Source organism: Lissotriton helveticus, chromosome 1_1, assembly GCF_964261635.1.
Source record: "Lissotriton helveticus chromosome 1_1, aLisHel1.1, whole genome shotgun sequence".
In the NCBI taxonomy this organism is placed as follows: domain Eukaryota; kingdom Metazoa; phylum Chordata; class Amphibia; order Caudata; family Salamandridae; genus Lissotriton; species Lissotriton helveticus.
Window position 1 is genome coordinate 1,528,163,806 of NC_136057.1, and position 72,089 is coordinate 1,528,235,894.

Sequence of the window (72,089 nt, forward strand, 5' to 3'; positions counted from 1 at the left end):
TTTGAGGTTTCTTGCGAAGATGGGGAGCGATGTTGTCTGTCTGAGGTGGAGCGGAAGGGCGTTCCATGCTTTGGCCGCGAGGAAGGAGAAGGAGCGGCCTCCCGATCTGGTCTTTCTGGTGCGGGGGACCACAGCGTAGGAAAGCTGGGCTGATCGTAGGGTCCTTTGGGGTGCGTGGAATTTGAGTCGACTGTTCAGGTATGCTGGTCCGGTGCCGTGGAGGGCCTTGTGTGCGTGGGTGAGCATCTTAAAGGTGATTCTCGCCTCGACGGGGAGCCAGTGGAGTGTGCGCAGGTGCTGGGAGATGTGGCAGTGTTTTGGCAGGTTGAGGACCAGTCTTGCGTAGGCGTTCTGGATGTTCTGTAGCTTGCGGATGAGGTTTTTGTTTATTCCGGCGTAGAGTGCGTTGCCGTAGTCGAGTCTGCTGGTGACCAGGGCGTGAGTGACTGTCTTTCGGTGTTCGAGGGGGATCCATTTGAAGGTCTTACGAAGGAGGCGGAGGGTGTGGAAGCAGGAAGATGAGACAGAGTTGATCTGGCGGTCCATTTTGAGCTCGGAGTCCAGGATGATTCCCAGGTTGCGTGCGTGGTCTGTGGGGGTTGGCGGGTTTCCGAGGGCGGTGGGCCACCAGGTGTCACTCCAGGCGTCGGGGTTTGGGCCCATGATGAGTACTTCTGTTTTGTTGGTGTTTAGTTGTAGGCAGCTGTTTTTCATCCATTTGGCGACGGCTTCCATGCCTTCTCGAAAGTTGCGTCTGGCGGTGTTGGGCTCGTTGGATAGGGAGAGGATGAGCTGGGTGTCGTCTGCATATGACACGATGTTGAGTCCGTAGGTTCTGACGATGGGGGCAAGTGGAGCCATGTAGACGTTGAAGAGCGTCGGGCTGAGGGAGGAGCCCTGGGGGACTCCGCAGGTGATAGGTGTGGGGTCCGAGAGGAAAGGGGGAAGTCTGACCCGCTGCGTCCTGCTGGAGAGGAAGGAGCAGATCCAGTCGAGGGCCTTGTCCTGGATTCCTGCATCGTAGAGTCTGCGTATTAGGGTGCGGTGGGAGACTGTGTCGAACGCCGCTTGTTAGAACCGGGAGTCTCTGGTTGGCAAAGGTAAGTACCTTGGCCCAAGTAGGGACCCCTAGCTCCGGTCAGGGCGACGGAATAACCCTCTGAGATAACCCCTGCTCACCCTCTAGGTAGCATGGCGCGAGCAGTCTAGGCTAAACTCGGAGATAATGTGGATAACATTTGCACTTAACACAACAGCATTTCCCAATCCACCACAAACTGAGACCACACAGGTAAGTATATATAAAATATAACTTTATCTAGTTTCAGCATGTAAATGAAGCAGTTGCATGATAATCACTTCTTTAGAACACATAGCATTTCTAGCTTAAAGGTTGCACGTAATTCTCTAGGATGGTACTTGTAAATAGGCAGTTCTGGTCATTCAAAACAATAGTCTCAGGTTCCTAATCATAAAATAGTCTCTAGTCCCTTAAATCAGCACTTAAGAAAATACGGCCACTGATTTATATCTGCGAGGCTCTCAACATGAGCAAAGACAACAAGGCCCACGTGTACTTATAACGATGTGCTTCAAGCGCTGTTTCAACTCCCTCGCGAGGCCCAGGGACTCTTTTTCGTCCCCGGGGCAGCCTCGCGTCTTCCTGGGAATCAGGCGCACCACTGCGCACCAGCCGTGCAGTCTGCACGCGTCCCCGCCCCGGCCGGTCCCCTTTCCTCTCCCGCCCGCTCTCGACAATCCAACGAGCGGCGGGGGAGGTGGTGAAGCTCACCTGATGGAGGGACGGCTGGCCAGGGGTGCGGGACGCTTTCAAGTCCCTCGGCGGGGTCAGAGCTCTTCCCCGGTCCCGGCGGTGATTCTGGGCAATTCTTCGGCACCTCCCGCAGCTTCAGCGGAGGCAGCCAATCCGGTCGCGGCCCTCAGTCGAGCCCCTCTGAGCGCGAGCCGCCAACCAATGGCAGCGCGGCCTCGCCGATGACGCTCCGCAAGCTCGGCCAATCACGGCACAAGGGCGCTGATGATGCTACGCCGCACGGGCCAATCCCGTCCCGGCGTCGGTGAGGGGGCTCGGCTCCTTAGACCACTGGGAGCGCGGTGGCTTCGATCTTCGGCCCCGCAGCTCCTGGTCATGAACAGCAACTTCCAGGGGTGATCCTGGCCCCGGGCTGCGACGGTGATTTGGCGGCAAAGGGTTTTACAGGGCGCTGGTCAGAACTAGACCCCCCTCTCGACCTTGCCACCACCTGGGAGCAGATTTCACGAGGGGAGGCTCCACAAGCCTCCAACCCTCACGATTAATGTGCCGATGAGCACACCGATCTCCTCCTCACGCTCCCCAGTCCAGCACCATGCGTCTCGGGTCCCAACAGCACGATTTTGCCGCTGTTTCCTGGGATAGCTTTAGGAACCTTTAGTCCTGGGTTCCCAACAGGAGGCCAGCTCTTCTCAGGCCCTTGGAGATTCAATTGTAGACACAGCACACAGCAGAGTCTTGGCAGTTTCAAGTAGGCAGGGTCACAGCACACAGCAAAGCCCTTTTCTTCTCCTCAGCTTCCAGGTAGACAGTAGAACAGGTCAGCCCTTAGAGCACATAGCAAGGCAGTCTTCCTTTAGTTCCCTAGCTGTCCTCCTTCCAGCAGAGGTTCCTTCTTGGTTGCAGAATTTCAGAATCTCCCTCTCTGCAGACAGGGGTCCTTTCCTTATACCCCCCAATGTCTTTGAAGTTCTTTGTGCATGGAGGCCCTGGGTCCAGTCTAAACCAGTTCTGGGGGTTGCGGAGCACTGAGGTGTCTCTGGTTTTCTTCTTCCTGTCAGCTTCAGGGCCAGTGGGGTCAGTTGACCACCAGGAGAGAGCTAACGTGGGGGAGGTAGGCAGGCGCAGCCCAGCACTTATCAGGCATTCCTTCCTCCCTCCTCCCAGGCAGGCAGATGTGCCCTTTCATCCCCGGGATGGCTCCGACCCTCTCCTCTGGGGCTCTGCAGCCCCTCCCTGTCACATCCAGACCAGGCAGACATTCCACAAACCCAGGCACACAGAAAGGTTTAGACAAGAGAACAGCCACTTTCTAAAAGTGCTATTCTCCAACCCAGGATTTAAAAACACCCTTCACTAAAAGATGTGTCATTAAATTCTGAGTCCAGGGATATCTTTCACTTATGTCCCATCTTGTTCCTATGGGGAGATAGGCTGGTATCACATGGGCCCAGCCTCCTCCATGTTACTCTATGGAGCAAGATAGCCTTACAGCAGTGAGCACATAAATGGCTGTAGCCCACTACCAGAGCATAGTACCTGCACTAGCACATGCTCTACCTTATCCATACACTGCACCCTGCCCAGGGGGGTACCTTGAGCCTTCCATAGGGGTGACTGATGTGCAGAGACAGGAAAGGGTTAGGCCTAGCCAGTGGGGACACTGGCCAGGCTGACGGGGCAGTCACTGACTGCACACAGGCCCTGCGCTGGCAGGCCTGAGTCACCAATTTAAAGCTACTCATGTGGGTGGCGCAATCTGCGCTGCAGGCCCACTAGCAGCATTTGTCATCACCAGCCCTGGCACACACAGTGCCCTCTACTAGGGACTTCGTGGTGATACAAATATGCCAATTAGGTATACTCAATCAATATCACAATTTACAGAAGGAGCACTTACACTCTGACACTGATCAGCAGTGGCAGAGTGTCCAAAACATCTAAATCAGCAAAAACGAAATCCAGCACAGCATCAAAACACATGAGTCAGAGGCAAAAAGATGGGGGAAGAACCACGCCAAAAGGTGTCAGGTCTAACACGTGTCCCCTCCAGCTGAAAGTGGGGAGAACTACCCAACCTCTTGGGAGTCCTCATCACTAAGGCGGAAGAATCTGGACAGACCGTCAGCGTTGGCGTGTTCTGTACCAGGGCGGTGCTCCACCGTAAAGTCCATCCCCTGTAGGGAAATGGACCACCTCAACAATTTTGGATTCTCACCCCTCATCTGCATTAACCATCTGAGGGGCCTGTGGTCGGTCTGAACACGGAAGTGAGTCCCAAACAGGTAGGGCCTCAGCTTCTTCAGAGCCTTTCAATGGCACTCCATTTTTGTTCCCTGGGGATCAGCCTCCGGCTAATGAAAGCCACGGGTTGGTCTCCTCCCTCATCATTGATCTGTGAGAGCACTGCTCCCACGCCTTGCTCTGAAGCGTCAGTTTGCACAATGAACTCACTTGAAAAGTCAGGTGCCTTAAGCACCGGTGCTGTGCACATGGCAGTTTTGAGGGTGTCAAAAGCAGTTTGACAGGCCTCAGTCCAATTCACTTTTCTAGGCTGATTCCTAGATGTCAGCTCTGTCAAAGGGGCCACAATGGTGCCATAACCTTTGACAAACCGTCTGTAATACCCAGTGAGACCGAGAAAGGCTCTCACCTCAGTCTGGGTCTTGGGGGGTTCCCAAGCCAGAATGGTATCAATTTTTGCCTGTAGGGGCGCCACCTTGCCGCTCCCCACCTGGTGTCCCAAGTACACCACAGATCCCTGCCCTATCTGGCATTTACTGGCCTTGATAGTGAGGCCTGCCTTCTGCAGAGCCTTCAACACGTCAGTGAGGTGTTGCAGGTGTTCCTCCCAAGTGGAGCTGAACACCGCAATGTCATCCAGGTAGGCTGCACTGAATTGCTCCAGCCCTGCCAGTACCTGGTTGACCAATCTCTGAAATGTGGCGGGGGCATTTTTCAACCCAAAGGGCATGACACGAAACTGGAAGTGTCCTTCTGGCGTTGAAAATGCTGACCTCTCCTTTGCCCCGTCAGTTAAGGCAATCTGCTAGTACCCTGAAGTCAAATCAAAAGTACTCAGGTACTGGGCAGCTCCCAACCGATCCACCAGCTCATCAGCTCTGGGGATGGGGTGCGCGTCAGTCTTCGTGACCGCATTGAGCCCACGGTAGTCCACGCAGAACCGGAGTTCTGGGGTGCCACCGGGGGTAGCAGCTTTCTTAGGCACTAAGACCACTGGGCTAGCCCAGGGGCTGCTGGAGGGCTCAATAACCCCAAGCGCCAACATCTTGGAAACTTCTTCCTTGATGCTAGCTCTGACCTTGTCAGCCACCCTGTAAAACTTCTGTTTCACAGGCATGCTGTCTCCAGTGTCCACGTCGTGGACGCACCACTTGGTGACACCTGGGGTCAGGGAGAACAGTGGGGCGAACTGACCCAAGACTTGGCGACAGTCCTCCTGCTGCTCTGGAGTCAGGGTGGGGGAGAGGACCACACCATCCACTGACCCATCTTGCTCCTTGACTGCCAGGAGGTCAGGGAGAGGATCACTATCCTCCTCCCCTCCATCATCTGTAGCCATGAGCATAGTCACTTCCGTCCTCTCAAAGTGGGGTTTGAGGCGGTTCACATGCAGCACTCTCAGGGGCTGCCTGGGAGTCTTCAGGTTAACCAAATAGGTAACCTCGCTTTTGTGCTCCACCACCTCATATGGCCCAGACCACTTGTCACGGAGCACACACGGCTCCACTGGCGCCATCACCCACACCTTCTGACCAGGTTGGAACTCAACCAGAGAAGTGTTCTGGTCATACCACCTCTTCATTTCCTCCTGGCTAGCCTCCAGGTTCTCTTGAGCGAGCTTCCTGAAGCGCTTGGTCTGGTTGCGGATGGCCAGCACATAGCTGAACACATCCTGAGGGGTTTTCCCACGGGATTTCTCCCACCCCTCCTTCACCAGAGCCAGAGGCCCTCTGACAGGGTGGCCATACAGCAACTCAAAGGGACTGAACCCTAAGGATTTCTGAGGCACCTCCCTGTAGGCAAACAACAGGCATGGCAACAAGACATCCCATTTCCGCCTCATGGGCTCTTCCAGGCCCATAATCATGCCCTTCAATGTGCGGTTGAATCTCTCAACCAAACCATTTCCTTGAGGGTGGTAAGGAGTGGTGAATTTGTATGTCACCCCACACTCACACCACAGGGACTTCATATATTTAGAAATGAAGTTTGTCCCGCGGTCCGAAACGACCTCCTTCGGAAATCCCACCCGGGAAAAGATCCCCATCAGGGCACGGCCCACCACTGGGGCGGTGACTGTCCTGAGCGGAAGGGCCTCCGGGTACCGAGTGGCATGGTCCACCAAGACCAGGATAAACCTGTTGCCTAGGGCTGTCTTGGGATCCAGGGGCCCCACAATGTCAATGCCCACCCGCTCAAAAGGGGTGCTCACCACGGGAAAGGGTTGGAGGGGTGCCACGCGCTTCCCTCCACTCTTGCCACTGGCCTGACAAGTCTGACAAGACTTACAAAAGGCAGAGACGTGCGTCTTCATCTGGGGCCAGTAGAAATGGGTGACAAGCCTGTGATAGGTCTTGTCTTGCCCCAGATGTCCTGCGAGAGGCACGTCATGAGCCAGACCCAGTAGGAAGTTCCTGAAGCGCTCCGGTACCACCAGCACACGGGCTGCGCCGGGCTCAGCGAACTTAGGCTCACTATAAAGTAAGTCATCCTCCCAATAGATCAAATGCTCCTTGGACCCCAGGCCGGCGGCCTGGTCTGCAGCCTGCTGCCGCACACCAATGAGAGAAGGGCACTCATTCTGAGCCTGGCAGAATTCCTCCCTGGAGGGACCACCCTCTGGCTGCCACTGGGACAGCTCAGGCAATTCCCCTAGTTCGGCCACCTGCTCCCCTGTAGGTTCCAGGGCATCCCCTTCCGGGTCTGCCTCCTCCTGGACCGTGGGAACAGTGGGGGCCGGTCTCCCGCGCCCTCTACCCCTTCCTCTCTTGGCAGGTCCCTGGGCCATTGTTCCAGGCTCCAGCTCTGTTAGACCGCCCTCTCTTGCTGTCATTGCACGGGTGGACACACAGATCCACGCAGGCAAACCCAACATCTCCAAGTGAGTCCGGTGCTCCACCTCCTTCCATGGAGAGCTCTCCAGGTCATTACCTAATAGACAATCTACAGGCAAGGCATCACTTACAACAATCTCCAAAATACCGGAGACTCCTCCCCATTCAAATGGAACTTTCGCCAGCCTGCAGTAGCGCACTGAACTGTCAGCTGCCACCACCGGCCGGAGTACCTGGGGAACAATTTGCTCTTCAGACACCCACTGACACCTAACAGATGTCACGCTGGCCCCTGTGTCTCTCAGAGCCTCCACCACCTGTCCATTGATGGTCACCTTCTGCCCGTATTTCTTAGTGTTTTGGGGCAGCAAGGTTTCCTGGGCCATCTCTTTGTCTCCTAGAGAGACAAGGGTCATCAATGCTAACCCCTCCTCCCCACTAGAAATCAAATCCCCTCCCAAAGCTACACTGGCTATCGCCGGAGCTGGAGCTGGAGCACCAGTGGGTGCAGATTTCTTCTTTGGACAGTTTGGAGCAATGTGCCCCACCTCCCTACATGCATAGCAAGTGAGGGTCTTCTTGTCCTGCGGGCCCTTATGGGGCCAGGACTTCTTAGACTTGGGGGGTTGAGACACCTTCTCTTGGGAACTACTTTGGGGCCCTTTAGAAGACTCCTTTTGATTACCCATGTCCCCCCCACTCTTCTGCTGGGGACCCTGTCCACCTTTGGCTGGGGTACTTACCACCCCCTTGTGGACCCTGGTGCTAGTCCACCGGTCCGCCTCTTTAGCAAGCTCACTGGGATCAGTTAACTTACTATCCAAAAGATGCTGGCGCAGCTCTGGGACACATAAACTACTTAAGTGCTCCCTACTAATCAAGTGACACAACCCCACATAATCAGTAACTTTGCTGCCCTTCATCCAACCTTCCAGTGCACGCGTGTACATACTCACACACTCCACCCAAGTACTTGAATCAAGCTTCTTGAAGTTCCTAAACTTCTGGCGGTACTGTTCAGCAGTGAGCCCATACCTGAGGCACAAAGCCTCCTTCATGGCGGAGTAGGATAAAGCATTCTTTGCTTCCAAGGGTGCCAAAACATCCCTCCCAGAGGCCTCAAAATGCTTCCACAATCCTGCTCCCCAATTCTTCTCAGGCACCTCATTCATCTTTAAGGCAAGTTCATACGCTCTGAACCACGCATAAATATCCTCACCCCTCTGATAATTCTGTACCAGATCCTTTGGTATGTATCCCTTACCCGCCTGTACTGGTTGTGCGCTGCCACCATTAGAACTGGACCCCCTCTCTTTATATTTGAAATCCAATTCCTTCATGCTCCTCTCCTGAGCCAATTGGAGCTTCTTCTCCTCTAGAGCGAGCGCCTGCCTTCTCTCCTGCGCCGCTCTCTCCTGCGCCTCTTTCTCAACTTCCAGGAGCAGTCTCTTCTCATCGGCTTCCGCTCTGAGCTTCAAAAGCTCAATCTCATGGGCCCTAACTCGCTGATTCTCCTCTATTTCCTCTGGAGACATAACCCTACTGGAGTGGTCGCTGCCGGTCCTAGACCCTGGCTTCCTCACTGGCAATTCACTGGGCAAAAACCCGTTTTCCGGTGTGTCTCCCTCTCCAGTAGCAGCTTCCAGGTCACCATGTTTGGCCTCCCACCAGGCCCTCAGAGCTGTCCGTAGCTCTTCCTTATTTGCGCCGCCCCTCACTGGGCATTCAAGCTGTCTGCAGAATTTTCTCAGTTGCTCCTTGTTATAGGTGAGCAACTCCTGGATTTCAAATTCCACTTCCCCTTCTGCATTCATGCTTTGCGCGTTCTGAGACATGTTACCTCCTACCCTTTTTCAACTAAAAAGGTTTCACCAAAAAGAAAAAATCCTGCGCAACCTGTTCCGCTAAACTAGACTAGTGATGTACAAGAAATCACTGCAGGTCAAGTGCAATTATTAGTTCAAAATCCGCACCGCGAGCCACCAATGTTAGAACCGGGAGTCTCTGGTTGGCAAAGGTAAGTACCTTGGCCCAAGTAGGGACCCCTAGCTCCGGTCAGGGCGACGGAATAACCCTCTGAGATAACCCCTGCTCACCCTCTAGGTGGCATGGCGCGAGCAGTCTAGGCTAAACTCGGAGATAATGTGGATAACATTTGCACTTAACACAACAGCATTTCCCAATCCACCACAAACTGAGACCACACAGGTAAGTATATATAAAATATAACTTTATCTAGTTTCAGCATGTAAATGAAGCAGTTGCATGATAATCACTTCTTTAGAACACATAGCATTTCTAGCTTAAAGGTTGCACGTAATTCTCTAGGATGGTACTTGTAAATAGGCAGTTCTGGTCATTCAAAACAATAGTCTCAGGTTCCTAATCATAAAATAGTCTCTAGTCCCTTAAATCAGCACTTAAGAAAATACGGCCACTGATTTATATCTGCGAGGCTCTCAACATGAGCAAAGACAACAAGGCCCACGTGTACTTATAACGATGTGCTTCAAGCGCTGTTTCAACTCCCTCGCGAGGCCCAGGGACTCTTTTTCGTCCCCGGGGCAGCCTCGCGTCTTCCTGGGAATCAGGCGCACCACTGCGCACCAGCCGTGCAGTCTGCACGCGTCCCCGCCCCGGCCGGTCCCCTTTCCTCTCCCGCCCGCTCTCGACAATCCAACGAGCGGCGGGGGAGGTGGTGAAGCTCACCTGATGGAGGGACGGCTGGCCAGGGGTGCGGGACGCTTTCAAGTCCCTCGGCGGGGTCAGAGCTCTTCCCCGGTCCCGGCGGTGATTCTGGGCAATTCTTCGGCACCTCCCGCAGCTTCAGCGGAGGCAGCCAATCCGGTCGCGGCCCTCAGTCGAGCCCCTCTGAGCGCGAGGCCGCCAACCAATGGCAGCGCGGCCTCGCCGATGACGCTCCGCAAGCTCGGCCAATCACGGCACAAGGGCGCTGATGATGCTACGCCGCACGGGCCAATCCCGTCGCGGCGTCGGTGAGGGGGCTCGGCTCCTTAGACCACTGGGAGCCCGGCGGCTTCGATCTTCGGCCCCGCAGCTCCTGGTCACGAACAGCAACTTCCAGGGGTGATCCTGGCCCCGGGCTGCGACGGTGATTTGGCGGCAAAGGATTTTACAGGGCGCTGGTCAGAACTAGACCCCCCTCTCGACCTTGCCACCACCTGGGAGCAGATTTCACGAGGGGAGGCTCCACAAGCCTCCAACCCTCACGATTAATGTGCCGATGAGCACACCGATCTCCTCCTCACGCTCCCCAGTCCAGCACCACGCGTCTCGGGTCCCAACAGCACGATTTTGCCGCTGTTTCCTGGGATAGCTTTAGGAACCTTTAGTCCTGGGTTCCCAACAGGAGGCCAGCTCTTCTCAGGCCCTTGGAGATTCAATTGTAGACACAGCACACAGCAGAGTCTTGGCAGTTTCAAGTAGGCAGGGTCACAGCACACAGCAAAGCCCCTTTTCTTCTCCTCAGCTTCCAGGTAGACAGTAGAACAGGTCAGCCCTTAGAGCACATAGCAAGGCAGTCTTCCTTTAGTTCCCTAGCTGTCCTCCTTCCAGCAGAGGTTCCTTCTTGGTTGCAGAATTTCAGAATCTCCCTCTCTGCAGACAGGGGTCCTTTCCTTATACCCCCCAATGTCTTTGAAGTTCTTTGTGCATGGAGGCCCTGGGTCCAGTCTAAACCAGTTCTGGGGGTTGCGGAGCACTGAGGTGTCTCTGGTTTTCTTCTTCCTGTCAGCTTCAGGGCCAGTGTGGTCAGTTGACCACCAGGAGAGAGCTAACGTGGGGGAGGTAGGCAGGCGCAGCCCAGCACTTATCAGGCATTCCTTCCTCCCTCCTCCCAGGCAGGCAGATGTGCCCTTTCATCCCCGGGATGGCTCCGACCCTCTCCTCTGGGGCTCTGCAGCCCCTCCCTGTCACATCCAGACCAGGCAGACATTCCACAAACCCAGGCACACAGAAAGGTTTAGACAAGAGAACAGCCACTTTCTAAAAGTGCTATTCTCCAACCCAGGATTTAAAAACACCCTTCACTAAAAGATGTGTCATTACATTCTGAGTCCAGGGATATCTTTCACTTATGTCCCATCTTGTTCCTATGGGGAGATAGGCTGGTATCACATGGGCCCAGCCTCCTCCATGTTACTCTATGGAGCAAGATAGCCTTACAGCAGTGAGCACATAAAATGGCTGTGGCCCACTACCAGAGCATAGTACCTGCACTAGCACATGCTCTACCTTATCCATACACTGCACCCTGCCCAGGGGGGTACCTTGAGCCTTCCATAGGGGTGACTGATGTGCACAGACAGGGAAGGGTTAGGCCTAGCCAGTGGGGACACTGGCCAGGCTGACGGGGCAGTCACTGACTGCACACAGGCCCTGCGCTGGCAGGCCTGAGTCACCATTTTAAAGCTACTCATGTGGGTGGCGCAATCTGCGCTGCAGGCCCACTAGCAGCATTTGTCATCACCAGCCCTGGCACACACAGTGCCCTCTACTAGGGACTTCGTGGTGATACAAATATGCCAATTAGGTATACTCAATCAATATCACAATTTACAGAAGGAGCACTTACACTCTGACACTGATCAGCAGTGGCAGAGTGTCCAAAACATCTAAATCAGCAAAAACGAAATCCAGCACAGCATCAAAACACATGAGTCAGAGGCAAAAAGATGGGGGAAGAACCACGCCAAAAGGTGTCAGGTCTAACACCGCTGATAGGTCGAGGAGGATGAGGGCTACTGTTTCTCCTTTGTCCAGTAAGGTGCGGATGTCGTCTGTTGCGGCGAGGAGGGCGGTTTCCGTACTGTGGTTTTTTCTGAAGCCGGATTGGGAGGAGTCGAGGATGTTGTTTTCTTCAATGAATGTGGCGAGTTGGCTGTTGATGGCTTTCTCGATGACTTTCGCTGGGAACGGGAGCAGGGACATCGGTCTGTAGTTTTTGAGGTCGGTGGGGTCCGCTGAGGGTTGCTTTAGGAGGGGGTTGACCTCGGCGTGTTTCCAGTCGTCGGGGAATGAGGCGGTCGCCAGGGAGCGGTTGATGGTTTGGCGGAGCATGGGTGCGATGGTGTTGGCGGCTCTGTTGAAGATGTGGTGGGGGCAGGGGTCCGTGGGGGCCCCTGAGTGGATTGACTTCATTGTCTTCAGTGTGTCTTCGGTGGTGAGGGCTGTCCAGTCATCAATCACTGGTTTCCGGGTGTCGGGGGTGGTTGGTGAGGGTTCAGTGTGTTGGTTGTCTTCGTCGAAGTTGTCGTAGATGCTCTTGATTTTGTGGTGGAAAAAGATGCTGAGTTTGTCGCAGAGGTCTTGTGAGGGAGGGATGTCGGTAGACTCGCTGGTGGGTTGGGCGAACTCCTTGATGATGCTGAAGAGTTCCTTTCTGTTGTGTGCATGGGTGGAGATTCTGTCTTCAATCGCTTTTTTCCTCGTTTCTCTGATGAGTTGATGGTGGGCGTTGGTGGCGGCTCTTAAGTTGTTGTGGGCTTCTGTGGATTTGATGTTTCTCCAGGCCTTTTCGAGGCGGTGGCATGTGCGCCTGGACTCTCGAAGTTCGGTGGTAAACCATCTGGCTTTCTTGGCACGGGTATTGTTGTTTTTCTTGAGGGGGGCTATGGTGTTGGTGCTGTCCGAGATCCATCTATGCAGGGTTCGGGCTGCGGTGTTGGGGTCGTCGTTTTCCGCGATGGTTGGGGTGGAGTTGTTGAGTGAGGAGGTGAGCTGGTCATCGGTGATTTTGGTCCAGTTTCTTTGTGGAAGCAGGTGCTGGTGTCTGTGGATGGTGGGTGTTCTGAAGGTGAAGTGGACGCAACGATGGTCGGTCCATGGGAGTTCGGTGGTGTGGCTGAAGGTGATGGAGTTTCCTGTAGTGAAGAGGGGGTCGAGGGTGTGTCCTGCTGAGTGCGTGGGCTCGGTCACGATCTGGTGGAGTCCAATGTTGTGGAGGTTGTCCAGGAGGGATGTGGTGTTGGGGTCCAGTTGATTGTCGAGGTGGAAGTTGAGGTCTCCCAGCAGGGTGTAGTTGGTGGATGCGATGGCCTGCGGGGAGATAATGTCCGTAATGGAGTTGGCGAAGCATCCGCGGGGTCCAGGGGGTCGGTAGATGAGGGTTCCTCGGAGGGCGGCGGTGGGGCTGGCCAGTATCTTGAAGTGAAGGTGTTCCATCAGTTCTGTGGACTCGTCAGGGAGTGTGCTCAGGCAGAGAAACACAGCAACTGCACCAACTGTCCTGGATCTCCTGGTAGAGTCCACCCTCCAGCCGGAGAGTGTGAGCGGGATTGGGGATTCAGACAGTTCAGCCAGAGCTGGCAACAAACAAGGTAAGATGCATGCACTGCATTCACTGCCCCCCACTCCCTAACCCCAATCCCCAATGAGTCATTGTGAATCCCACTCCAGTACATGTTTTACTTAAAACCAGCAATGCATTATGGGAGATGCAGGCAGAAGTAACACATGTCAGAACAGTCAGTCCACTGAACCCAAAGACATGTGACACACATCCGCAATTGGCAGGCATGAAATGTATTATTACGCAAATGCTGCCAGATAAGTGAGCAAATGTACATACTGTCTTCACAGGAGAGCCATCGCGCAGGGCTGCAGAGGGGAGCAAAGGAAAGACACTCAGGACAGAGAGGACACAGGAGGAGGAGGTTCTGTTGCCTGCAGGGCACACCATCCCACCACCACCACCACCATCACCACCATCACCATCACCATCACCACCATCACCACCATCACCAGCATCATCACCGCCAACATCAACGCCACCAGCAACGAGAGCCATGAGGCATGCAGTGGCCAGCCTCCAGCAGATGAGGTGTCCGAGGAGAACAGCATGGGAGGACAACAGTCCACGGTGGCTGAGGATGCCCATGGTGCAGGCTCACAGTCCCCCAGAGTGTGCGCCCACAAACGTGCCAGACACTAGAGGGCAAGGGCAGCCAGTCCAGCTTCAAAGAGCGAGGATGAGAGTGTGTTTGCTGGTCTTGAGGGGAACATGCTCAAGGTGCAGCGCCTGCAAGGCAAAGCGATAAGGTCAGTCCAGCGACAGATGGTACAGATGAATGGGCACATGCTGCGAATAGAGAAGGGCATCTGTTCCATGAACAATACTGTGGCTGAGGGCATGAGGGTCTTGTTTGAGGCAGTGAGGCTGCTGTGCAGCAAACTGGATGAGAACCGTTTGGCGAGGCGCAGGGAGAGGCAGAAACTTGATAACTACACCAAGGCGGTGAACCGGCACTCCACTGCCACCTCTCTGCTCTGCCGGCGCTCGGTGGTCATGCAGGAGGAGCTGGCCCACGGCAGCTCTGATGTGGCAAGGGGGCTGGTCACATTGACCAGTGCACTTGAAGTTCTAAAGACCACCTAGGTAGCCACTACAGGTGATGGGGGATAGTGAAGAGGCTACTAGCCGTAGTAGCATCACGCCCCTTATCACAGAGTTCAGGAGATGCAGCGAATGGCACAGCGCTGCCACAGGACAGACTGCCAGTGAGGACAGTGTGGCCAAGGAACGCAGCAGTGCTGTGTGTGGTTGCAGGAAGTAATGCCAGCCATCACATAGTTTACCGAAATGGGTGATGTAACCAGTTTTGGTTTTGGAAACTGCATTTAAGTATGCCTGGCATGTGACGCCCTTCATGTTGTGGTGGTGTGCTATTCTAATTAAACACCATCACCCACTTACAGTGACAGGCTGTGTCTCCTTACTTACTCCGAAATAGTTGCATGTTATCACAGCCTGTCTGTGTCTCCCATCTGGTGCTGCTGCCACACCTGCTGTTCTTTGCTCTAGCAGTGGACAGTCATCACCTTCATCCTCAGAGTCAGTTAGTTCCACTGCTGTTCCATTCTTTGTGGCAAGGTTATGCAGCATGGCACATGTTGCTACTATTTTGCAGCAGATGATGGGGCGGTACTGACGTGCACCTTCACTTTTGTGGAGGCAACCGAACCTGCTTTTTAGAAGTCCAAAGGTGCTCTCCACAACGTTGCTCATGCTTTTATGTGCCACGTTGTATCTTCTCTCACTTGGGGGGGAAAGGTTGAGGTATGGATTTAGGATAAATGCCCACACGGCATATGCGCCGTCACCTAAGTGGGAAAGGAAGTACCATTAATAAGAGTCAACAACACATTCATCCAAGGGTGTGTCACATTGATTTACCTAGCAGGTATCCTTCTCCAAATTCATCCCCAGCCAGACGTGTATAGATCCCACTGTTCCTGAATATGTAGGAGTCATGGGTACTCCCTGGAAATTTGGCCACAATGTCAGTGAAGATGTGGTCCGTATCGCATATCACCTGCATGTTGATGGAATGCGTAGATTTGCGGTTGCGGTATATGTACTCTGTAGCTGCAGGTGGGCAGATTGGTATGTGTGTCCCATCAATGCACCCTATTACATGTGGGAACTGTGCCTTTTGGTAGAAATACAGCTTTGTCTTCTGCAGTTCCGCCTGTGTGCTGGGGAAGCATATGTAGTGATGCATTCTTTGCATCATAGTAGAAAACTATATAATTGGCAATACTGTTCCATTCACTATAACCTCCTCTGATTCCCTGCCATTACAATTAAACCAAATGTGAGTGCAAGACTTGTAATTCAGTATGAAGTAAATAATTTTTTATTAATGCTTTTTTAGACACATTAGTTGGTTATAATTCACCAATTTCACATTTACAACGAACAATAACAAATTTAGGGATAAAAACAATTGCACTATCACAAATTCATACTCTGCTCACATACTTCTGTTGATCAACAATTCACATCCCATTCAACACTCTCACATACATACAGCACCCATACGTTATTTACAATTTCAATATACAAAATTACAAAAGTACATATAATCGTCACCAAAGATAACAATTTTCAATCTCAAAACATTTTTGGGGCGTATTATGTATTTTTTGCAGCTCTTATGGTGGACTAAATATATCGGTCCACCATAAGAGCTGCAAAAAATACATAATACCAAAAAAAGGGGTGTCATATGTCTAACAAGTTACTAAGGGCGCTCAGTGAGAGCGGAACGTACCTAGGGATTCAGGGGTCACGGCCAATGGGCCGTCCAAGGAGAACAGGGTCCATGACTATAAGCAAATGAGAAAAGAATACCCTGTGTGCTAACTGAGGCACCTGCATGTAATCAACAAATTTGAAGGGCTCCCCTTTGACGGACTAATAAGCTTACGGTTATCTTTGACATTGAAGCATTACACACAAACATCTTGCAGATGAGGCATTAGCAGTAGGAAATACATCCTGGACACCAGACCTATGAAATACTCACTGCGTTCCTGGTATCCTTGGCATCCCTATGCCTTAAGAAGAATATATTTGCTTTTAAAAACAATCTGTACTTGCATATCGATAGGCTGCAGCTTCGCCCCAGAAATAGCTAACCTTGTTATATCATATTTTAATAAAAAATGCATCTATACTGACGAGAATCCCTACAGAAAATAAATTACATGCTTGTTCTGCTATATTTATGATGGTGTGATGTTATGAGAAGGAGATAAGTCCTTCCTAGAAGCATTCCTTGATTTGCTCAATGGCAGAGCACCAGATCTCAAGTTCACCATGACTAGTGATAATGAGAAAATCAATGTTCTCAATATCTTGATATATAACAGCACAAGCCAAATCTAGGTTGACCTATACAAGCCAACTGACCATAACACTTTTGTTACATTTTTCTAGTGTTCATTCTTATAATCTTAAGGAAAAGCTGCCATATGGCCACTTTTTTAGGATTCAGAGGTATTGTTCTAACAAAGATGACTAGTTCAGAAATGCCACCACGCTTATAAGCCAACTAAGAGACAGAGGATACTCAAAAAAATTGGTCAAGGCTGCTTCTAACAGGACATGGTTTACCCCCTGAGAGACTTTACTCACTCCCAAAATGTGCCCAGATACCAATACACTTTCATTTGCCATCACATATAAACACAAGGCAAAAAAATAATCAAAAGAAACAGGAAAAGTCTGAACCCTTTGGAATTACCCAAACCAATGCACACCCTACAGAAGAAAAAAAGAAAACTAACCTAAGCAGAGTGCTTTTCTTGCCTCAGATGAGTGGTCACTATAGATGCAGCAACTGTATTGAATGCCAATTCACTATGACATCAAATTTATTACATTGAATGGCAAAATACATTGACAAGCTAAATTCTCCTACTGCAACACTACACATTTTATGTACTGTGCACAATGCCCTTGCAGGTTATCATAAATTGGGTAAACAACTCATTCAGTGAAAACCAGAGCACTACAACATAGGTCTAGTATTAGATATGCAGTGCCCGGCGATCCCCTTACACAACATACCTGAAAACCTTAACCATATAGAAAATTCCATTTAATGGTCAGTACTCTATGAAGCACATAGAGACCAAAGAGGCAGCTCCATTGCATCCATTCTTAACAGAGCAGAAGCTATAGCAACACGGGGTCTCAATGACGCTGATGAAATGTTATCCCTGATTTAAAGCCCAGAATGAGTAGCCAGAGACCCCATTTCTACTCTGATGAAGATGGATTTGAAATACTTCTGCTAATGTGCCTTTAGATTACCTCTTATGTTCCTTCTACGTAAACTCCTAGTATTTCAAGACTGGACCTGGCCTTACATTGAGTGCACACTTAGGTATGCTACTTTCCAATTGTAGTGCTACTACGAACAGTCATGTTCGCATATTCCTTATTGGTCTCATATTTTCAGACCACCCACTAGTATTGGATGTAGGTAGTTGCTTTACCCTTGACTCTCGACATAGAACACATGTTAAAGCATATCTTTAACAAATTGTTACTACATTGGGTTATTGTAATATGATGCTATACTCCGATGATACCTTTGACTAAAGAGGAATGTGTGAGTTTACCTTCTTTATTGCAATGAGTTGATGATACACAGATGTTGTGTGAAGAAATTGAGACCGGTTGGAGCCTTTGTCTGTGTGCATAATGTAGTTTTTATTGTTTTTCAAAAACTGTATACAGACGGTTGCCATTATATTGACTCTGTTCTCTTTTTTAAATATAATTTTGCTGTCTGCTGATTTGCACCATTTTTTGACTCATCATATGTGTTTACTGCAAGTCACAAACTGATATTTTGCACTTTATACTTCATTCTACTTGATTTGCATACTTTAACATGGCTGCCATCATTACTGAATCGATCACATATCTTTACTTAATACACGTCTTCTTTATATTTCTCCACGCCCGCCTCTGCACCTTTTGAGGATTTATGCGCGATATTTCTGAAGTTTCTACCTTGTGGGGTAATCTGTACTGCTTCGCGAGTTTTGCTTCTCCGCGCTTCCCCCGCTTTCAGCCTCGGAGCGCGGCCCTCCCGCGGAGCCCGCTCCGCTTCCCCGCTGTTCTTTCCTTTGTTCAGTGCGTGTTGCGCTGTTAGTCTCTGTGACACCGCCTGCGTCTTGCAGCTCTGCCTGCCTGCTCGCGGTATGCGAGCCGGAGGAGTTTGGCCCAGACCTCTGGGAGGTAGCGCACGTCTTAGGGGATCATTACAATGGCAGTTGGACTTTCGTCTGACTGACATCGCTGCGATAGTGGGACCAGCCACATATGAGGTGGCCTACCCACGTACCGCATTATGATGCGACCGCCACTACGGTGGTCGCATTGGCCATACTTTAAATTGCGGTGGGTGCTGTTGGCTGCAGCACCCACCGCAATGTAAATAGGGCACTGTTTACATTTCCCTGCACTACGTGGCAGGCACCATGCGGTGCCTGCCACATGGAACATGGAAATGTAGGGGGGGGCCATAGATGCCCCCAACCCCCAAGAGAAAGTGCCCGGGCTGAAGGGGGGCCCGCTATAGGCCCCCAAGGTCCGTTTCCACCAACTTGATCATGGCAGATTAATCACCATGAACAGGCGGGAGGAAAGGGATTACTTTCTATAGTCCAATAGTCTTAAGTTAGAATCCTAGTAGAAATCTTGAACAGGATATGTCATGAGTAAGAGTTGGGATAACGCTTGGCTCAACGTGAGTACGCTAGCCCTTGATGAAAGATTTTGTGGATTCGAACCTTGCCAGGGCACACTCATTGCTCCATTTAAATTAAATTTTGATACAATAGAATACATTTTTATCGGCAATAATCTTCGAGTATTGTTCGGGAATTAAAGTTCTCTGCGGGCAATCAGCTACTTAACATTGGTTTTATAATTTATCACAATTAGATGGGAATTCATGCAAACTTAGTGGACTATAGAGATTAATCGCCGCTATTAGTAATACTGATAAGTGAAGACGGACTTAGATTCCTATACGGAATCGTATTCCCAAAGGATAATTGATATCACTAAATTACACAATGAACGAAACGTTGTATGGGGTCATAATTTTTCAACCTCTAATGTCTGTCGAGGGATAAAGAATAGGTGGAATATTTATTATTGAGTACTGATTACTATTCAAATATGGCGCCCACGTTGCCAAGCTTTAAATACAGTGTCCAAAATGGCGCTCGGTTAGTACGCAAAATCTTTCTACGAGTGACAGACACGACGGAATTGGTGAGCGGAGTAGAAGTTCGTTATGAATTTAAATGCTGGGACTTTTATTTGAAGTTTTCACTGATTCAGCTCTTATTTACCGCAGGTCACGTACTCATGAATCACGACCTACAGGATATCTCAGGTGAGATATGGTGTTTTGTAATAGCGTCAATGACTTCCGTTCTGTACCCAGAACTTGAAGCATGGGGTGGATACATATATTTATGTTTACCTTACAGGATTAATGGGGATATTATATAGTTGCCAATGAGCATCACAATACTTTCTAAATATCTGAATTACGGACGTAATAGTACAGGTAAGCTGCATAATGTGGATGATACATGAATAAATATATCTGAACAGGTCTAAATACGTTATGTTATTAGGAGACTGATCTCTATTAGAATTTGAGGTAGTGTGCCATTCATATTAATATTTCATTTGGTAACCATGTTGGATTGCGCAATTTTTTGGTAGGATCAGGCACTTTAATTAGAATTTATCGCTTTATTAAGACATCAATCAAATGATTAAATGGCGGTGAGCTCTTCTGGAGGAATGCTTGTTCTTGGCTACCTATATTAACTCATAGTAGAAAGATATATAAATCTTTTTCGAATTTTTGGCTTTTTACAGCGGTTAGTGTGGATAGGACCTCGAGAATTTTAATAACAGGAACTTTAGGATCATAGCCTATAAGGTGAATTCACTTAACTTCGTACTTCTATTATCTTGGTGGTGTTGTGCACTATGGTGACTTTCATGACTTGGTGACTTGCTGTATTTACTAAAACTCTGACACTATTACGGTGGTGTTTTGAGCTTACCTTCCTTACTTCTTTCTTTAACTTATTTGAATAAAGAAAAAATCTTCATAAGTCCTAATGCACTATGTTGATAATAAGTTCAATTGTATTATGTTGATTTGTATATTGTATTTTTGGGTTGCAGCCCTGATGAAGTCATTAAGGCACAGATCAGTGCATGACGAAACACGTGTTGGCTGCTTTTTTGCAAAGAGGATGAATCTGGCTTAATCCTTTGGATCTTTTGGCAATTAATTTATAAGAACATATTGGATGACTGCACTGTTGGATCGTTTACATAAGAACAAATTGGATGTATCTACAACTTTGACAGAGTAAAGGACTGAATATTTGAAGCATGACAGTTCTTTTGAATTGACTTACCAGTACAATATTTTTGTTAAACAGATTGTTGTATGTCTGTATCTATTTTGAAACATTTGATTGCCTCAGTTCTGTACAATTAATGTTGAAATGTACTTGTTGGATAGTACTCAGGGAGGAATTGCTTGTGAGTTAGTATAGTGCCCACCACATGGGCGTTGTGGGGTTGTCTGGTAACCAACCTCTTTTCCACCCTTTTTTGAGGTACTGCAATTTACTTGAACTATTGTTACTAAACCCTTACTTACGGTAGTGTGCCCTATCTATACCTGGTTACCAGGAGATTTGTATTTAACTAACAAATTTCGACCACCTGTAGGAGAGGATAGACTTTGTGTAGTGTCGCCTGGCCGATAAAATAGCATCCACCACGTCTGGCGGGAGAGAAAAAGAATTCAGGTTACCCCGTTCAATCTCGTGGCATGAAGGTGCAGGCTCTGGAGGTGGGGTTGTAGAACCTGCCCCTCCATCTGAGAGAGGAGGTCTACCCTGAGAGGGAGACGGAGGGGAGGGTGCAATGAGAGGTGAAGTAGGTCCATGTACCACACGCTTCTTGGCCAATCTGGGGTGATCAAAATAACTTGGGCCCAGTCTGACGAATCTTCCTCAGAACCCGAGGAATCAATTGTATGAGAGGAAATGCGTAAAGGAGTTGTGAACTCCAACTCAACTAAAACGCATCCCCTAACGCTCCCTGCCTCGGAAACTGGAGACTGCAGAATGATGGGCAGTGCGCGTTCTCGAGAGGGGCAAACAGGTCTACCCGAGGAGTCCCCCACATTTGGAAGATGTGGCGAACTACCCTCGGATGAAGCCTCCACTCGTGGGGTCGATTGAGACTCCGCCCACACGTTCAGGATCCCGGCCAGATGATTTGCCATCATGCAAATCTGATGACCCTGAGCCCAGGCCCAGAGCCGTAACGCCTCTCTGCAGAGATGGTATGACTCTACTCCTCCCTGCTTGTTGACATACCATATTGCGGTAGTGTTGTCCACCAGGACTTGAACCGACTGACCTCGAAGGGGAGAAAGCCCTTGAGCGCCAAACGTATCGCCCGCAATTCCAGAAGATTGATATGAAGCAATCTTTCTCTGGAGACCAAAGACCCTTGATTTCCATATCCCTCAGATGAGCACCCCACCCTGGGGTAGAGGCATCTGTTGTCACTGTGGCCACCGATGGAGGAAGATGAAAGGGCTTTCCTTGAGACAGATTGCCCTCAACGCTCCACCAAGACAGATCCGCTGCAGCTTCTCTAGAGATCCTGACTTACTCCCTGAGACCTTTGTTGTGTCGATACCACTGTCTACGGAGACACCACTGCAGTGCCCTCATGTGCCAGCGTGCATGGTCGACCAGCAGGATGCAGGAAGCGCACAGCCCGAGCAGGCAAAGGACCTTCAGAAATGGAACAACCGCTCCATTCTAAAATAAGGGAATAATTTCCTGAATATCAAGAATCCTTTGTGGAGGAGGGAATGCCCGACACACAGTGGTCTCAATTACTGCCCCCATGAACTGATTGTGCTGAGAGGGCACCAGGTGAGACTTGGGTACATTTATCGAAAAACCCAACTTGTACAACCACTGGATTGTAACCTGCAGATGATGACTCACCCTCTCCGTAGACTCTGCTTTCAACAGCCAGTCATCCAGGTAGGGGAAAAGATGAATCCCAGACCTCCTGAGATGGGCAGCCACCACTGCCATCACCTTGGTGCGGTAGTAAGACCAAACAGAAGCACCGCAAACTGGTAGTGCTGCGACCCAACCGTAAAACGGAGATACTTCCTGTGCGACTTCAGGATAGGGATGTGGAAATATGCATCCTGCAAGTCGATGGACACCATCCAGTCCTCTTATTGCAGTGCTTGAAGAACCTGCGTTAGAGTGAGCATCTTGAACCTCTCATGCTTGAGAAACAGATTCAAGATTCTGAGGTCCAGGATAGGACGTAACCTTCCATCCTTCTAGGGATCAGGAAATACCGGGGGTAGCAACCCTGATCCCTTTCCTGCTCCGGAACCACCTCTATTGCACCTTTTTGTAAAACGGTAAGAACCTCCTTCTGGAGGAGAAGCAAATGATCCTCCGTGCAAAACTCTTGGCATGGAGGGTAAGGAGGAGGGAATTCCCTGAAGGGAAGGGCGTACCCATTTTCTCCCAGATCTAAAACCCAAAGGCCCAAAGTGATCAATTTCCAACCTTGTAGAAAATGGGTAAGCTGGCCTCCCATGGGACCTACATCATCCAGGATGGCAGATCTAGGGCTGCTTACCTGCGTTACCAGGAGGGGTTGGGGAGGTGGAGGTGGAGGAGGAAGAAGGCTGACGTCCAATTCCACGAAGGCAACCTCTGCCTTTACACCTGTAGCTCTTATATAAGGGGTTCTGCTGCTGTTGTTGGTGCTGAGGCTGTCTGAGCCCACGAAAGGAAGACTTACCAAAGCCACAATATTGTTTATATCCGTAGCTAATTGACTGAGTCTCCAGACCCAAAGACCTTGCCGTTGCCTTACTGTCCTTAAATCTTTGCAGGGCAGAGTCTGCCTTTTCACCAAAAAGCTTGGACCCATCAAATGGCAAATCAATAAGAGCAACCTGCACGTCAGGGGAGAAGTTAGAAGATCTTAACCATGCGTGCCTTCTTGTCGCAATGGATGAACCCATTACTCTGGCAACAGAATCTGCTGTATCCAGACCAGATTGGATAACCTGGCGAGACGCAGCTTGAAAATTCACCAACACCTCACTCAAATTCCCCCTGTCCTCCTCAGACAACTTAGGAAGAAACAGTTTTGCAAAGTCCATTAGGGCATGAATATACCTGCCCAAGAGACAAGTGGCGTTAGTAGACGTCAGTGCCATACTGGCTGATGAAAAGACCTTTTTTGCAGATTGCCCCAAATTCTTGGAATCCCTGTCTATGGGAGCCTGTGAAAATGCCTCTGTAGATTGCTTCGAACAAGAATCCTGCACCACCAGCCTTTCAGGAGAGGGGTGAGAAGAAAGGAAAACCGGATCTCCAGGAGCAAGTATATACCTTCTTGAGACTGACCTCAAAGTCCATCCCTCCTCCTCTGCGGAACAACATGGACATTTCATTGGCTAAAGTGTTCCGAGCACAAGTTTGCTCCTTATTGGGTGTTAACATGTGACTGTTGTCAGTGATTTTGTGAAGCACTTCTAAAGGAGTATGGGAAAAGAAAGTAGTAGAGGTCAGGTTAGGAACACTATTAACTCTGTACAGTGCTCATAAGGTGGTGGAGAGGGATTATGAGTGAATTTTTTTTTTATAGGTTTCAAGGGTCATTTATATAATTGCTGTGTGGTGTATAAATCGGATGTACGTTGTTACAACGCATGTTGTAACAACGCATGCCTTTACCACGCATGTCTTACAACGCAAGTCGTTACAACGACTTGCGTTGGAGGGCGTGGATTTAGTAATCTTATAATTTTATATTCCAACACCAGTCCCCGTAACAGTAGGGAAGGTGTTGGAATATAAAATTGCAAGATTCCTTATCCCACAGCGCCATCCAACGCAAGTCGTAGTAACGACTTGCGTTGTAATAGCTGCGGGGTAAAGGCACTGCGGTGTAAAAACTGCGTCGTAAACGATGTTCCCCGTATAAATCACGGTGGAAAAATGACAGTGTCCTGCGCTGTTTTCTTAATCAAGTTTGTGGGTGGGACACTTCCCAGGAGCACTACTTACTTAAAATGTGATGTTTACTTTTCTGACGGTTGAAACAGTTTTTATTAAGCAAATACAAATAAACTTTCTTCAGAAACTGTCACTGTATATATGAAAGGGGTGAGAATTAAAAATTTAATTTCATAAAATATCAGTTAAGCGTGGCCACATCCTCCGTTTTTTCTGCTACAGTTTGTAAAAGTGTTGCCCCATATTGTTGATAATGTAAGAGGGCATCAGTTACTTTTAGATAAAGTAGAATAGAAGTGCTACAGCAAACACTCCCGCACTACATTATCTGAGGTCAAGAGAACAAATAAAAAACAGTTAAATACAAGTGACTTCATATTACATAGAAATGTATGCATTATTATTTTTCAAATTTGTATTCTGTAGAATTCAGGAATGTTCTGTCATAGTGCTTAGAGGTTGGGCACTGTTCCGCTAACAAATCACATACTCACTTAAGAATATATAGGATGGTACTCTTATAATATACAGTACTGGTCCTATATATTCTTTAGGGAGAAGGTGAATAGGAACCGCAAATAAGAATAGAAATTAGAAAATAACATTCAGAAATTTAGGGTTTATCAAATATTTAAAGTAACAAAGTATGCATGATAGCTATATTTTTTATTGTTCAATTTCGTAAAATATATTTCTTGAAAAAAAATATATGCAGTTATATATTAGAGATGGCTGAGAAAAATCTCCTATTCCTCTTCTGTAACAATAGGACAATCTATTACAATATAACGATTGATACCATTGTTGCAGTAAAGAGAAAAGGAAAATAAAGTTATCTATTTATCAGAACATCCATAATGAAATACTTTTGAGCGGTAATTATTTACTGAACTTCTTTTCTCCGGGAGCTGAAAAAGATTGATCATCATGGCGACTGGTCATAAACTCATCTGAGATCATAACTGTGAGACTTATAATATATATATATATTATACAGCATATGATCACAAGGGGGAACAGACTAAAAACCAAAAGCCGGTGACGTTATGTTATGTTATAAATTTTGTAGAGCGCTCAGCTGCCACAGCGAAGTGGCGTCCGGGCGCTATGTTGGAAAATGACACAACCAGATAGAAAGACCAGATAAGCGAGGGGACAGAATTAAAGTGATGGGAACAAAAAGGTCTTGATAGCTCTTCTAAAAGACAATAGATCCGGTAGGGCACGAATGTCAACGGGCAGAGTGTTCCAGAGACTCGCTGCCAGGACGCCGACCGACGTTGCTTATATATCGTTACTCTTTGTGCCGATGTATCATGATCTCCACTGAGATCAGCATAACTGTTAATGTTATAATATACATATTAACAGTATATGATCTCTAGGGGAAAACACAGTAATATCTAGAGGATGGTGACATTGATTGTAAATGTTTAGGGTTTGTGCCGACGGGTCACCAACACCTTACTAGCGAAGTACAGTGTCAACATTATAATATAGAAAGTTACAATATATAAGTTGAAAGGAGCCAGAAAAGGAGCAATGTTGGTTGTAATCTATCTGTTTCTGAAAACAAGCTGCTGACGAAACAGAGAAAAAGCGGAAAACATGCAATAACATTTTTTTCTAGATATAAATGTTTAAATATTGACAATTAGTCACAAATTATAACTAAGTACTATGCCTATGCCATATTGAAACAACTTACAACTCTGGAATATGTTTGTTGACGCAAAAGAAGAATCCGATGCTAGAAAAGGGAACCTGCATCACAGATTGGCGACTCAGAAATAACTTGCGAAAAAAAAACTAATTGCACAGTAGGTGTGGTTTATATAGCTTTTAGTTCTTTAATAGTCTATGAAAGGAAGATTTGCTCCGCCTATGTAGATATCACGTTTTACAGTTTACACGTGCTGAGTTTTTAACTGTTTTACTTCTGCACGTGTTGGTAAAAGTTAAAAACTGAAGCTGTAAAGGTTTCTATTTCCATAGTAACACGTATAAGGTTATTATTGTCTACATATGTTGGAGAATTTAAAAACTGTTACTCGGTAAACTGTGTTTTTTGCATTCTCATGATTAAAAACATCTAAATAGAAGTCATAAAAAAATTGTTTACAATAGAAGAAAAAAAACGGATTAATATTTGTGATTACTATGCTTCTTAATTAAAAAAAAATGCTAGCATTTGTAAATCGTAAAGCTACCCTCGGAAAGGTGTGCTAGCGCTTGGGGAGTTGGGAAGATTAAGCAAGGTATTACTTACAGTGAGATGGTGGTAGACTAAGATGAAATAGTGTATAAAATGGGACATGGCTTGAGAACAGGTCTCTGCAACGCACCTGTATGGTATTGAATAGAAGACATGCACTCTGTGAGCGCTCTCCCCCTCGATCTCGGCTCCGCCGGATCAGGTAGCACCCTGCTGCCCGGTTTTTCTTTCAGTACTATTGTTTAGTTTAGTTTAGTTCAGTATTTGTGTATTTGTGACCTGTGACTGCTGTTTATTTCTCACGTTTCTCTCGTGCTTGTTCCGCCTGTGCCCTCCCCGCCCCGCTCCCCGCTTCCCGAAGCCGTTCTCGCTACCGAGCCACCCCGCGACGCACCCACGGACCCTTCAGCTGCCGCTCCTGCGAGTTCACCTGCATCCGGACCTGCACTACACCCGCACCCACCAAGACCAAGACGAGCAACAGCAGCAGCCACCTGAAGTGCATCCTGCTCAACACCCACTCCGTCCACAGACACGCAGTCGAGCTCTGGAACCTGCTTGACACTACTTCGCCAGACGTCGCCTTCCTCACGGAAACCTGGATGAACGCCTCTTCAGCGCCCGACATCGCCATCGCCATCCCAGACGGCTACAAGATCACCCGAAGGGACCGCATCAACCAGACCGGAGGAGGTATCGCCATCATCCACAGGAACACCATCCGCATCACGACCAACACCGACGACATCCTGACAACCACCGAACACCTTCACTTCCAGGTCCACATCAACCCCAAGACCACCCTCAGAGGCACCCTCATCTACAGACCCCCAGGACCATGCACATAATTCAGCGAAGACATCGCCGACTTCATCAGCCCGCACGCCCTCCTCTCCGATGACTGCATCCTCCTCAGGGATCTCAACTTCCACCTGGAGAACAACAACGACCGCAACACCACCACCCTGCTGGACAACCTCGCCAACCTCGGACTCAAGCAGCTGGTGACCTCCCCCACCCACTACGCCGGACACACACTCGACCCCGTCTTCTCATCCAGCAAGGACATCGCCTTCAGCCACGCCACCGGACTCCACTGGACGGACCTCAGCTGCGTCCACTTCAGCTTCAGACGGACCATGATCCACCACCACCAACAACAAGTTGCACGCAGAAGCTGGAACAAGATCACAGCCGACCAGCTCGCGACTTCCCTGAGAAGAACCCACCCACCAGCGCAACGAACCCCAGCCAAGCGGCCACCAACCTCACGAAGTGGATCAGCGACTGCACTGACGACCTCGCCCCCCTGAGGACCCCGCCTAGCAGACCCGGCAGCAAGAAAGCCCCATGGTTCACCAACGAACTCAAGAGCTCCAAGAAGAACTGCCGAGCCCTCGAGAGAACCTGGCGCAGAGACCCAACACCGGACAACATGACTGCCCTCAAGCTCGCCACCCGAAAACACCACCAACTGATCCACGCAACCAAGAAAACTGCATTCAAGGAATGACTGGACAACAATGCACACAACAGCAAGGAACTCTTCAACATCGTTTAAGAGCTCTCCAACCCCAACGCCGGAAACAACGACATCACCCCTTCGCAAGACCTCTGCAACTCCCTCACCTCCTACTTCCACAACAAGATCGCGGACATACACAACAGCTTCAGCACTCAACCGACGCACGCCACGACCGAACCGCCGCCCCTCACCACCACCCTCCGCGCCTGGACCCCGATCAGCACCGAAGACACCGTCCGCACGATGAACTCCATCCACTCCGGATCTCCGACCGACCCTTGCCCTCACCACGTCTTCAACAAGGCCGACGCTGTCATTCGCACCCCACCTGCGGGACATCATCAACACCTCCTTCGACACCGCTACCTTCCCGGAAGCTGGAAGCACGCGGAACTCAGCGCCCTACTAAAGAAGCCATCAGCCGACCCTACCGACCTCAAGAACTACCGCCCCATCTCGCTGCTCCCGTTCCCTGCAAAAGTCATCGAGAAGACCGTCAACAAGCAGCTGGCCACCTTCCTCGAGACAAACGGATCCCTCGACCCCTCGCAGTCTGGCTTCCGAGCCAACCACAGCACTGAGACCGCCCTGATCGCAGCCACCGATGACATCCGAGCACTACTTGACAACGGAGAAACAGCAGCCCTCATCCTCCTAGACCTATCTGCGGCCTTCGACACTGTCTGCCACCGTACACTAGTGCAGCGGCTCAGCAACGTCGGAATCCAGGAGAAGGCACTGGAGTGGATCATCTCCTTCCTCGCCAGAAGGACACAGAGAGTTCGCCTCCCCCCGTTCAGATCTGAAGCTACCGAAGTCATCTGCGGTGTTCCTCAAGGCTCCTCGCTCAGTCCTACCCTCTTCAACGTCTACATGAGCCCCCTCGCAGACATCGCACGCCAGCACAACCTCAACATCATCTCCTATGCCGACGACACCCAGCTGATCCTCTCCCTCACCAACGACCCCGCCACCGCCAGAGCCAACCTACACGAAGGGATGAAAGAGGTAGCCGAATGGATGAACAGTCGCCTGAAACTGAACTCGGACAAGACGGAAGTCCTCATCCTGGGATCCTCACCCTCCGTCTGGGATGACTCCTGGTGGCCCCCCGCCCTAGGCAGCGCACCCAAACCAACAGTCCACGCACGCAACCTAGGCTTCATCCTGGACTCCTCCCTCTCCATGACCAGACAAGTCAACGCCGTCTCCTCGTCGTGCTTCAACATCCTGCGCATGCTACGAAAGATCATCCGGTGGATCCCCACCGAGACCAGGAAGACGGTCACCCAGGCCCTCGTCACCAGCCGTCTGGACTACGGCAACTCCCTTTACGCAGGAACCACCGCCAAACTCCAGAAGAGACTTCAACGGATCCAGAACGCCTCAGCACGACTCATCCTGGACATCCCCCGTCGCAGCCACATCTCCGCACACCTGAGAGACCTGCACTGGCTCCCGGTCAACAAGAGAATCACCTTCCGTCTCCTCACCCACGCTCCCAAAGCCCTACACAACCAAGGACCAGGATACCTCAACAGCCACCTCAACTTCTACGCTCCCAAACGCCAGCTTTGATCGACCGGCCACGCCCTCGCCACCGTCCCCCGCATCCGAAGAGCCACCACAGGAGGACGGTCCTTCTCCTACCTCGCCGCCAAGACATGGAACTCCCTCCCGACCCACCTCCGCCTGACCCAAGACCACCTCGCCTTCAGGAAGCAGCTCAAGACCTGGCTGTTCGAGCAGTAGCGGTTCCCCCTCCCTGAGCGCCTTGAGACCCTCTGGGTGAGTAGTGCGCTATATAAATGATTGATTGATTGATTTAGAAGGACAGGATAAGTTTCTGTGCGTAACTTTTCTTCTCTATGTAAATATATCCTTATTATACACAATACTTTGTGTTGAAGGGGCGATCTATAGCTATTGCTGTGAGTATTTTCAACTTATATAAGCAATGACTAATTTCTAATTATGTTAAAAGGTGAGTACTGGATAGGTCTTTAAGGATTGATGTGTGTGAAAATGCATGAAGTATTCAAAAACTAGTGTGAGAATGGTACCTAAATACACACAGATTCACAGTGTTATTCTTGACAACCAACAATATCCTTTGCATTTTACTAAAACACATTTAGTAGTTTTGAAGGGGTAAGGTGAATAGACATATTCTAAATTTAGTACTGCATTTTAGTATAAGAGCCTTTCATAAGCAGTGACTGGTTTCAAATTTTGCGAACCCTCAATTACAGGATATGTTTATAAGCAATTATATTTATATAACTTTATGAAGTGCTAAAACTCTACTGTTGGAATGTTATTATACAATGGTATTTACATAAGATTTATTTTTGGGGCCAAAATAGTTGATAAGCCTACTTTTGTATTATGTACTAAGAAAACTCTTAAAGCGAAGTGTTTATGTTTTTGCGCAAGGACCTAGAACATAAAAGATTTGTTATGGATAAGGAGGAGAATATGACCGAAGACACATTGAAAATGAGCAACAGTTTAATTGAAGTACAAAATCTACCTATAACAGGCAGCGAGACTGAATAAGAGGACATCAGTACTGCAGATATCACCTGTGATTTTGAAAATGAAAGCAATGATGAGGATTTTTTAGAAGCACTGGATCACGTTGAGTTATTGGAGGCTATAGGCTCTGAAATGGCAAACCAGCAGTATGATCTCGAAGAAGTAGCAAATGAACTCCTTTTAGAAGCTGTGTTAAAATATGAGATGTCTGAATAATAATTTTATTGTTTAATAATAATTAAGCATTGAGCACTATGTACTAATCCATTCACTGTACTAAGATTCAAGCACTTATAGATTCACTCAGACACTCTGTTTGCAGTATTCTATTTATTCAGTCTATAGCCAATTAGTATTTATTATGATTTAGAATTCCGAAGAATTCCACATAAAGTACATAAATAAAACATCATTCATTACATACAGGAATGCGAAGTAAGAATACAAGTACAATTTTATACTGAAAATACCAGCAATTAAAAGAGAGGACCTTTTCCTACAGTAGACTAAACTATACACTGGGCAACGTCATATCAATGCAATAGGTCTTCTTTCAGTTAAAACACAATATGGGCTGTCAGGGAAACCTATTTTAAAAAGAGGTACACAGAAGAGTTAATCACAATTATATTAGGGTCTTAGGGAAAAGGGAAAAGCCCATCATACAAAAGTGCAAGTGCTCTGTGCAATTTCCGGAGGAGTGCCTACCAAAAGCTCCCCAACAAAAAGTGCAAGTGCGTTGTGCAATCTTTTAGGGCAAATGCTTCCCTCCCTCCCCTAGCAGAAGTATATTTGATTAACCATCGAGATATTATAAGTTCTCGAGTCACTTAAATGAACAACTTTCCATTAAAACACACTATGGGCCGTCAGGAAAACCTAATTTAAAAAGAGGTACACAGAAGAATTAATACCAGATCTAATCCGTATTTAGGGAAAGGGAAACGGGGAAGAGCACTACATTGACATACAAAAGTGCAAGTGCTCTGTGCAAACTTTGGAGGAGTTATTACCAACACTCCCCTAGCAGCTATACAAATATTTTAACCCCAAAGTATTAAAAACCACTATTTACATGTCATACAAAAAGTGCAAGTGTTCAGTGCAATTTCATTTAACAGATATAGCAGCAGTATAGACAAATTACCATTGAGATATTTTAAGCTTTCAACTCACTTGAAAATATTTCAATCCTAATAAACATCTAAAAATTCTTTAAAGAACCAAAACATTTTAAAACACATCAGTTCAGACGGAGGGGACAGAAGACAATTACGAGCCTATTCAGCTGTTGAGATATTATACTTTAAAAAGCCAATCCTTAAATATCTTCGTCGTATTAAGTGTAGTGCAGGACACACAATCAAAACATGATTCAGATCTTGTATTCCGCAGTTACCCAGCTGACAGTATCTTTCATTTTTGGGAATACCCTCCCAGGCACCTGTTACAATTCTTAGGGGTAATAAATTCAATCTTAACAACAAAATAACCCTAGGAACACCATGTTCCAGGTTCCACAAAACATATGGCTGGGGGTTTTTGACAATAGAGCTCCAAACAATGCAGTCCATCCTTCCATTCAATGAACATAGTATCAGATCTCTTTCGCGAGAGACCACATATATTGACTTCTTAATTATATGCTTTAACGAAGTTCAAGTTTTACATAAAGCTGCTGCCCCTTCCTTATCTAGGCCGAACATACTTAAAGCCTTTATATAATTTCTAAAAATAGCGCTTTTCCCCATCATATTTACGAATATTTCCCTGTGCAGTGCTGCCCTCAATAAATTATCGGGCCATTTATCAAAGCATTACACCATTTTAGACAGGCAGCCATTGATAACACGTATGTCGAAAAAAGACCAAATTTGAGCCTTAGTGCCGCAATTGGCGCAGCATCATTCAGATTACATATTTGGCGCCAGATCTTTCCTTCCACTTTCTCAAATTTGGCCCATTCACACTCATCTACTGTTTCACTAGCATAATTCAAAGTCGGCGGTATTTTTATTTTGTACAACGAGATGATGTGGGAAAAATGTCTTTTCCCACATTGCATATACAGGCGATTAATTGCCGATGCTTGTGAAATTGCTTTCCCTTTACAATGGTCTATATGTCTGCTAGCAGAGCACCTGTTTGAAAATATTTTTCCTAAATATGGATAACATTTCACAATTTCCAGTTTTTCCCTTTCCAGAAACCTACTCAGATTTTTTCTCACCTTACACCCTTGATAGCTAAAAATCATAACTTTGCTCTTTAAAATGTTTATTTTTAAAAAGTGCTCCTCTGTGTACCTAACCAGCTCTCTCAATCTTCTTTGCAACCCAATTGGTGTTAAATCCATTATTATTGCATCATCTGCATACAACAAACAACTTAATTTAAGAAGACCTAGTTGGGGAGGGTCGCCTTTATTCCGTCCCACACTACTCGGCAGATCATTGATATAGATAGAAAAGAGTAAAGGTGCCAAAAGACACCCCTGCTTCAGCCCGTTGTGTGTACATATTTTCCTTGATAGGCCTTGAGATCCCCCCAACAAAACTTGTGTCCACGTGAAGGAATGAAGTGCACTTATTAGTCTTAAAAGGTTCCCTGGGATCCCCATTGTAACCAATTTCCTCCACAGCATCCCCCTATCGAACACTGTGGAGAAATCTATAAAAGCAGAATACAACGGGACCCCTCAGCCCACAGGATATTTTTCAATTAACATTTGTAAGACAGAAATGTTATCCAGAGTGCCACTTTTCTTGCGGAATCCTGTTTGTTCCAGAGGTATGTGATTGTTTCCAAATGCCCACTCTTGCAAGTGGCCAAGAATACTCTTTGCAAACAGTTTCCCCCGTTGCATCTAAAAGGGAGATTTGTCTGAAACTGGCCGGGGAATTTCTTGGGCCCTCTTATATAACGGAACCAAAATACTTCCCTTCCAGGAATACAGAATACGGGATGTTCCCAGTGTCATAACAATGAGCAAACAACGGATATAAAACTTTTGCCCAATCTTCACAATCCTGTTTTATTATGGCTACTGGAACATCATCTGGTCCCATTGCCCCAGAGTATCTTGACCCTTTAATATAATCTACAATTTCCAATTCTGTTAGTTCTCCTACGGCAACCCCCAATTCTGAGTTCTTAAGAACCCCCTCAAACTGATCTGCTAATTGATTAGGAGCATACAGTTGGGAGATATAAGTGAACCATTCAGATTCGGAGATTAAAATGGGTTGTGACTTTTCTCTACCATCACAAAACTTCGCTATCAATCCCCGTATAAAGGACACTTCACGAAGGGTTACCCATTTTTCATCTTCAACTTTCCTCCGATCTGATACTTTTTTTCTATTCCGTACCTGTTTCCGTCTATAAATCTCTCTCTGATTTTTTTATACCAGGGGCTTTAAATTGGAGTCTAATCAACTCGTTAATCTCCTTATTCAATTTATTAATTTCCCATGAAATTAATACTATAGGGGAGGTTCTCATATCTTGTTTATTTCTTCCCAATTTTCTGATTGCTGCCAAAACTCTCTCATACCTCACAATCGGAATCTCCGGACTTGGCCTAAATGCAATATTCTTAAATACCCTCTGGAAGTTCGGAAGTGCCTTATATGACCAATAAGTACGGCCATTATTTCGAGAATAGGTGACCTTTTCCTTCCTCGGATTCCAGAATTCGGGCTTCTCGGTATTTATAACCATCTGTACCACTAAAATATTATGGTCACTCATCTTAGAGGGGAGCACCTTAAACTGCGTACACGCACTGAACAATTGAATGGAAACTGCCATGTAATCAATAAGGGTCTGACCGTAAATTCCATTGAAGGTATAAGATGCAGGTGAATCCTCAGGAAATCTACCATTTAAAAATATTAAATCAAGATTCCTAAGGTTTTGCAAGAGGGAAAGGCCTCGTTTATCAGATTTTAACTGGGCCGTAAATACAGGCTCTGGAATAGCCCACACCTCCTCCAAATCCGTATTAGAGTAGACCATAGCAGCACTATTATTTAATTTAGCGTTAAAATCCCCTACCATCAATATGCGTGCATATTATTCCGTGTTACACAGACTTTGAGCGAAAATGCAGATGGAGTCAACCAATGGATTAGATGCCCTCCCCGGGGGGATGTACACATTTACCAAAAACAGAAACTTTACATGCCCTAAGTTATCCTTTCCTAATTTCAGTTTTGCACAAATACAACAATTTGCTTGGTGTTTGTATATCACGGGGTCCCATGTTATGTTGCAACTAAGTAAAATAGCTAGGCCTCCACTTGCGTGCCCTTTTGTGGATTTTTTTGCTATACTGCAAAACACATAATAATTTTTTAACTGGAACTCTTCTGTAGCCCATGTCTCTTGAAGACAGATGATCATGGGGTTTATATCAGCCAATAATTTGAGCTTATGACAAGATTTTCCTAGCCCCGCCACGTTCCAAGATATAATTATCCCCAGTTGGCTACCCCTGCTCCATGGGCTTTATACTTGATGTTTTACCCCATTCAAGGTACCAGCAACCCAACTCCATTTTGTCTCCTCATCATCCCCGTCCGCTCTGGGGGCCTCCTGAACCTCGGGTGTTGGAAACTTAATTTCTCTTACTCCCGTTTTACTTCCTACCCTTATTTCCATGTCTTCAAACTTCATGTGTGCATTTTCATCCTTATACTCAGTACAGCTCCTCCCTTGCACTTGATAACATGCTCCAGAATTTTTGATCAGAGTGCTATGCGGACAACACTTGGTAAGATGTCTATTCCTCTTTTCCTGAAGCTATCAATATTTGCTAAAACAAGAGCTGACACTATACCTGAGGGAAAGGTGGGTATAGTACTATGGGGGAGCTCCTCCAATCTAATCTTTAGTCTATAGCCAGTACTTATGCAGCGAAGTAGGCCTTAGGACAAGGACTGCTTAAAAGACGAATGCTGTATGCATACAGTCTTCTATTCACGTGCACACAAATTAGCATTTAAAAAACCTTAGAAATTCACTGAAAAAACCATAGGTTTCAGCCACGTTATAGTTAGGAATTAGCATTTAACCCCTTCCATACTCATGACGAGCTGGGCTCGTCATGAGGTAGCCTCCTGCTACGCTGATGACGAGCCCAGCTCGTCATGTAACATGTGTTTTTGTTGCTTCCAGCACACAGCGGGAAAATGCATAGCATCGAAGTGGTTAAAAAACCTTAGAAATGTATTGAAAAAACCATAGGTTTCACACATGTTATAGTTAGCTGGTCGTTTTACTCATACAAAACCATTGAAATTCCCCCCGTTATAGTTAGTTGTAATCACTATAACTCGCTCTCCCGCAATCCACTGCTGATGATGTCACATATTACATCACTCATGACATGCTCAGTGACATCACTCATGACCTCACCGATGACATCTCAAATGACATCATTGATGACATCACTGATGACATCATCCTTGTGAAAGAGTGGCAGACCTCCTCTCACCCTAATATAATCTTTGATACACACATTGAAAAATAGAAACTAACATTTTCAAAACAATGGAGATACCAATACCAGTTAGAACAACCTATTCAGTAATTCCAAAATCTACATACACATCCAGTCATTCACTAACAGTACTATATGGGCACTCATACATATACTCACTCATCATATGTACTCATACACCTATACATCCTATTACACACAGACACTCATCTATAGAGTTACTCACACACAAACTCAGAAGAATCCTGTGGCTGCTGTTCTGCCATTTTGATATGAAAAAAGCTGGAACAAAGCAGAGATCCTTCTCTCAGGTAACCAAAAGAGATACTGAGAGAAGTGGGTGGGTTTTTCATGATTCTGGAAAAGAAACTACTATAAACCAATCAAAAGTTTTGTTTTTATGTCTCATGACTTTACGTGCGCGCAACGTGCGCGCACGAATGCGTGCTCGTTGCGCTACCGTCGCATATAAATGACGTTTTACCTGATTTTCGTAAAAGCTTTTTAAAACGTGAAAAGGAGGCAGGGAAGAGACTCCCAGACCCCCTAGGCCTCCTCATGGGGTCCCTAAAGGACCCGAAGGGCAAAAAAACAATTTTTTTAAAAAATTAAATCGCAAGGTGCTCGCAAGTTGCTCGCACCCTCGAGGCAAAACTGAGTCAAAAACAATAGTGAAGAACATGAAAAGGGGGCACGATAGAGACTCCCTGACCCCCTAGGCCTTCTCAGGGGGTCTCTGAAGGACCCCGAAAGGCAAAAAAACATATTTATTTTGTTTTAAATCACGAGGTGCGCGCACGGTGCGTACACGTTGAAAAAATAAATAATTAATTGACAAATTTGACTGTTTATACTTTGATTGAAGATGTAGACTATACTGTTTAACTTTATCCAAATCATGTGCTGTTGCATATTACAGGATGCAGTCAATGTATTACAATATACAAAGGAAGTTTGTTAGAAAATAAATATGTAAAAAATATAAAAATTGATGCAGAAATTAGCATTTTAAAAACCTTGGAAATTCACTGAAAAAACCATAGGTTTCACACACGTTATATTTAGGAATTAACACTTAAATAACTTTGTAAAATCACTGAAAAAAACATAGATTTCACACACATTATAGTTAGGAATTAGCATTGAAAAAACCTTAGAAATTCACAGAAAACCTTAGGTTTCAGGCCTGATATAGTTAGGAATTAGCATTTAAAAAACCTTTGAAATTCACTGAAAAAACCATAGGTTTCAGGCCTGATATAGTTAGGAATTAGCATTTAGAAAAACCTTAGAAATTCATGAAAAAACTGTAGATTTTAGGGGTGTTATAGTTAGCTGGACATTTTACTCATACAAAACCATTGAAATTCCTCTGATATAGTTAGTTGTACTAACTATATCTCGCGCCAGCAATCCACTGCTGAAGATGTCACATATTACATCATTCATGACATGGTCAGTGACATCACTGATGACATCTCAAATGACATCACTGATGACATCATCCACGTGACGATACACCTCATCATACACTAGTATAACCTTTTGTCACTCACTGTAAAATACAGAGTACCATATTTAAATCCATTGACACACCGATACAAGTTTCTAAAAATCCACTCAGTGATTCCTAGATCTATACACACATCTAATCACTTACCTACAGATTCACTCATACATGCAGTCAATGATCAATAGAACACTATCAAATATACTTATACACCTATATCGACATTACACACCAGCACACATCATATTCACCTATAAAGTCATCCTATTCACGTATGCAAACAATGGATTATACTTACATTTACTTAGCTATACACTTATGCAAACACCACTTTATCTATTCATATAGATAGTAAATTATACTTAGTGTATTATAAAATCACTATTACAAGTATACAGTTATCTATACAGTCACGCATACAATCACTGAGTCTTACGTATACTTATTTATAAACAACAACTGACACATACATTGCCTTTTATATTTCTACTTTGTTGGACATGTACCATTAAGAGAGATATTTGCTCATCACCACACCCATAAAGATATTCACTCACCCAAACAACTGTTATAACATGTAGTCTTAACGTCATATACCTACTAAATCAACTATTCACACATCTTTTGGCAGTCACACACCTCCCACCGAACCACACACACATTCACTCTCCCATACAAATACTCAGTTAACTAATCAATAACTAATATAGACTTTCAAATAGCTAGTACCAACTGGAGAAGTAGTTTTTACAACAACTGACAAAGTGATGCAGATGTTCACACAGTTTAGTCACTATCCAATATATTTAGAGAGGCACTTTAAATTAGTCAAGTAAACAGTCAATCACACTGCTACTAAATCCTCCATCCAGATATTTATATTTATATATCCACTCATTCTTCAGTGCAAATTTCTATATATATAATACATATTTAAATAACAAAGCAAACCACATTCACTGGATGATGCCATCAGTGATGTCATTTGAGATGTCATCAGTGATGTCACTGACCATGTCATGAATGATGTAATATGCGACATCAGCAGCAGTGGATTGTGGGCGCGCGAGATATAGTTAGTACAACTAACTATATCAGAGGAATTTCAATGGTTTTGTATGAGTGAAATGTCCAGCTAACTATAACACCCCTAAAATCTACAGTTTTTTTCAGTGACTGGTTTTTTAAATGTTAATTCCTAACTATGGGGCTCATTATGATCGTGGACGGACTTGAGTCCGTCTGCGACCATCGAGGAGGAGGGAACCTCCGCATGGCCTGCGGAATTCCCTCCTCTCCAATTAGGATGTGACCGCCACCCTGGCGGTCACATCCTATATTTTTAACATTGCGGCGGGTGCAGCTTCAGGCTGCACCCGCCGCAATGTTAAAAATGCATACATTGCATTTGTATGCAGAAAGCAGCAGGCACCGCGATTACTGCATACAAATGCAGGGGGGTACCATAGGTACCCCCCATGTTCACCCCCCACCCCCCCTTCCGCCAGGGGGCCCGCAACGGGCCCCCGCAGTGAAGCTCCGTATGCTTTTCCACGGCGGAAAACCCGCCGTGGAAAAGCATTTCTTTTTGGGCATCCTAATATGGCTGGCGGTGTCTGAGAGACAACGCCACCATATTAGGGCTTTTACGCCGCGGTTGTAAGCCAACCGCGGCGGAAAAGCTGCAGACGTAAACCTGGACCCACCAGCCATTCTAATGTGACGGTGGGTCTTTGGTGGGTCCGCTGCGGTTTTTCCGTATCCTCCGGGCCGGCGGTGGCTTCCGCCGGCCCTGAGGATACGGAAAAACTGGTATCCTAATCTGCCCCTATATCAGGCCTGAAATCTATGTTTTTTTTTAAGGTTACCCACAGGAGCCAGCTGCATAAATAAGTATAAAACAATATCTGTGAGAAGATAATTTTTAAATAGAAAATAGACAGCCATCTGAAACTGACACAATTATGGATAAAGTGAGAATCTATTTCATTTGTTAGAGTGCACTGTTATAACTAGATAATAGGTGAACCGTTGAGAGAGAGAGAGAATCCATTCTTCTTAATATTATCATTCCATAGGCTGTGTAAGACGTAGGCAGATATTTGGGATACTGCAAAAACAAAACATTACAAGTATAAGATATCAGGATCCACTATCAAGATACTTTACCAAGGTAAAAATATGTATAAAGAATATACATGGTAAATTTATACTTATTAATAAAAGACCCAAGGATGGTGTGTTTCAATTGAAGACACCACCATATCAAACAGGGTCTAATGAGATAAATCTGTTTAGATATACTTGAATATCAATGTGTGTTGGGTGTCTGAGTATAAAAGTTTTTTAATTAAAAAGTCTAGAACATATCCAAATGTAATAGATTGGGATTAACTAGGTCTTTGATGCGAAATGCATTGTTAGATGCTTATTAGGGAACATGGTCCGCTTAGAAATAAAAGAGAATAACATGTACTATATTTAGAATATCTGTTATATTGCATATTAATGTGTGTTTTAACCTTTTAATTGTATTGTGTCTTTGTTAGATATGTTTATGGAAGACATGTTGGAAGGATCTCTTTATAAATTGTCCTGAAGATGGTGGAAATAAACTTTAGTTCCGCCGAAACGCGTCAACGCAAATACATCAGTTAAATCTGTAAACAGGACAAATTGGAATAGCGACTGATTTCTTTTTTTTTTTTGTCCTCCTATCCACCATGGTATAAGAAAGCCATCTAAAACAAGCCTTAGAACAGCTGTCTCAGTGTTATACTGGATGGGATCTTATGGAGTAGGGGGACCAAGCATCCCTCAGCTGTTGCTAGCTTCGTCTCATTGTTGGCTACCATTGGGGAAGCCCACCGCAGGGCCTGGGCCGGGCTACGACCGGATATCTGCTGTGCTTATGGCTAAACATGAAAAAAAGACAGTGCCTGGTCTCGGATTAAGGTGCTGTTATTTAATTTTCAGCAGCGGAGCTTATACTTGAATTATAAAGCTCATGTTTGTATTACATATTTAAATAAACATCATTGAAATGTTTTCAATTTGTTAGAAAACGAGGTTTCAACATCACCTTTACACAAGTGAACTTAATGTTCTAACATACAAGACACATTGTCTAAACCATAAAACATTTGTTGCCTGCTGCAACTCAATATATGCACGTTACATTGCATTCATATGTACTGACACAAAGAAAAATGAATTCATTGGTACACCAGAAAGTATAAACAATAATCCTATATGTCTATTTCTTTTGGATATTCAGGATTATAAACCATCCAAGGCATTGTTCCAAGAGTTAATGAGTTATTAAATCTGCCTTTGGTGGAGTGAGATAAAGGAATGACTCCTTTGGAAAAGCCGACGCGTTTCCAAACCCGGTGTATGTTTACACGGGTTTTTCTTCAGGGCAACCTGGGTACCTGGTGTTTAAGAAAAACAAAAAATAGGCTTCTTTTAGTTCCTATCCTTCCTCTATGTATTATTATGCAGCTTCTCGCCATGAGGAACATGCAATTACCTTTATGTTCCTGCGTGGTGCAGTCAAATTCGGTTGGTTAAAATGTTAATTTGAACCTGTTGTCGAGAAAGAGAACATTGTTGTATTTTATTTCGGAAAAGGGCATGTTGTCTGTACCCGATTTCGGGCTAAGACTTACTTGTGGCATGTATTTTCTAGCGTTTGAGGCTTAGCTTGGCTCCATTGCGGTGTTTTTTCATTGTATTACCCCAACTGTTGAAAAGAGAACTGGATTTAAATATGTTGTAGTTCGAAAATTATGGAAGGTTGAAAATAGTGATTAGGAAGCTGGCTTACTTGTAAGAGAATTATCAGCGAGTGCGGTGCTTCTCTTCTATTTACTCGCTACCGCGGGGCTCCGCTCTGCTACAAAAGAATTGGAGCTCGGTGCATCTCTCCTTATTTAATTGCTAGCGCGGGGCTCCGCTCTGCTCTGTTACAAAGGATTGAAAGACGGAAACTAAGTATCATTATGTTTACACTGTCTTCAAAAGAAACCAGCACAGCTTGTTCTTTGCTCACCTGAATTAAGCTACAACTCCGCTTCCTGATTCTGGCTCTTGTTCAGTGGACTGCTCGGAACAATCTGCAATGAGTCACTGGGGAACCGGCCAAAGTCACATGTTTTGTATGGGACTGGGATTTCTGGGATTTGTAGTCCTAATGGGAGCCAAGCTATTTTTTCAAGGTTATGATTTATTGGTATGACTGTGCCTGTGGGCTGTGGTGTGAACCATGCCCATCAGGGGGCAAAAGTGAAGGTGGTGTTGACGGGATTCAGCTTATGTTTCTATGTAGTTCAGTCAGTTCGTTCAACCCATCCACCACACAATTGTACTTCAGTATTAGATATGCTTCCCTTTGAATGAGCAATGTTTCAACATCCCCACCACGATTTGGAATTTTAATTGCTGATAGCACTGTCCATTTGGAATCTTTTTCAGTATGGCCGCTCTGCTGGAAGTGGTGTACCATCGGAGCTGTGACAATATTTTGTTTGATGCGCGATCGATGTTGGGCTATTCTTTGGTTTATTTGTTGTGATGTTTTTCCTATATAGAGTTTGGGGCAGGGGCAGATGATAGCGTAAACTAAATTACGACTTTTGCAGTTCGTAAATTCTTTGTGTGTCCACTTTATGTTGTTGTGATGAAATTCAGTGCCTTCCATTGTGCTTGGACATGACACACAAGTACCGCACTTATGGTGCCCTTCTATGGGTTTGAGTCTCCAAAGGGTCCGTAAGTCAGATGTAACTTGGCTTGTACCCAAGTCTGCCCGGACCAACTGTTGCCCTATGCTCCTGTTTTTCTTTAGTGCAAAAAGGGGTTTCTCAAATGGAATGTCCAATTCTGACAATAGATGCCAGTTTTTGAGAATAATGTTTTTGAACTTATTAGTATGGGGTCCAAATGTTGTTACGCATACCAATTTTTCCAAGGGTGTATGCTGTTTTTTTACTAATAGTTCTTCCCTCGGGGTGTTCCATGCCCTTTTTGTGGATTGTGTCAAGAGTTTCCTAGGATAGCCTCTTTCGGTCAATTGTTTTGTCAAAATTTCTGCATGGGCTTCAAAGTCCTCTTTTCTGGAGCAGTTTCTCCTTATCCTCAGCATTTGGCTGTAGGGGAGATTAGCTTTCAAATTTTGAGGATGATGGCTCCTATAATGGAGGATCGTGTTCTTGTCCGTCTCTTTGCGGTGCAGCGTGGTGGTGAGGGTTTGATTTAAAGGTTTAACTTCCACATCCAAAAATGTGAGAAGCACATTGCTCGAGGAGATGGTAAATTTGATATCCGGATGCCTCATGTTCAGCCAATTATGGAATTGATTCAACGTGTCAATGGTGCCATTCCATTGGCACCAAATATCGTCAATATAACGATACCACGTAAGTATGTGGGTTCGGTACGGGTTGTTGTGGTACACAAACCGCTCTTCATACAGGGCCATGAACAGGACCGCCATTTCTGGGGCATAAGGACACCCCATGGCGGTCCCCTTCACCTGCATGTAGAATTTGTCTTGGAATCGGAAATAGTTTTTTTTCAAAGCAATACTTGCCAAGGCCAGTATGAATTTTGTCGGGACTCTTTGTGGTTTGGGTCGTGTTTCCAAAAAAAAATTCTAGGGCCTCTAGACCCTCTTCTTGGGGGATCTGGGTGTACAGGGAAATCACATCGAAGGACACCATTAAATGTTGGGAATCATCAAATGTGGAGCCTTCAATTTTGTTGATGAAATCCATCGTGTCCCTCAAATACGATTGGACTTGTCCCATGAAAGGTTTCAAAAAAACATCTACGTACTTGGCCAAAGGTTCTAATATCGAATCACATCCAGAGACAATTGGCCTACCGGGTGGTTCTGTGAGGCTTTTGTGTAATTTTGGCAGGAAGTAGATTACCGGAATGCGGGGTTTCTTCTTCAGTAAAAATTCAAATTCCTTTGGACCCAAGATACCCAAGTCGAATCCTTCAGTCAGTTTGGCACCAATCTCATTTTGAATTTCTGAGGTAGGATCCTCAGTTAATTGTCTATACCAATCCGTTTGGTTGATATGTTTGTGTGCTTCAGTAATATATTTGTCTTTGGCCCATACAACTAGTGCACTTGTGCAGTGCTAGCAATTAAATAAGGAGAGATGCACCGAGCTCCAATTCTTTTGTAGCAGAGCGGAGCCCCGCGGTAGCGAGTAAATAGAAGAGAAGCACCGCACTCGCTGATAATTCTCTTACAAGTAAGCCAGCTTCCTAATCACTATTTTCAACCTTCCATAATTTTCGAACTACAACATATTTAAATCCAGTTCTCTTTTCAACAGTTGGGGTAATACAATGAAAAAACACCGCAATGGAGCCAAGCTAAGCCTCAAACGCTAGAAAATACATGCCACAAGTAAGTCTTAGCCCGAAATCGGGTACAGACAACATGCCCTTTTCCGAAATAAAATACAACAATGTTCTCTTTCTCGACAACAGGTTCAAATTAACATTTTAACCAACCGAATTTGACTGCACCACGCAGGAACATAAAGGTAATTGCATGTTCCTCATGGCGAGAAGCTGCATAATAATACATAGAGGAAGGATAGGAACTAAAAGAAGCCTATTTTTTGTTTTTCTTAAACACCAGGTACCCAGGTTGCCCTGAAGAAAAACCCGTGTAAACATACACCGGGTTTGGAAACGCGTCGGCTTTTCCAAAGGAGTCATTCCTTTATCTCACTCCACCAAAGGCAGATTTAATAACTCATTAACTCTTGGAACAATGCCTTGGATGGTTTATAATCCTGAATATCCAAAAGAAATAGACATATAGGATTATTGTTTATACTTTCTGGTGTACCAATGAATTCATTTTTCTTTGTGTCAGTACATATGAATGCAATGTAACGTGCATATATTGAGTTGCAGCAGGCAACAAATGTTTTATGGTTTAGACAATGTGTCTTGTATGTTAGAACATTAAGTTCACTTGTGTAAAGGTGATGTTGAAACCTCGTTTTCTAACAAATTGAAAAACTTTCAATGATGTTTATTTGAATATGTAATACAAACATGAGCTTTATAATTCAAGTATAAGCTCCGCTGCTGAAAATTAAATAACAGCACCTTAATCCGAGACCAGGCACTGTCTTTTTTTCATGAATTGAGTGTCCAGCCTGGCCACGTAGGACAAAACCCTTCTGCTTACACTATGGCTAAACATGGGCACCATAGTAGTGTAATCTTTGGACCCGGGGGAAAAAAAAAAAACGGATCTTTATTGTGCCCAAACAAGCATGTGCCAAAAAGCTCTTTTGTTCTTATTCCCCGGTCTAGCTAGGTCCATTCGGGCCGTCTGTAGACTGGATGCCAGCCAGTCCCCGTGGGAAGGAGGTAGGGGGTCCTTCCACCTCCTGCAAATCTCCCTCCTTGCCAAGAGGACCGTATAAAACACTAGGCTTCTAGCTGCATTCTGAGATCCTGTCAGGATCCCAAAAATCACTAACGAAAGATCAATGATAACTGGGAAACCCAACGATGCTGTGAGAGTCTTGCCAATAGCTTCCCAAAATGTAGCAACCCGAGGGCATTCAAAAAACATATGAATGTCTGATGCTGCCAGCAGCCAACACCTTGCACATGCCACTGGATTTCCTATGGCAAATTTAGATAATCTCTGGGGAGAATAATACGCTCTATGGAGGGTATAAAGATGGTTCCTGCGAAGCCATGAAGGCTTTACTATACTTTTTAAGAGCTCAAATGAGGTGGACCAAAGTTTTTGTACATCTTGTCCAGTTATTAAGACACCCCACAGTTGGACTGGTAGCTTAAATTCCCCATCAGATTCCTCAAGTAGGAGTTTGTACCATTGTGAGATCTCGTTTTTAGTTGGACCAGTACTCACTAAGTTGGTTATTAATTGACTATACCCTCCAAGAGGGAACCTGTTTCTTTTTGAAGGTGGCATTTTATAAGCCTGTGTCCAGCTACTCATTTCTAGCTATTTAAACCTCGAAATGGTTGACCCTGTCCTATTCTGGAGGTGCTCCCACGAAAGCAAATCCCCCTCATAGAAGAGGTCCCCCATACTTTAAGGCCAGCCTCTTTCAAAGGCATGGCTAGGGTGTCTTCTAGCCAGGCCGGGCTTTCAGGTAACCCCCAAAGCGGTGTTTTATCACAGAAATACCCCTGTTTGATTGAATTTGTTACCTCATTCCACATTTTCGCCAATCCATATAGGACCTTCAATTTGATCTTTTTAAAGAATTTGGGGTTGCCAAATTTAAATGGATACCCCGACTGGCTGAGACCTTCCCCATCCAACATGGCTGAAAACATTAAGCCTACCCCATGGTCAGTTGGCCTTTTTAAGAGCATTCGAATATGAGACAGCTGAAACGCCCAAGCATATAGTTTTAAGTCTGGGGCTGCTAAGCCCCCTTCTCCCATCACCTTCTAAGCTTCTTCCAGGCTATTTTCGGTAATTGTTTGTTCCAAATAAAAGAAGTGATATCTGACTGTAATTTAGATATATAAGTCTGATCAAAATAAAGGGGGATGGTATTGAAAAGAAATGAGATTTTGGGCAGAATGGACATTTTAATCAAGTTAACTCTCCCAATCAAGGACAATTGAAGGTGGGACCATGACTGCATCAGCTTCCTACATTCTTTAGCAACTGCTGTGAGGTTTACTATAGCAAGTTTATTGAGATCCTTTATTATGTTTAAGCCCAAATAACGCATTGATTCACCCGCCTGTACTTCCAATGCACTCACATCATCGTTCCAAACCAACATCTCTGTCTTGGATGTGTTGATCTGGTACCCTGATATCCGATCAAACTCCTGAGCAGTTTCAAATATTACAGGGAGAGCCGTAGTTACATCTGATGTGAGGATAAGCAGGTCATCGGCATATAGAGCTACCTTCCTCTCCCACCCTCTGTGACAAAAAGGTCTGATGGCAATCTCTCTCCTCAATTGTTGCGCGAGAGGCTCAATATAAAAGTCAAACAGTAGGGGGGAGAGCGGGCAACCCTGCCGTGTCCCTCTGGTTATAGAGAAAGGGTCTGACAGCTCCCCATTGATCAATAGGCTCGCCACTGGGCTACCATACAACAGACCAACTGCTCGACGGAATCCCTCACCCACGCCGAACTTGGCCAAGGCCCCCGACAGGTAGACCCAATTAACCCTGTCGAAGGCCTTAGTTGCGTCCAGCGTGAGAGCAGTCAGGGACAAGTTCTGTGAGACCGCTATATCCATCGCCCCTATTAAGTCGTACGTCAATTCGTATAACTGTCGCCCCTTTACAAACCCTTTTTGATCTGCATGAAGAACCGACGGGGCTACCAGGGCCAACCGAGAGGCCAATACTGTGGTGAAGATCTTATAGTCCACATTTAAAATTGATATTGGTCTGTATGATTCACAGGCATCCTTAGGTTTCCCAGATTTCAAAATAAGCGTAATTGATGCATTGTCCCAGGATGAAGGGGGGGTATGACCTTCAAGAAGAATCTGATTAAACAGCTTAGTGAGAAAGGGGGCTATCTCAGCCTCTAGGATTCTACAGATTTCTTCAGGTAGCCCATCGGGCCCTGCAGCCTTTCCCTTCTTGCTTCTTTTTATGGCGGCCATAACTTCTCCTTCAGTAATGGCACTGTCCAAGAATTGGGACTGTTCATACGTAAGGCTGGGTAGATCAATACGCCTTAGCCAATCGTCGACCTCATCTGGACGAGTTCCAATGTCCTCCCTACAGATAGATTCAAAGAATTCCTTGAAGGCCTTTCTGATTTCAACGTCTGATGTAAAATAATTATTACCCACATTAATGATGGCTATGTTGTTCCGGACCTGGTCTGTTTTGGTCTTCCAAGCAAGCAGTTTGCCTGCGCCTTCGCTATACTCAAAATGGGCCAGCTTGCTTGCCTCCCATCTCTGCTGCAATCTAAGATTCAATACTGAACCTAGATTGGCTTTCAGAGTCGCCATTTCCCTTCTTTGACTATCCATGATGGACTCATCTGCCCCAATACTAATGTCGATAAGACTTTGGAGATTGACTATCCTTTTCTCAATCAAAGAAATTTGCTCCTTATACTGCTTCCTTTTGTATGATACTTTCCCTGTTATGAGCCCCTCAGAAACGCTTTAAACGAATCCCAGATGATCCTCGTAGTTGCTGAGTCGTTGTTATTCAAAAAAAAATTGTGTGTCTCTAAATTAAGGTATACCATGTCATCAGGAGAAGAAAGAAATGATCGATCAAAGGACCATCTAGAGAGCAATCTCTCCGTTCCTTGAGCTAGTTCCATTACTACTGCAGAATGATCTGAAAGATGTATTGGGAGATATTCAATGGATCTAACATGATCAGCCAGCCTCCGACTAATTAAAATAAAATCAATCCTTGACTGGTGTTTGTATTTGTAGTTCCGGAAAGACACTCCTTGTTGGCGCCCGGACCATTCTCTCCATATGTCTAGGTATCCATATAGTTTCATTGCAGAATGTAGCACTAACCTAGATTTTGATAAGACTAAGGATCGACTATTGGGAGATTTGTCTAAGACCGGGTCCAGTACCACATTAAAATCGCCTGCTATGATAGTTGGCTCTGGAAAGGACAGCAGATGAGAAAATATAACCTCCAGTGTAGATGGGTCATCCTGATTCGGCCCGTAATAGCCCAAGACTGTAATTTGAGAGCCAGCTATCACCACAGATGCGATGGCCCATCTGCCACCTGGGTCCACCAGTTGAGATAACAGCCTGGCTTTGGCCCCTTTTTTGAAGATTATAGAAACACCTCTAGTGTTTGTAATCTGAGTAGTTGAAACTGCAAAGTCTATCCACCTATTTCTCTTAATCAAGTCAAGCATTTCTAAATGCGTTAAATGGGTCTCCTGGAGTATAATGACCTGCACCTCCATATCTCGCAATGGGAAACAACCTTTACAACGCAACTTTTACAACGCACTACCATTACAACGAAACTTTTACAACACAAAAACTTTTACAACGCATACCATTACAACGCATGTTTTTACAACGCAAGTACTTTTACAACGCATACCATTACAACGTAAGTATTGGTAAGTATATAATTATATTTAAATTTATATTTTGTTTGGGTTTTTTATGGGGTATTTTTAGGGTTCAGGGTCAGTTTTCAGTTTTTGGGTAAAGGGGTATTTTTAGGGTTCACGGTCAGTTTTCAGTTTTTGGGTAAAGGGGTATTTTTAGGGTTCAGGGTCAGTTTTCAGTTTTTGGGTAAAGGGGTATTTTTAGGGTTTAGGGTCAGTTTTCAGTTTTTGGGTAAAGGGGTATTTTTAGGGTTCAGGGTCAGTTTTCAGTTTTTGGGTAAAGGGGTATTTTTAGGGTTCAGGGTCAGTTTTCAGTTTTTGGGTAAAGGGGTATTTTTAGGGTTCAGGGTCAGTTTTCAGTTTTTGGGTAAAGGTATTTTTAGGGTTCAGGGTCAGTTTTCAGTTTTTGGGGTACAGGGGTATTTTTAGGGTTCAGGGTCAGTTTTGGGTTTTTGGGGTACAGGGGTATTTTTAGGGTTCAGGGTCAGTTTTGGGTTTTTGGGGTACAGGGGTATTTTTAGCGTTCAGGGTTATTTTGGGGTTTTTGGGGTACAGGGGTACAGGGTAAAAAAATTAAATTAATTTAATTAAATTAAATTATATTAATTACAATTAATTTAAAATAAAAAAATATTATATACTTACCAATACTTACGTTGTAATGGTATGCGTTGTAAAGGTACTTGCGTTGTAAAAACATGCGTTGTAATGGTATGTGTTGTAAAAGTTTTAGCGTTGTAAAAAATTTGTTGTAACGGTATGCGTTGTAAAAGTATGCGTTGTAACGTCATACATCCTCTCGCAGGTATTGCATGATTTTATTTGCCCTAGGTTTGGTACACAGGCCATTGATATTCCAGGAGAAGTATTTTATATTACCCATCTTTGTCATAGGTGTCCAACAAAAAAGAAAAACAAACAGATGAGGCTAATCCAACCCCTTGTTGCCCAAATATCTTACCAAAAAACTGCAAACCCCCTTCCTTTCTACCATGTCTTGGCTTACTGAGGACTTTTTTCCATTTTTTCCACCCCCACCACCTACCCTAGCTACGTGACTCCCCCCTCCCGCCTCCCAACCCCAGGAAAACCCTTGCGATATCTAACCGGAACGATGTCCGGTTAATAGCGCCCCTCCGCGAACTCCCGGAGAAATACGCCACCCTTTATACGTAAGAAAAATTAATCAAATGGTAATACACAATCATTGCATTTTCCCTCTATATCCTATAAGGGCTTTAACACTACGGTGCTCTAGATGCATTGGATCTAAGGGAAATGACATGAAGGCGATTAGCACCAGAGCTTATTGCTGAACCTAGGAGTTAAAACCACTCTCTAATCAGCTGTCTAAGCTACCTTTCATATTTTATTTTTGCTTCCCATCTGCATCAGGAGTTCATCGGCTGCCTGGACTGACCTAATATTAATAATCTTATTATTGTACATAATTTTCATGGCAGCAGGGAACGTTAGTTGAGTTGTGGCTCCCAGTGCTCTGAAAGCTTCCAGGCGCCTCCCAAACTCCCATTGTTTCTCCAAGGTAATTCTTGAGAGATCCGACCTTATTAAGAAAGAAAACCCCTTTCCAGCCAGAGAGGTTTGCTTAAGTGCCAGATTGAGAATTTGCTCTTTCAATACATATGTATGAAAGTTGACTAAGATTTTACGAGGCTTTAATCTCTGGGCGTTGCGTTTAAAGGGATCCCTGTGAACTCTTTGGATATCCAAAGCTAGCTCTTCCAGTGACTGGTCTAAACTCAGGGACTCTTGCAACAAAACTGTTATAAATTGCTTTATGTCAGAACCCTCAGAGCCTTCTGGTACGTTCAAAATGCGGAGGTTCCCCCTCCTCGCGTTGTTTTCTAATGACTCCATCCTATCACTTAGTGCTTGCTCCTCTCTGGAAAGCTTCTGAATATCAATTTTCGCCTGGTCCAAGTAGACAGATAATGACGCTGTTGTCTCTTCAAGGACACCGGTTCTAATAGTGAGCCCATCAATTTTATTGTCAAGGGACTCACAATAACTTCCTATTTCAGCTTGATTCGCAGAAGACTCCGCAAACCCCCTTCTTATTTCCATCGTGAGGGCTGAAAACATACCTAGTATAGAAGCTGGAGTTATGTCATCTTTAGCCTCGGATTTAGTTTGATCCGTGGGAGATTCTGTGGGGCATTCAATCTGATCAGTGAGATCCTCCCCGACTGCCCTTGCTCCTTCATTAGATCCACTAGCAGCAGCCATAGTAACAACCAAGACCTCTGGGTCTCCTAAAGGGGTGAGCGGTAAAGTTCCCCGCTCTAACTCCACCTGAACGAGAGAAGACTGTGATCCTGATCCATTTTCCTTATCCGGCTGAGGAGGCTGTATTTCCCCCCACCTTCAAGACCCAACATACAGGCTTCATGCTCTATGACCCCTTCTTCGGTGCCTTCTTCTTCCACCTCCACATCATGTCCCAGAAGAGGAGAAACCATATTGCATACCTCTGTTAGGGGAGAGGCTTCTAATTCGGATTCAGATAACATAGCTTGATCCCCTGAAAGATGTAATATCTGGGGAACAGCTTTGAAATAAGAGCGTAAGGAGGGAGTAATTTTAGAGCCTTTCTCTGGTGCAGTTATCTGGGTTTTAGATTTTGCCTTAGATTTCGAGCTATGTTTAGTGCCTCTGCATTTAACCTCTGTATTCAAATAAGAAGAGGATTTTTTTTTATCTTCCACTTCTGTGATGAAGTCGGCCCCCCTACTAGGCAGACCTGATACCCCACCCTTTCTCTCTAGCAAAACAACTTTCTTCTTCCGTCCTCTCTTGCCGTAACTCTTGCCGTAACCCCTACTGAGGGTGGGTGGCACCTTTCCTGATATCTCAGGGGCAGCTACTGTCACTGTTGTCCCCTCTTGCCCTGACAGTGTTACAGTAAGAGGATCTGATATATTCAGAGGCTCCTTACCGCTCTTTCCAGGTGATATCCCCTCCACTGTATCCGCCTCGGCTGTTAGTACAAGAGAGTGGCCTTGTCTTACCTGGGAGCTTGTGTTCCCTGGGGCACAGTGCGAAATTATAGCAGAAGAAACAGCGTGATAAGGCTGCCCCAGGCTCCGCAATACCCTCCCTCTCCTCAGCTCTAGCGCGGCTGTCCAGAGACGTAGTTGTGGTGTTTGCTTCTCCTCTGATGATGTGTCCTGTGGAGATCCCTGCTAGCTAAAATCAATGTAGTAATCTGGGATCCTCAGTGGGAGGTAATACGAAACCCCGTCTTTGGCCTCAGGCCTGCCAAGGCAAACTGCGCCGTAAACGACCTCCTCCTCCCGAGTAGAAACAGAGAGTGTCTCCTCGCAGAGTGGCTGCCGCTGCAAACGCGGGGGACAAACCGGAGACCACGGCCGTCGGACTCCACGCCCTAGAAAACAGGCCGAGCCAGGATCACAGCGGTAGTCGGGGAAGGCGGACAAACAACAACGACCTGCCCGACCGCATCCAGCACTCTCTCCGCCTTCCGTCGCTGCTCCGCATGCATACAGAAAGCGGACTGCCAGAGACGTCTCGTCGAGAGTCGGGAAACGGCTCTGCATCGCAGAAGATTCCGAAGCAGATTACCCGCCTATAGGGGTAAAAGCAGTAGAAAAATTGTGGTCCACCAAAGTTTCCGCAGCAAAACCAATGTCACCCTCGGTTTTTTGGGCATTACTCCTTGCGACGTGGCGATCTCTCCAGGAGCCCGTTCCGGAGCACCGCGACCGCTTAACCAGCGGCCGCCATGTTTCCCAGCGACTGATTTCTTGTCTAATGCAGTGTTCCTAGTCATGAAAAGATTAATGCAGTAATGGTGCATGGTTTTTACCTGTTGTAGGTTTCCTTCCATTGAGTACATTGTAATATTTTGTGAAATTCACCGCCATTTATGTTTTTTGGTGAACTATTGATTTTTTATTGTTTTATAACTGTGCTTTTTGCACTATTTTTAAAGTGTATTGTACTGACCATGATCAATTGATCATTTTTAAACATTATATGCTTTGTAATGAATAAACTTTGTTATACTACTACAGTTCTGACCTTTGGAGTTGCTCCAGCAGTTTGAAATTTGGATGTGCGATTTGAATGAGTATACCAACTTGTAAATTCCAAGGGTAAATTCTTTTTAACAAACAATATTTTTGTGCCATAATATTTTTTTCTGATATTTTAACCAAACAACTCAACAGGTCCGGAAGTGTACTTAAGAGTTGGTGTCTGAGGTCCAATATTTATACTCAGTTTTCCCTCTGGAGGTAGAGAAACTTCTAGAGGTTTTCCTTTAAACTCCCCAGGCATCGTACCTTCCCATCCTGCCTCCAGACTAACTGTAGGGGGTATGCAGCCCTTTGTGTGGTAGCAGGACACAGCCTATTCAAGTATAAGTAGAGCTGCTCCCAGCTTTGCATTCCCATCCTGCCAAAGGTCATCAAAACTTTTATTTTTTTAAATATGAAAGCGTATAAATTGGTGACAAATTTAAATGTAGGAGGAAAGGGAATTCTAAATTGGTGACTGATTGATATTATAAGCTATTATTTTCACAATGACACATGAATTGAATCAGACACAAATAAGATTTATTTTTCAGGAGACGTCTATTACTGAGAAATATAATGAGCTTACACAGTAAAAACATTAGAAATCCAATTTGTTAACACTAAATGCTAAATGAGTGTAAAAGCAGGTAATGTCTGTGTGTGTTATAATTATAGCAATAACATATTGTGTGTGAGTCAGTGTGTGTCTATGTCCCCTTGTTCCCTACTCTCTTGTGTTGTGGGTAGTGCACAGAAAGAGCCCCTCCCCTTTTCTAGTCCTATCTCTCGTCAAGCAACGCAGCAGCTGTTACGGTGGAACTTTGAGAAGTCCAGTATGACAGACTGGCTTGATATAATGTACATCCTTGCTACATCGGAATGCAGCACCCATCAAGTTCAGCTTACTACAGCTCAGACTCTTGGAGCATACAGTTCTGTAATGTTCTTTTTTTCTTAATTTTGATTTTTCCATTCCCGCTCTGGTTGACACAACAGACAGTTGCCTATAATCTATCTTCCCCTTTGAACTATCACTGTATTTGGCATTCATGTTCTGTACCCTATATTTTGGCTCATCTGCTTTGCTTTTACCTGGGTGAAATATAGTACATTATGCTTCATATCTCATTCACTCTTTGACAGAATCCACATACTCAATTCTCAGACAAAGCATTTGAATTTATAAATTATATAACATATTTTGCTTGCAGTAATGTAAACTGTTTTTAGAGACACTCTCCATGTTGCTTATATGCTTGCAGAAAGCGGGCCTTATTTATGAGGACTTGCACCACTTTTGCGCCACTGGTGCGTCACATTTTGTGATGCACCAGCGGCATAAAAAAATGTGCCATGTTGTGTTAGATTTACAAAGTGATGCAGCTAAGCAGATGTGTCACTTTGTAAACCCATGCTCTATTTTATACCTGCATCAGGTGTAATGTATGCAGGATGGGCATTCCCTCGCAATATAGGGTCGTAAAAGTAGTGCAGTGAAACTAGGAGATTTCACTGCAACACTTCTAGAATGCTACTGCGTCAATATCTTATGCCTGCCTCACAGCAGGTGTAAGACCGATGCAAGCCCTTTCACATTAGGCTTGCCCCATGTGAAAGGACAAATTTCTGGAGTTGCTTCTGTTTTCAGACACACCCCCCTGCAATGCTCCACTTTTGCGCCTACAGATACATCAGGAATACTGATATGTCTGTAACTCCTTGCAACATGGAGCACCATACATTAAATACAGTGCATCCATCATGTCGCAAGGAGGGTACAGTGAAAAATGTTGCTTCTCTGTTTTCACGCAGCGGTGCAACAGTTTACATAAATCAGGCCCGCATTTTTTACTTAAACTGGTGATTACTCATATGTTACGTTTGAACACTCCAACTGTGTCCAAGCCATTTGGTCTTACCTTGTGGCTGATTGACATCACAATTAGTACATCTTATATCTACACAAATCATTCTTTTTGGCACTGTAGACTATGAACACTATATTCAAGGTACATATGAGCTCAGCTATTTTATTGGGATAATCCTATCTAATAAATTGCTATAATTTACTAGTAATTTCCTGAATACTTACATTCCTTTTTTTGTGACACACTTTGACCATTCTTCCTTCCATCACAACACTATATGGGATAAAACACAAATACCTTTATACACTCTTGACCCCTTGCGTGCAAAGTCGATATGTATTACTTCTTTGGAGGGTACTTCCTGATTTCTAGATCTCACTGTTAGTATTTTAGCAAGGCAAGAATGACATCACAAAAGTCTGTATTGACAGGTTTTATCATCAACTACTATAAACCCATGGTTTAATGCACAACACGTTAATGGCTAAATATATATTTGATTTAAAAGCGTTGAAGGAGTCCCTAATATATGAAGAACATGTCTGCTGGTCGGTATGTTGCAATAACCCACTTGAACATTTGGCTGCTCCCATGTTGCTGTTACACATATGAACGTTGCAACATTATCTATATGCTATAACTTCTTTGTGGATTATTTGACTTGTAATTTGACTTGCGCATATACTGCCAGTGTTCTTAATGAGGCTGCATACTTAAGGAGGAAAACGTTCTCATGTATATACTAGTGATTTATTTATCAACTCGATCTGTGTGCTTCCATCCATATGACAGTTGATGTCCAGCCCTTCCACTTTCACAATTGCTCCTACTGCCAGTATCTGGCACCACTTGGTGATTCCATCCATATTACCTCATTATAAACTTACAGTCTAGGCTTGTTTTTTAAATGTAAATAAATGTTGAGGCAGGAGTGAGGGCCCGGACACAGTGAGGGTCCCAAGTTGGAGACCCCCACTTCCCTTGTGGCATCTCTGTCTGCTATAACTTAAACCTTAGCTCTTCCAATTTAAAACACACTCACAGCACCCAAACCACTGCGTGAAACAGCCTTTACAACAAGGTACATTTAACACGCATTTTTTACCACGCATCTTTTTAGAGTGCATATGCTTTTACAACTTATGCTTTTACAATGCATTTAAGGTAGGTTCAGGGGTGTGGGGGTCTCCCCCTACGAATACATTCTCTATGTATGTAAATATATATATAAACATTGCATGGTAAAGGCAAATGTTTTAACCGGTTGGTTGCGTGTGTCAGCCAACAGCCGTCGCGAGCACTACCTCTGTAGTGCTGCGCTCGTCCGTTGGCTGATGCGGCCCCGCCCGCACGCGGCTTAAGGGGTTAAAAGAGGTCTTCATCAACATTTCACTCATTAAACCTCTCAGATCCGCTGCATTGGCGTTTATTGCCGAACTGCCTCCTGAGACTCACACTATATCCCTTTGACTACAGCACTGCAATCAGAAAAGATTAATTGTCCTTTATCAACCACTTCCTTTACTCCTTACACCACATCGCAACACCTTAGTCCACTCACTACATTCTGCTAATGCGTTGGGAACGTACTAACGTTCAACATATCCTTAATACTATATTTTTTATAGCAGTGTGCTTTTTCTTTCACTATTCACTAATAATTTTTTATTACTCTTCGGAATGTGTTTTCAGTTAAGGCCTCGTCGTCTACTTCGTCACCTGTGTCCAGGAAACACAAAATAAGTGCATGCACTGTCCAATGCCAGCAAACCCATTTTTGTTTTCATCATATGCCCCGTTTTCCATCCACCTTCACGACCTGTGAATCTGAACCTTGCAGGCACTTCTTCAGCCTGTATTTCTCTTCCTCACTATTTTCCTATAATTTATGTCCTTCTTGCTTTATTTTCTGCCTTTCTCTGGGTCAAAGGCCAAGGGAATCTGATGCATAAAGGTAAACTCAGCTCATAAAAAGATAGGTTAGGCATACCTTTTTAAGTATGGAGTCTCCGCACCAGTGAGGAGTCCCCACAGTCATAAAAATATCATTAGGAAAATTAAACACGGAGGGGTAGATTTACAAGCCCCTTGCGCTGCCAGTACATCACTTTTTGTGACGCATTGGCAGCCTATTTCTCTGCCTCATATTTACAAGGGCAGGAAAAACCACTTTGTGTGGCTTTTCCTCTCTTTGTAAATACAGCCCCTTTACACACAGCACTTTGTGTGAAAGGGGCCTTCCATGGGTGTTGCTGTGGGTGTTCCCATGCAACACCCATGGAACCAGACACATTTCCATATTTACGAGGATTCATAAACCTGGAAATGCATCAGTATGAGGAGAAATGTTTGCATTTCTCCTCATGTTTCCTTTGCATTGAAAGAGGAAAATGCCTGTAGAAATTGTTTTTGTGCAGGAAGGTGCCCCTTCCTGCACAAAAACAATCTCCCCATGACGCAGGCATGCGACATATCATTGTTAATATATTGCTTTCCTGTGCTCTGAAAAGTGCCGCAGCGTGGTGCAGCCAAAGGGCTTGTGATGCCACACTGCAGCACCTTCCTGTAAATCTGTCCCAGAGTTTGTGAATACCCAACAAATAGTACATTTACTAAACAACTACCGCAGTGAACCGGGCCCAATGGTAAAATAAGTCCCTTCCTGGAAAATTAGTCCCGGGTCTGCCTGCTCACTTCCTGCAACCACCGGCATCAATTAACAGAAGCCAGAATTTCATAGGGGTTTACATGAATCGCAAGAGCGTTTTTTACACTGCTCTAAATAGATTATATAGTGAGTGAATAGATATGCTTGTGGACACTGTAAACAAAGGTCCCTGCTTCATTATCATCCTTTATATTTTTCATTAAAAAAAAATGCAAATATGTCTTTTTTGTATAAGAATGAATCTCACCAATTGCATAATCAATTTGTACAGTCTATCAACTCTCCGAGTCTCTTCTACTGTAGCCAATTGGGTAAAAAAATAGGTACACAGTGTTACTCATTTTCTGGTATGTTAGATGCACAGCCGATGAGGTTGCAGTTTCATTATGTGTTATGTCAAGTGTACCAGCGTGAGAAGCAATTTTACCACATGCGTAAACGCAGTATTTTCTTTGGAATGGTCTACCAACATTTGCCTTAAAGCACCTTTGAGATTCATTCATGATAATATAAATTTAAAGAGCAGGAACGTAATTTAACACTATTTTCCTTAAAGGTGCCCTGAGATTCGTGGTTGGAGATATTCCTGAGTAAAGGATTGTAAAATTGCTGAAGCACTCTCCTCATGCACCCTGCTGCAGAATAACTAATAGGAATGAGTGTGGTTGCTATAGCAACTGCATTTTTAAGCAACACCTCTGCTAGGTACATATTTATGATGAGGAGAATACTTATGAGAATACTAGATTTGACAGGGCTTGCCAAAATCCCACGACTGTTCGTGCTTCTGGTAAAAACTAAACTTTTTTTCAAAGCAGACAAATGTGAATCGTTTTTAATTAGTGTATAAGAATAAGTGTTGTGCATACTTTTTAGCTGAAATATTAAAAGTTCGAATTGCATTTCATTTTCATGTATCAATATATTTGTGCCTTCCACCGAACGTTGATAAATAGAAGTTAAAACAGCAAATTATTCAACAATATAAAAATTAATACATATTTAAATAATGCAAAAACAGGATAGCAGTCAGAATTGGTTGAGGGATCCGTAACAGAATATGCAACTTTATTTACCAGACACATATTAAGAAATTCTAACCATATATTTAGATTCACTGAAAAAAACATAGGTTTCAGGGACGTTATAGTTTGTTGGACATTTCACTCGTACAAAACCAGAGAAATCCCACCGTTATAGTTAGTTCAGCTAACTATAACTCGCGCCCCCTCAATGCACTGCTGATGACATCACATATTACATCATTCATGACATGGTCAGTGACATCACTGATGACATATCAAATGACATCACCGATGACATCACTCATTTTTTCGGTGAATTTTTAGAGTTTTTTAAATGCTAATGTCTAACTATAACTTCCCTGAAACATTTCTTTTTTTCAGTCAATTTAAAAGGTTTTTTAAATTCCAATTTCTAACTCTAATGTCCCTATTAAATGCCCTTGTACCCTGAGGGGTACTAGCCCATCAGGTACCTCCAGTAGAGCTGCATTGCGGAGAGGTGTTCCGAGGTCATGCCCCTTTTTACACCACACTGCAAACGCGGCCTGAGGTCTTCAGGACACAAGAGGACCTCAACGCCCCACCAGCAGTGCACTAGAAGCCACGTTTCCTGAGTGGTGTAAAAAGGGCCATGGCCTCAGACCACCTCTCTGCAACACAGCTCTGTGTTGCTTACTGGAGGTACTTGGTGGGCTAGTTGGCCCCCTGGGACCCTCAGGATTGAAGGGGACTAAATGCCCAAATTTGCAATGCGCCAGGGGGCGCGTTTGCACACTTGTTGTTTCAGGCCGCCCCCTTGCTGCACCACTGTGCAAACTCATCCCTGCCGCATTGTAAGTTGGGAGATTAAGTACCCTTCAATCCTTGGGGTCCCTGGGGGCCAACTAGCCCACCAGGTACCTCCAGTAACCGCCAAAGAGCCGGCATTGCTTTTGAGCAAGGAGAGCTGCTGTCATGCAGCTCTCCTTGCTCAAAAGCAATTCTGCTTTGCTTCATTGAAGTGAGAGCAGGTTTCCCTGCTCTGGCTTCAAGGAAGCAAAGCAGAGTTTGCTATGGCAGGGTGGGCCAGGGAGGGCTCAAGGATAGGGGCCACGTGGCCCCCCTCCCTCCATCTTCAAAACCCCGGGGAGGTGGTGGTCCCCGGGGCTGGGGGGTCTGCAACGGACCCCCACATTTAAATATTTACTGCCCCAGGGAGGTGGTGGTCCCGGGGCAGTGTGGGTAGGGACAGGAGCCCCGCACACACACTTTTGTTTTTTAAATGCTGCGCCCTCGGGATTTGTCAGTCACGGGGTGGTGGCAGTCCCCAGGGCTGCAGGGGCCGCATGCCACCCACATTCAATTTAGTAAGCCCCGATGAGGTGGCGGTCTCCGGGGCTGCGGGGGCCCCCGCGGGCCCTGATGAATAAAAAACTGATTGCCCCGGGACCTGGCCACCCAGAGGCTTTTTTGAAAAGGAACCGCGCTTCGTTTTTAAACATTTTCTCTGCAGGATTCGCGCACCCAGCGCAAATGTAGCTGTTTATTAAAAAAATGCTTTTTGGGCCCTGGGGGTCCTTGTAGGACCCCCTGAGCTGGCCTAGGGGGGTCAGGGTGTTTCTACCCTGCCCCTTTTGTTGTTTTTCAACCTTTTGTTCTCCTTTTTCTTGTGACTCGGGGACCGAATCATAAGATGGCTGCCAACACTTCCTGATTTGGAATGTTGGCAGCCAATAGCATTGAGCTCGTGCTTGGGAGGGTTCGCGAACCCTCCACGGTTCTCAGATATTGATATTTCTCCTTGTTTAAATTTCTCAGGATCTACTGAACGGATTCACACATTCAGCAGTTCGGGCTGTAGCCTGTAATAAAGTTCCTATGGAAATTAACATGGGGAAAATGTGTTTTGGGACCCCCTCTTTCCTTGGCCCCCGCTTGACAAATCACCCTGAAACTTTCAACACACAAATTGAGCATTCCAACCCTTTTGTTTGGAAAAATATAATCAAGATTAGTAAAACGGCACCAAAGATATTGGCAAATCAAAAAAACATTTTCCTATGGTATCCAGGTCCCAACTATAACTACCTACTGGCGACCACCAGTAGGATGGGTATATATATATATATATATATATATATATATATATATATATATATATATATATATATATATATATATATATATATATATGTATATATATATGTATATATATATATATATATATATATATATATATATATATATATATATATATATTATCCCAGAGACGATCCCGAACCTCCAGCCAGTGGCGAACAGAGACCAGTGAATCCCAAAGTTTAGGCAAGATGTTTTATTTTAATGCACCAATCTTCAAAGCACGCAGCGGACTGACACGTTTCGGGCGGATGCCCTTAATCACAATATATAAATGCTCTAGGTTGCCCAACGTGTCAGGAAGCACTCTAGGATCAGTAATGCCATATGGATCAAGCAGCTCTTGTGATGCGGCCTGACGTGTTTCGCTAATTGCTTTCTCAAAGGCCAATCTCTTCGGTTCACCAACGGCGTGCGCAGTCATTAAAATCACTAATGCCGTACGCTGATAGGTTCGGCAATTACCCACTGCATAGTGGGACTTGTAGTGTCCATGCTGCACTTTCAAACCTTGTATAGGTGCCAGGAGACCGTCGATCACTGATGCATGCCCGGGATGGGCCCCAAGGGCTGAAGGATCATAATACCGGCACGAGTCCTTCCACAGTGAACCGGGCAGCTTCCCGACTCAGCAGCCTGCTTCCATTAATGCGGTAGTGCTTCCCCCGCGGCTAGGCTGCCGCGTAAAAATGAATGCTCCAGGTTGCCCAACGTGTCAGGAAGCACTCTAGGACCAGTAATGCCATATGGATCAAGCAGCTCTTGTGATGCGGCCTGACGCGTTTCGCTAATTGCTTTCTCAAAGGCCGATCTCTTCTGTTCACCAACGGCGTGCGCAGTCATTAAAATCACTAATGCCGCACGCTGATAGGTTCGACAATTACCCACTGCATAATGGGACTTGTAGTGTCCATGCTGCACTTTCAAACCTTGTATAGGTGCCAGAAGACAGTCGATCACTGATGCATGCCCGGGATGGGCCCCAAGGGCTGAAGGATCATAATACCGGCACCAGTCCTTCCGCAGTGAACCGGCCAGCTTCCCGACTCAGAGGCCCGCTTCCATTAATGCGGTAGTGCTTCCCCCGCGGAAGGAACAGGCTTTATGCATTTCGAATTACTATTCTTGATCACAAGCCTCTATGTCCAAAGAGACCAACAGCAAACTAAGCTGAGAACACCTGTGTTTTATTCAAAAGTCACGCCTCCAGGGCGTGTTCTAACGCCCTCTTGGGCTTCTGGTATTTGGAGTCGCAGAAAATTACAATTCGCAGTGGGTGTTTGCTGGCTCTTATGATAAAAACATATACAGTCCCAAGTGGGTTGACAGCAGCCCCCAAAGTCCAACAGTTGCTGTACATTAAACAGTCACTCACTTTTAGTGCCTCTCCATTCCTTTAGTGCGTAGGAAGTCCACACGCTCAGGATCCACACTGATCGCGGCGGGCTGCTCCCGCGACTAGACACAGCCGCTATTATCCCAACTTAAAAAGGTTGCCCTCGAGGGGAGTGCCATTCAGTGGGGCAACCTTTTTACGTTGGGATAATAGCGGCTGTGTCAAGTCGCGGGAGCAGCCCGCCGCAATCAGTGTGGATCCTGAGCGTATGGCTTGGTCAGTGACATAACTGATGACATCACTGATGACAGCAAATTAATTGTTGAGATAAATCCAACAACTTTGCCATCGTTGGATTTGTAATAACTATGACAGGAAATACATTATTACACTTTCTGGCACAGCCTGCTCCCAGGCTGCGTCAGTGCTGCCTGATGAGGTGGACAAAATAATTTTCCTGTGGGCAGAGAAGTACAAGCTGCAGAGCAGATGACAGGAAGGGGGTCATGGGTAGTCGAAGTGGTCTTCAAAGGGAAAATATCACTTTAGGACAGCACAGGCCCACCTCCACATCCGGATTTTTTAGCATACACCGGAGCCTCTGTAATTAGATTAGGGGGAGGGTTGGAAAGGGAGTTTTTAGAAACATTACCACACCAGTAGGTTGGGTTAGCCTGATCCAGCTCATCTGAAGTGAATTGCTCCTTGCTAGATTTTGAAAGAATGATGCTTTATGGGATACGAACATATCACACTTTTGAGGAAATGGTCATACACCTGGGTGGTACCCTACATCCCACTGGTCAGAGGTGCCCCCCTACTTGACACCCAGAAACCAGCTGTATAGCTCCTCCGATCTGCTGCCTAAAGAGACAAGAAGAAGGACTGCCCGGCTCACTACCTGGCCTACACCAAGAGGACTGCACTCACCAGAACTGCATTTGCTGCACACTGTGGGACTCAAAATCAGAAGGACTTTGTCCGACTCTGACAGTCTAAGGAATAGACTCCCTAAAAGCTACAGGTTAACAGAGCCCACCTGCATATTCTCCACCAAGACTCCCCATGCTTGAGTCCCCATGCTTGAGTGTGTCCACTGGACATTTAAGGATTTGGCTTGGTGCATTGTGGGACTTGGAGTCCAGACATCTGAAGGACCATCTAAGAGATTCCATACCCTTGGACTTGTGTTGTGGCCACTTTGAACCCTCAAGAGGAACTTCAAAAAGAAGTACCCAAAGGTTGGAGCAACTTTTGGTAAAACTCCATAAAGTGACCAACCCGACATCGAGAGTCAAGCCGGCTATCTTCAACCTCGACCCAGCCTGGATTTCAGGCTCATCCTGCTGAAAACTCCGGAGCTCCAGACTTTCAGGGTTCGACTGGGGTCTCACAGAAAGTCAAGCCGGCTGACCCACACCAAATCTAGCTTGACTAAGTGCCTTGCTCAACGTTGAGGGAAAAAGCTCTAGAAAGTGTGAAGGTAAAAGTTTGATCGAGTCCTCCAACTTAGTGTATCAGAACCAGGCACCATTGCTGTTTTCCTTAAACTTCGAGTTTGTCCTGGTCAAGGGCGACAAGATGCCCCAAAGTGGAGCTATGTGTTTTTAAGCACTAGAACATGTTTATTCTTTCTATCTCCTGGTCCCTACATTTTTGTTGTTTTGGTGTTCATTGGTTCATAAAAATATAATCTACTTTTATAAATCAGAGTTGGATTTTTATTGTGTGGTGGGTCTTAATTATGAAATGCATTGCTGTTTTAAAATGCTTTACACACCTGTCTCCTAAGTTAAGCCTGCCTGCTCATTGCAAGCTATCAAGGGTTAAGCAACGGATTCATTTACTGAGACCCTAACTGACTCTCTAATTGTGTTTGTGGCCTTAACACTAGTGGTAAGTCACTACTTATCACTATTATTAATTCACTTTCCACCAATGCCACTACTCTGTACACCACTCCACTGTACCTTACTCCACTCTACATAATTCCAATCTATGCCACTGAACTGTACTCCTCTCCAATCTATGCTATTCCACTGTATGCAACTCCACTCTACACCACTCCACTATACGCTCTTCCACGCTATGTCACTCAACTGAATGCTAGTCCGCTCTACTCCTTTCCACTGTATGCTATGCCACTCTTCCCCACTCCACTGTTCTCTACTCCAATCTGACACTCCACTATACGCCATTCACTGTACACTACTTCACTCTGTACTATTCCACTCTACGCTACGCTACTCCACTGTATGCCACTCCACTCCACGTTACTCCTCTATATGCCCCTCCAGTGTATGCCATTACACTGTATGCCACTCCCCATTACACTGTATGCCCATTCACTGCACTCTTCTCCACTGTATTCCACTCCACTATATGCACCACTTCCCTCAACGCCAGAGCACTCTACTCCATGACACTGTATGCCATTATACTCTATGATATGACACACTATGACAGTGTATGACACTATACGCTACGCCATTCCAGTCTCTGCCACTCGTGTCTACTCTGCTCTATGAACCTCTGTTTCACCTAACCTAACCTGGTATTTGTAAAGCACAAACTAATCATCCGTAAGGGTCTCAAGGCAAAGGGAGCCGTCAGTGAAATTAAGTGCGCTTTTGCCTAAAGTCACACGATGCAGAGCTGATCTGCCTCCGGTGCTGTGGATCGAAAAGGAAGGCCCATGCTCCAGTCAGCTGCAGCGCCACACCTCTCCCACTCTCTAAACTGCTCCACTGCATAGGACACCACTCCACTCTATTACACTTTACCCCACTCTAGGCTATGGCACTACACTGTACTCCGCTTCATGGCACTCCACCATCTGACACTTTAGTCCACCCTATGCTACGCCACTCCAGTTGGCTCAACTGTATGACAGTTTACCCCAATCGATGCCATTGAACAACACTTCAATGTACACAGTTCCACTCCGCAACAATTTACTCTACTCTATAAAAGAGCACTCTACAACAATCTTCTACACTCTATGCAACTCTGCGTCACTGCCACTCTATGACACATTACTCCACTCTAAGATACACTATGCAAACACCTCTTTGCCACTCCATCACACTTTATTCCTCTCTACTCTATAACACCCTACTCCACTGTACTCCACTATTCAACTGTATGCCTCTCCACTCCACAACTCTATGCCACTTGACTCTGCAACACTGTATACTACTCCACTCTACCACACTCTATGACATTGCAATGTACGCCACTCAATTCTACAGCACTATATTCACTGTACTCCTATTCCACTGTACTCTATTGTATGACACTTTTCAAAACTCTGCTGCAACACGCCACTCCACTGTACCACTCACATATCCACTGTATGACAGTTCCGTGCACTGTATAATTACAAGGTCACTCAACTCAAGTCCCCGCTACTCCACTAGAACCTAACCATCCACTGCATTACAGTTTACTACACTCTATCCTACATTACTCCATTCCACTTACTCGACTGGATGATACTTTAGCACACTGTACTCTACTGTTTGACACTCAAATCTATGCTGGTCCACTATATGACACCCTACTGTACTCCATGCAACTGTACTGTACAAGACCTTACTACACTCTAAACCACCATATGAGAATTTAATCCACTCTATAACAATCCACTTTACGCCCCATACTACAATGTATAACTCCTCTCAATGACAAGCCACACCACTATATCACATGGCACTCTACTTTAGGACACTCTCCTACACTCTATGACACTGTACCACTGTCCACTGTGCGACATACCAGTCTACGATACTCCACTCTACAACACTAGTCTGTACAATACTCTCCGCCACTCTACCAGACGACACTCTACTCCAGTCCACCACAATGAACTAGACAATAATTTGCTGAATTGTACTCCACTATATATCACTAATATGCACAACACACTTTAACAGTCTATGCCATTGTATGAAACTATACCCAATGATGCTCCACTACCCTACACATGACTCTACAACACTGTAGTCAATGCCACTCCACTACACAACACTCAACTGTACTGCACAACACACCACTTCACTGTAGAACATGTCAGTCCACTCTACTAAACCACTATTCTAAACATTGCACCACTCCACTGTATAACACTTTACTCCAATGTACACGACGCCACTCCACTCTATCCCCCTGTACAACATTAGACTCTATGACAGTAGACTGTACCACACTGTCCTTTACTATACTCTACAACACAGCACTTAACAACAATCAGTTAAATAACACTCAAAACTATGATTTGAAAAACATTCTTATTAAAAAATGAAACTGTTTAAATTCAATGAAAAAAACAAATGTTTAAGCTAAGTTATTCTTTCTATACAAACCCAAAATAACTAAACAACATTAGAAATTCTAAAGTTACAGTTATAACTTCAATTTAAATTTTACGCACCACCTTCAAATTATTATAAGTCGCACAGCTCCCTACACAGTTTTGTCACCTCACTGACCAAACTATATTAACTTAACTATAATGTGCCCCTTCTCCATGCACTAATTATATCCTTCCATTTCCATCATGTATACAATGAGAAAATATATCATTCATAACAACATTTATGACATCTCAAATAGCATGATTTATGAGAACACAGTGCATGGTAGAGTGGCTATATTTGTGGCTTTAACTGGTGGGACCCACCCAATGCTCTCTTCTGTCAAGCTGAACATGGTTTCTTTTCTGTTGTGTGTTCCTTGGCCCTGTTTGCAAAGCATGCCATTAGCAGACCCACTGATTTACATTGAAGGACAGTTATCAATTTATGTAACCAGTGCCATGAGGTGATTTGCACACATTCACAAAAGGTATATGCAATACAGGGAGAGTGATAAATAGATTAATTATCTACCATAATGCAGAAATTGATGCCTTTCTAGTAATTGATTTGTAGAAAAATAGTGGCACTGTAAAATTCCAGTGTTGCTACTTAACAAGGCTGTCTGTCAGGAACTGTTCATAGGTCCACAGGGCAGATGGGGGCTACTGAAAACCAATCATTGTAGTTGGGGTCATTTGCCACTGGTGACCGAGGGCCCATCTTCCTATGGCTTTGAAAACAAGACTGAGTACAACCTTTTCCAAACAGGACTTTGAAGGTACTGGGGGAAAAGTAGACACAGGCTTCTCACGGAGGTGGGGTGGGAAGCACAATCTCACAATTCAACAATCAATGAACAGATACAATAACGCAGTGCCCAACCCAAGGCATGTTTGTAAGAAAAATACATTACTTTTAATAACAAAGCAATACTAAATATTACACAGTCAAATTTAAGACTATATGGTAATTCCCCTTGTCATGATTTCCCATCGGCTCTACATTCCTCTTGTCTCTGTGCTCTTTCTTGCATGGACATCCCTGGTTCTGCTATATCCCAAGTAACTTGGTAGACGCTGAAATAGGCATAGATGCAGACTTCTTTCCCCATCAGTTGACTTGTGTTTTTCCCAGGTTGTTGTAGTGGGTAGGAAGCAGTCTCAAGTCCATGAATGCACTGCTATGCATTGTAGTAGCTTGATGCCAACCGCAAGTAGACGCCATTAGATGGAAGACCACAGTTTACATGAACTGTCCCGCACACAGTGTAGTAGGAGGCTGGGTGCAGTCTTAGTTCTATGGCATGCATGGTCTCTAGCAAAAGGTAATGGATGCCTGAGCTGGAGTTCATTGGCTGGTAATCTTGAAGTTCTCAGTAGTTGCATCCCTCTTTTATGTTCATATTGATGAAACGCATGGTGCAACAGTCCCCTCCACGCGTCAGCACAGGAATCTCAGAGCACACTTGATATAACTTCATACTGCCAGTGCAGGATTCAGAAAGCAATGCAATTGCAACCTAACACAGCCTGGTCCATGTGAGAAAGTGAGTTGGGGGTTGAGGGGCATTGATACTCTTATCAAGCAGAAGCCACAGTTTCTGTCAGGACGACCTAAAAATAAATCATTAAATTAGCCTGTGCTTAACCCTGGCACAAAAGCTGTCAGAATTAACTTAGAGGCAATGAGTAAAGTATGTATGCAGCACTTATATAGCAATAAAGTGAAAACATAACACAAGAAATATTCCAAAACAATTTAGAAAAGTAGAGAAAATATTAATAATGTATTCAACAACAAAATTGCATAAATCCAATCAGTAGAACCACAGATATGAAATTTCAAAGCTTTAAGGTAAGTATAGTTCCGAATAGCACTAAGGGCCACTCACGGTTATCTTGTTGTGTGATACCGGGAGAAAGTCACAAGTTTAGGCCAACCACGGAGGAGTGCATGCCAGATACAGGTACAAGGTTAGTGTCAGGTTTTGCCGTTGCGCCTACCTGTATATTAGACTATTAGACTACGTTTCCCATGAGCCTAGGGGGTATGACTACAACTCCCATGATCCTACAGGACAGCCGGATATAGTTCGGCTGGACCGTAGGGAAGGCGTACCTGATTCTGATTGTAGGAGCGGGAGCGGCTGCTCTCGCCTTTCAAACTATTCCTGTGTCTCGCCTTGCTGCAGGAAGATTCGTCCGGAGAGAGGCGTTTGATTCTGGTACTGTTTACTGCGCCGCTGTTTGCTCAGAGCGGGTAGCTCTGGTAACGGCCGCAGTTCCTGTTTACTTTCCTTTTGTTTTCCTTCGTGTGCTTTGGATCAGCATTATCAACGGAGCCCATTCGGGTACGAGTGACTCTGTGTTTCTTTTGTGTACTTGTTATGACAGCGCTCGGTTTTGGATTCAGTGGCGGAGTGCAGGGGGAATAATCTCCGCACTACCGACACGAAGAAGGGGCATATAAATCTTTATCTTTGGAATACAAATACCAAAGCGGAGGGCAGTGGTAGGTTCCACGCCCTAACGTGTTTGGGTTACATAACGTGATGCACTGGTATATGACTCTTTACATTAACTAATGCAGATGAGGTAATCTGTTATCAGTTAGGGAAAGTATAGAATCTTTCTTAAGGGCATTCGATTAGCTTGCTTGTTTCTTTCATCGGTCCTGGAAGTCAGACTGCTACATAAGTTTCACGAGGACCCAAGGTGTATATTGATTACTGGCATTATCTCAAAGTTAGGGGGTATGTATCTAGTATTCGTAATGCTTACGAATATACATCATTTCTGTTGAATGTGTTTGGTAATATATGTCATTGTACTCTTTAGGAATAGAAGGTGTCTTGTGAGAGACCACTGCAGGGAAGAAGAGAAAACAAAAAAGGCACAGGTGATCTCAATTCCCCTTAGTGAGAATATAAAGAGAGTAGGATTTACATGCTGTATTAATCTGCTGTGTATTCTGTTTTTCAGCTTCCCTTTCCCTGCAGCCCCCTTCCTTTCCCTTCCCGGGTTTTTACCCTTTGGGGTTTTTTCCCTCGCCGTATCACTTGAACCCCCTGTGATTGTACATTCGGGGTGTTCGGAAGGTCCGGAGGTGGAGCTTTGTTACTGCAAGCGAATCCTGCAGAGTGGAGTCCTGACAGAATCATGTACCCAAGTATTGTACTTTGCCCGGTTCGTGTGTAGTGACAATGGCGTCCATGGAGGATGTGTTGCATGCGTTGGCACTGGTCCAGCAGGAGTTGGCCTCATCCAAAGCAGAGACTGCCGCTTTAAAAGACAAGGTGGATCAGCTCACTAGAAATCCCTTTAATGCCTCTTCCACTGCACCTGCCATACAAGTCTCGGTACCTCCGCCCATTCCATTGGCCAATCCCGAAAGGTACTCAGGAGACCCCCGCAAAATCCAGGTGTTTTTGACTCATCTGTTGTTGCACTTCTCGTGCAAACCAGCCTCTTTCCCTACAAATCACTCTAGATTGGCTTTCGCCATATCTTATTTGGTGAGGGACGCGGCCAATTGGGCGGTGCCCTAAGTAAAGAATAACGATGCCATCTTGTCAGATTGGTCTTCGTTTAGAACCGAATTTGAGAAGGTGTTCGATCGTAGGGCAACTACATTTAGCGCAGACAAGGAACTCCTAGAGTTGAGACAAGGGAGAAGCAAATTAATCACGTATTTGATGGCTTTTAACCGATTGGTAGCTGAGTCTGAATGGCCTGAGGAGAAAAGAATGTCTCTATTCTATCAGGGGTTAAAGGATGACCTAAAGGACGTGGTGGCCCAGATTGACCCTCAGCCAACCACGTGTGTGGATATGATTAATCTGGCGTTAAGTTTAGATAGCAGGATGACAGAGAGAGGGGGAAACAGGAGAAGATGGGAAAGAGGATCGGCTGGTTTCGATCGCTCCCCCCGTAAGGTGTTAGGGGGTTCGGACAACAACCCTGAACCCATGGAAATATGTGCCCTTAGAGCACCTTTATCTAGAGAAGAGAGAGAGGTCAGGAGAACCCAAGGATTGTGTATGTACTGCGGGAAGAAGGGACATATGTCAGAGAATGTCCCTCCAAACCCAAGGCGTCTGGCACAGCGAACAAAGTTAAGAGAGTGGCTGTGTCATCCACTATGTCAGAGATGGAAAAAACAGATACTCTTAGTACAGGCATAGAAGAGAAACAGGATTGGAAGCTCACTTCTTTATCCACTGTTGGGATAGGAGAAACCGAATCACATTTGTTGATAGGAATGACTCTAGAATGTGAGCAAGAGTACCATCATGTTACTGTTATGATAGATTCAGGGGCAACAGGCAATTTCATAGATGATGGTCTGGTGTCTCGTCTGGCTCTCCCTCGCATCCCGAGAGAGACACCGAGGATGTCTTAGCGGTAGATGGACAACCATTAAAGTCGGGTCAGATAATAGAGAGAACAAGAGAGGTGGGTCTATCCGTGGTCATGCAGGGGAACATACATGCTGAGCTTCTGTCTCTGAACAATATAGCAGCCCCTCAGTACGAGGTGATCCTGGGTATGCCTTGGCTGTGCCACCATAATCCTGTGGTAGACTGGAAAAATAAAACGGTCCAGTTTTTGCCCGATTTCTGCCGGGACCATATGGTGCCATGTCCGTCTGCTCATGTTGCGGTTTTGACCACCCCCTATATGGCGGCGACAGCAGTAGAAATTAACGTTACGCTTCCAGATGAGTACAGCCACTACAGTGATGTGTTCAGTGAGATCAAAGCCGAAACTTTGCCTCCCCACAGGAAGTATGATTGTCATATAGACATGGTGGAAGGGGCTACAATCCCTACTTGCAGGGTGTACGCCTTATCTGTGCCGGAAACGACTCATCTGAAGGAGTATTCCGATCACTACCTTCGTTTGGGGTTTATCAGACCATCCCGATCTCCGGCCGCATCCCCACTGTTCTTCATTGCGAAAGCCAATGGGGACCTAAGGGCTTGTGTGGACTATCCCGTCTTGAACAAAAACACCATCCGCAACCGTTACCCTCTCCCCCTCATTTCCGTTTTGCTTGACCAGGTGAGGGAGGCAAAGATCTATACCCGTTTGGACTTACGGGGGGCCTATCACCTGGTCAGCGTGCGCGAGGGGGATGAATGGAAAACGGCCTTCAAGACGCGATATGGTCTTTATGAGTATTTGGTAATGCCTTTTGGACTTTGTAATGCCCCTGTGGCTTTCCAATTTTTCATAAATGACGTGCTGAAGGACTATGTGGACCACTTCGTGGTAGTGTATATAGACGACATCTTAATATACTCCCAAGAAGTGTCTTGTCATACAGACCAGGTGTGTAAAGTCCTGGAAAAACTGAGGGAACACGTCTGTTTGTGAAACTGAGCAAGTGCGAGTTTGGTGTCCGTGAGGTGGAGTTTCTGGGAGTGAATCTCACCCCTAACGGTTTGCAAATGTCTGAAAGGAAGGTTCAGACGGTTCAGGAATGGCCAGCCCCAAAGAACGTGAGGGAGGTACAGGGTTTTTTGGGGTTCGCGAATTATTATCGCCGTTTCATCGTGCAGTTTTCACAAAAGGCGGTTCCCATAACCAAGTTGTTAAGAAAAGGGGCACAGTTTGTATGTACCAGGGAGGCTGATGAGGCGTTTACGACTTTGAAAAGAGCTTTTGTCACTGCTCCTGTGTTGGCACATCCTGTACTTGAACATCCCTTCGTGGTAGAAGCCAACGCCTCAGATGAAGCGATAGGAGCTGTGTTATCTCAGAGAAATTCGCTTACCGGACAGCTCCATCCGGTGGCATACCTCTCTAAAAAACTGAGTCCTGCGGAGGCAAATTACACCATAGCCGAAAAGGAACTCCTGGCTATAAAGCGAGCTTTTCAGGAGTGGAGGCAGTACCTATGGGGGACGCGTCATCCAGTGACGGTCTACACCGATCACAGAAACC